The sequence below is a fragment of the Rhincodon typus genome, chromosome 15 (genome assembly GCF_021869965.1).
Source record: "Rhincodon typus isolate 14 chromosome 15, sRhiTyp1.1, whole genome shotgun sequence".
Lineage (NCBI taxonomy): Eukaryota > Metazoa > Chordata > Chondrichthyes > Orectolobiformes > Rhincodontidae > Rhincodon > Rhincodon typus.
The window spans coordinates 23,228,429-23,300,517 of NC_063346.1; positions in this window are offsets into that span (position 1 = coordinate 23,228,429).

The following is a 72,089-nucleotide window of genomic DNA, read 5'->3' on the forward strand; positions in this document are numbered from 1 at the left end:
CTGACATACAAAGTGATTTTCTCTTCAATTCTGTATTAACTATGGGTGCTGCTGAAGTCTCCCGTGTAGGGCTGGCCTGGAACCTGATGTTTGCAGTAGAATCTTAATAAGGCATTAGTCAGTTTTAACATATGAAAGACGTAAACATGAGATTTTAGCGTGTCAGGGACATCAAAACTGAACGCCATAAAATTGGCAGTAGGATCAATGTTTGCATTGATTGCATGTAGGCTGACACATTGCTAAATTTGTATGTCTTGCAGCCGTTATATGTTGAATCAAATTTGAGGCATTGTAAGATTACCCAATTTTTAAATTGTATCTTTGTGTATTTTAAACAGATTTTCTTGTCTGCAGATTTCCAATGTTAGAATTTAATGAATATTTGAGCACGGAGTTTCAAGAATATACATAGCTTTCACAGAGTCCTTTCCAGACCAGTGATGAGGGAACAGTATATTCCAAGCTGCTATTTTGTATTACTCTGAAAGAAGTAATGATATCAAGTCAGTACGGTACAACATTAGTAGTAAGAATATTCTGAATTCAAAGCACTAAGGTCTTCCAAGGTGTTACATATTGCATGCTCTGTTTTAAGCTGGTAAAACAAGGAAAAATTCTGTTAAAATTAAGTTCAGACTCCTTTAGTTTATCAGTACTTTTTTGGATTTCCATGGACTCTTCTCAAGCTAAGTGTACAAACCATAGTTATATGGATATTCCAAATACTTTTGGGAAACACAAGTGCTTTTCAATATGATATTCAACTGACAGGCGCAAGAGATTTAGTTTTATGGGGACAGCATTGCAATGTAAATTTTAAGTTCTAAAGGCCCTCTGTGTTTGGTGTGAAAATAAATTTATTAAACTAATAGTCCAGACATGCTCTTTTTTTTCATCTAAAAGCAAGGCTTATTTTGAAAATCTGTCACTCATGTTAAATGTACTCAACCTTAAAGATAAACGTGGGTAAAATAAACAGGTGAAACGCTGTGTGCAAGAAAACTTTCAAAACCATATTGTGAAAATGGGTGGTTTACATACCTGATTAGGTCAGATATTTACATAGAAACATTGAAAATATGAGCAGGAGGAGACCATTCGGCCCTTTCAGTATGCTCCGTCATTCAGTGTAATCATGACTGATTATTGAGCTCAATACCCTAATCCTTCCCTCCCTCTGTATTCCTTGATCCACTTAGCCAACAGATTATATCTACCTCCTTCTTGAAATACATAATTATCTGTTTCAGCCTCAACCACTTTCTCTGGTAGTGAATTCCACACGTTGCCACTTTCTGGGTGAAGAAATTTCTCCTCGTCTCCGACTTAAAAAGGTTTACCCCTTCTCCTTAAACTATGACACATGGTCCTGGACTCCTGCACCATTGGGAACATCCTTCCTGCATCTAACCTGTTCAGCCCTCTTAGAATTGTATATGTTCCTATGAGATCTTTCCTCATTCTCCGAAACTCCAGTGAATACAATCCTAACTGACTTGATCACTCCTCATATGTCAATCCTGCCATCCCAGGAATTAATTTGGTCAACCTTTGTTGCATTCCCTTTACGGCAAGAGCATCCTTCCACAGATAAGGAGACAAAGACAGCAATACAGTATTTTAGGTGTGGCCTCAGCAATGTATAATTGCAGTAAAAAGTCCTTGTTCATGTATTCAATTGCTCTCATCATGAAAGTCAACATATGGTTTGCCTTCTTTACTGCCTGCTGCACATGCACACCTACTTTCGGTGACTGATGCATAAGGGCACCCACGTCTCACTGAACATGACCCTCTCTCAATTTACAGCCATCAAATAATAATCTGCCTTCCTATTTTTGTTATCAAAGTAGATAACCTGACATTATTCTGCATTATACTGCATCTGCCATACATTTCCTCACTCACTCAACCTGTCCAAATTACACTGCAACGTTTCTGCATCCTCCTCACAGCTCACCCTTCCACCCAGCTTAGTGTCATCTGCAAATTTTGAGATATTGTATTTAGCTGCCTCACAAATCATTAACATATACTGTGAATAGCTAGGGTCCTAGTACCAATCCCTGAGGTACACCACTAGTCATTAATTCCTGCTCTTTGTTTCCTGTCTGCTAACCAATTTTCTCTTCATCTCAATACATTCCCATAAGCTTTAATTTTACACATTAATTTCTTTTGTGGGACTTTGTCAAAAGCCTTCTGGAAGACCAAATAAACTATATCCACCAGCTCCCCCAGTCAACTGTACTAGTCCCATCCATAAAGAATTCCTGTAGATTTGTCAAGCATGATTCCCCTTTTGTAAATCCATGCTGACGGTGTCTGATTCTAACACTGTTTTCAAAATGCTCTGTGATAAAATCCTTGATAATGGACTCGAACATCTCCCCACGACTGATGTCAGACTCGCTGGTCTATAATTCCCTCTCTCTCTAACTCCCTTTTTAATTAGTGCAGTTCCATTAGCTACCCTTCAATCTGTAAAAGCTGTTCCAGATTTTATAGCATTTTGGAAGATGACCACCAAGGCATCCACTATTTCCAGGGTTACTTCCTTTAGTACTCTAAATGTAGATTATCAGGCCCTGGGGATTTATTAGCATTCAATCCCATCAATTTCTCCAACACCATTTCTCTACTACTACAGATGTGCTTCACTTTCTTCCTCTCACTAAATCCTGAGTTTCCCATTATTTCTGGCATGTTATTTGTGTCCTCCTTTGTAAAGAAAGGAGCGAATATGAATTTAGTTTGTCATCTATTTCCTGGTTCCCCATATAACTTCCCCATTTCTGACTGTAAGGGGCCTATATTAGTTTTCACCAGTCTTTTTCTCTTTACCTACCTATAGAAACTTTTACAATCAGTTCTAATGTTTCCCACAACCTTACTCTTGTTCTGTATTTTCTCCTTAATCAATTCTTTTGTCCTGTTTTTCTAATTTCTAAACTGTTCCCAATCCTCAAGTCTATTGTTTTTTCTTGCCAATTTGTATGCCTCTTTATTGCATCCAATGCTATCTCTAACGTCACTCGTAAGTCCTGGTTTGGTCACTGTTCTCTATGCATTCTTGCACCAGACAAGAATAAACAATTCTTGTAGTTTACCCATTCATTCTTTGAATGTTTGTCTTTGCCTATCATTCCTTTCAGTAACATTTCCCAATCCATCATAGCCAACTCAAGCCTCGTACCATTGTAGTTTCCCTTATTAAAATTCAGGACGCCAGCCCCAGGATCCACTACCTCACTTTCTATCTTGAAGAAGAATTCTATCATATTATGGTTGTTCATCCCCAAGGGGTCTCTCACAACTACATTACCAATTATTCATTCATATTATTATGTTATATTATTATGCAGTACTAAGTTGAAGCTGGCCTTGTTCTCTAGTTGGTTCCTCAATGTTTGGCTCAGAAAATCATCCCATTTATACTGTAGGAATTTCTCCTCTACAATTTTGTGACTAATTTGATTTGCCCAATCTGTATGCAGATTAAAGTCACTCACAACCACACATGTTCCTTTACTGCACAGATCTCCGATTTCTTGTTTAATGCCATTCCCAACATCACCACTACAATCTATATATCACTCTCTTTTGAGGTCAGCTTGCTTCCTAACTCCTTATATTCTGCTTTTAGAATCCTGTCCGCGTTTTCACCTATGTCATTGTGGACGAATGTGTACCATGATCCCTGACTGTTCATCTTCCCCTCCAGGATGTCCTATAGCTGCTGTGAGCCATCCTTGACCCTAGCACCAGGGAAGCAACATGCCATCCTGGAGTCTCATTGGCAGTCACAGAAACACTATCTATTCCCGACCTTTTGCACCACCCCGCTGCTGCAGATCCGAATGCGGTGCCACGAATTTGGCTGTTGCTGTATTCCACTGAAAGGCCATTCACAGCATCAAACAGCATGGAAACATACCCTTCGGTCCAACTAGTCCACACCAACCATGTTCTTAAACCAAACTAGTCCCACCTGCCTATGTTTGGCCGATATCCCTCCAAACCTTTCTTATTCATGGACTTACCCAAATGACTTTTAAATGTTGTAACTGTACCTGCATCCACCACTTCCTCTGGCAGTTCATTTCACACACTAACTACTGTCTGTAAAAAAATTTGCCCATGTCCTTTTTTAAATCTTTCTCCTCTCGCCTTAAAAATATGTCCCCTAGTTTTGAACTCCCCCACCTTAGGGAAAAGACTTTTGCTATTCACCTTATCTACGCTCCTCCTAATTTTATAAAACCCTATAAGATCACCCCTCCATCTCCACACACGGGTGAAAAAGCGCCAGCCTATTTTTATAAGTCAAACCCTTGATTCCCGGCCACACCCTGGTAAATCTTTTCTAAACCCACTCCAGTTTAGTAGTATCCTTCCTATAACAGGGCGATCAGAACTGCACACAGTACTCACCAATGCCCCGTACAACCTTAACATGGCATCCCAACTCATATATTCAAAAGTCTGAGCAATGAAGTCAAGCATGCTAAATGCTTTCTTAACCACGTTGTCTACCTGTGATGCAAATTTCAAAGAATTATGAACCTCAACAAAAACAGCAGTTGCTGGAAAAACTCAGCAAGTCTGGCAGCATCTGTGAAGAAAATACCAGAGTTAACGTTTTGGCTCCGGTGACACTTCCTCAGAACTGATGGTAGCTGGGAAAATGTTGGTTTATATGCAGAAAATGGGGAGGGGGTTTGGGTAGGGAGTAAATGAGAGGATAGAGCCCGAAGAGAAGCGAGGGCAATTGGATAGACAAAGGAGTTGATAATGATCTGGCTGGGAGGGTGAACACTTGTTAATGGGGACTGTTAGTGACTAACAATAGGTAATGTGTAATAGCAGGCTATGTGATAACAAAACCTGGTGTGTGGGGCAGGGGGCTAGGACACGGGAGAGTTTAGGACCTAAAATTGAGTCGGGAGGGCTGCAGGGTCCCCAAGCGGAAAATAAAGTGTTGTTCTTCCAGCTTGCGCTGAGCTTCGTTTAAACCCTGCAGCAAGCCAGAAACAGAAATGTTGGCCAGGGAACAGGGTGGTGTGTTAAAGTGGCAATCAACAGGTAGCTCAGCGTCTTTTTTGCGAGCAGAACGTAGATGTTCTGCGAAGCGGTCACCCAGTCTATGCTTCGTTTCCCCAATGTAGAGGAGACCATATTGTGAGCAGCAAATGCAGTAGACTAGATTCTGGGAAGTGCAGGTGAAGTGTTGCTTCACCTGGAAGGTATGTTTGGGCCCTTGGATAGTGGAGAGGGAGGAGGTAAATGTGCAGGTGTTGCACCTTCGCCGGTTGCAGGGAAAGGTGCCATGGGGCTGTGGGCGGTATTGGGAGTGAAGGAAGTGTGGACCAGGGTGTCCCGGAGGGAACAGTCCCTGCGGAAGCCGGACCAGGGAGGGAAGGGGAATATGTGTCTGGTGGTGGCATCTCGCTGGAGGTAGTGGAAATGGCTTCTGATGATCTTCTGGATGTGGATGCTGGTGGGATGGCAAGTGAGGACAAGGGGAACCCTATCGCTGTTGCGGGAGGGAGGAGAGGGGGTGATGGCGGAAGTGCAAAGATGGGTTGGACCCGGTTGAGAGCCCTGTCGAGAACGGTGCTGAGGAATCCTCGGTTGAGGAAGAAAGTGGACATGTCGGAGGGTCCCTTGTCAAAGTTGGCCTCATCTGAACATATGCGACGGAGACGGAGGAACTGAGAGAATGGGATGGAGTCTTTACAGGAAGCAGGGTGTGAGGATGTATAGTCCAGGTAGCTGTGGGAGTCGATGGGTTTATAGTGGATATTAGTGGCCAGTCTATCCCCAGAAATGGAAACAAAGATGTCGAGGAAGGGAAGGGAGGAGTCAGAGATAGACCAAGTGAAAGTGAGGGCAGGGTGGAAATTGGAAGCAAAATCAATGAACTTTTCCAATTCCGGATGAGACAGCGAAGCAGCACCAATGATATCTTCGATATATTGGAGAAAAGAGCTGTGAGTGGGGGCTGGAATAGGACTGGAAGAAGGAATGTACCATGTACCCCACGCAGAGACAGGCATAACTGGGGCCCACGCAGGTACCCATGGCCACAGCACTGACCTGAGGAAAATAAGAGGAGTTAAAAGAGAAGTTATTGAGGGTGAGGACAAGCTGGCCAAATGGGGGAGTGTGGTGGTGGGTGGGGACAGTTTCAGGTCTTTGCTCCAGGAAGAAGCAGACAGCCCTAAGACCCTCCTGGTGGGAATGGACGTATAAAGGGATTGTACGTCCATGGTAAAGAGGAGGCGGCTGGAACCTGCAAACTGAAAGTTTTAAAACTGGCATAAAGCATCAGAGGAATCGGGGATGTAAGTGGGCAGGGATTGGACCAGGGGGGAGAAGACTGAGTCAAGGCAGGAAGAGATGAGTTCTGTGGGGCAGGAGCAGGCTGAAACAGTGGGTCTGCCTGGACAGTCCTGTTTGTGGATGTTTGAAAGAAGATAGAAGCGAGCTGTGCAGAGATGGGGTACTATCAGCTTGGAAGTAGTGGGGTGGGGGGGGTCACATAAATCCCTAGGTCTGTCAGTTCTACAACACTACCCAGGGCCCTACCATTAATTGTATAAGATCTGCCCTTGTCTGTTTTACCAATATGTAATACCTCACATTTATCCAAATTAAATTCCATCTGCCACTCCTAAGCACATTAACCCAATTGATCAGGATCTCTTTATAATCTTAGATAACCTTCTTGCTGTCCACTATACCACCAATTTTGGTGTCATCCGTAAACTTACTAATCAAGCCTCCTATATTCTCATCCAAATTGTTGATATAAATGACAAACAAATCCAAAATGGCATATCTTTTTGTCAGGGGAATAGTTACAGGGGCTTTTGCACTGCCTGCTGAGTGCTGTGACTCTGCCTGGCGGTCACCTATGCCCTTTCTGCCTGCAGAGTCTTAGCCTGCAATGTGACTACCTCTCTGTATGTGCTAACCATGTTTTTCTCTCAGCTTTGTGGATGCTCCACAGTGTGCCCAGCTGTCACCCCAGCCCCAAAACCCAGGCTTTCAGCAGCTCTAGCTGGAGACAGTACCTGCACAAATGCTGTTCCCAGGCACTGGAAATGTGCCCGGTTTCCCACTGAGACCGGGAGGAGGACACCAAGGCTTTGAGCCATCCTGCCATTATTTACCCATTTAGACGAAATCTTTTGGAAGATGCTTAATATCAAATAATATCAATTTCTTTCGGTGCCTTCTTTCCTGTTCCTGGTTACAACAGGATACAGTACTGAGAAACTATAAACCACAGATCTTACAAACTACAAGCAATTTAAAATTGTAAGTGTCTACCTGACCTTACTTACTACTTGCCAATCAGCTCTCTCACAGAGCCTCTACTCCTCCTGTATACTAAGACCAGTCCAGTTTTCCTGTGATGTCATACTTTATTTCTTCCCAACAGGCCAGACACCCTCCCCAAACTGCTTCACCATGACCCCGATTGCGAGGACACTTTCCCAGCCTTATAAGTTGAACTATTCCTAAATGACCCAATATAGAATACTATTAACTTTATCACTTTGCTAAAAAAGGCTTATATTTGAAACCATTCATTTACCTTCAGCTGTCTACTTATAATGTTCATTTTATAGATACACTACTGAATATTCCAAAAGATATACTAATGAGAGACTGGTGTTTCAAACGACTAACATTATGAATATAATCATATGACTTCATTATAATTCATTCAGTCACTACAAAGTAAATAAATTGCAGTTAATTATTAGAGTCTAGAATGAGCTTTGGATTGATTTATGAACTGAACAGAAATTCTGCAACACATTTTTCTTAATTTGTTTTTAATGAGTCTTTCAATTAATTTTCCTGGAAACATCTTAATGATGTTCACCGCGGGTGTTGATGAGAATCTGTCTACTTGTGACATTGTGCATATTTTAAAAGATGAAGATCATCTTTGGGGTTTCAGTGAACAAATCGCATTTTTAAAAAATCTAGTTAGAAACCTATTCCAAATGACGCTGTATTGTACATTCACATTGTTTAGAACAATTAGTATGCTGATAATGTAAAATGTTGCAATTCAAATTGTTGGAAGGGCTAGGAGAGTTCCTTTTTGTTCAAACCTCATCATAGCTAGATGTATTTTTTTAAAGCCTGTCATGTACAAAAACTATATCCTGTGAAAGTGCAAGAGAAGGAATATCCAAAAATAAACTAATTTAAAGTATCCAAGAAGATTTGTAGCTCGGGTTGTGGTTGAGGTTGTAGACCTGCTCGCCGAGCCGGTGGGTTTGGTTGTAAACGTTTCGTCACTCTGCTCGGTAACATCATCAGTGCGTCTCCAGTGAAACATCGGTGTTCTGTCCCACTTGCTATTTATATGCCTCGGTTTGCTGGGGTGGTTGGTATTGCTTCTGGTTTTGTTTCACAGTGATTTGTACAAGGACTGTGAAAAACACTACATAGGCCAAACCGAAAGAAAACTGACAATGTGGATACACGAACACCAACTAGCCACCAAGTGGCACGATCAATTCTCACTTGTCTCACTACACATGGACAAGGAGGGACACAAATTCGACTGGGACAACACATCGATAATCGCACAAGCCAAACAGAGACACGCCAGGGAGTTCCTGGAGGCCTGGTATTCCAACCGGAACTCCATCGACAAACACATTGAATTAGACCCTGTGTACAAATCAGCCGACGCTTCACCGGAGGCGCACTGATGATGTTACCTAGCAGGGTGATGAAACATTTGCAACCAAACCCACTGGCTCGGTGAGCATGTCTACAATCTCATAAAATAATTTAATTTAGGTTAGACAGGATGACTCTGTGTACATTAAGTAATGAGGACAGACTTCAGGAGGATACACGCAGCCTGGTGAAATAAACAAACACATGGTTTAGAATCTTAAAGGGGTTGAGCAGTGTAGGCTATAAAGAGATTTGTGGCAGAATCATATGAGATAATCGAGGCATATGTTGATATCAGGAGCACCTCATGCCATCTTGAATGATTTTTACAATGGGGCATGTTTAGTTTCTCACTAGGCAGCCGTGAGTTCCCAATTAAGGGGGATTATTGCTTGTTATATGCCTTGTTAATGGCCCAATTCACCTCATTAATATTCAGCTTCCTATTTATCAAATGTGCAAAAATCTCTATAACTTGTGGAAATTTGATATGGGAATCAGAATGGATACTTGGCAGTTGCAGATCACCATTTCCTCAACCAACCTGTGTGATGGATACCAGGTACAGATGTCCAAGGGCTTGCTTGGCCATTTCAGAGAGCATAAAAGAATCAACCACTTTGCTGTGCCCCTGGAATCATTGGGAAAAGATGTCAGATTTCCTTAAAGAAATTAGGAGATGGGTTTTTACAGCAATCAATATTTTCATGGTCACCATTATTGAAACCAGCTTTCAATTTCAGATTTATTAATCATATCTAAATTTCTAAGCTGCCTTAGTGGGATTTTACCATTTGTAACCAGAGCATCAGCTTGGGCTCTGGTTTACTAGTCCAGTTATAGTCCACCACTCTGCCACCATCTCCCTTAAAATTGGCACTAGATTTTCTAAGACGCTTTGGTGAAAGAATGGCTATTGACCTTGTTCAAGAAGTGGTGCTCAGTCATTTCTTCAAAATAATAAAGCGCAAGGTCATGAAAGCTTTGAAAGTCATTTAATCAAATCTATTAATCAATTTTGTAAACTATAATGATGTACACTTTTTCCAACATCACTTTGATACCACACATCTTGATTCACTTAAATTTCATGCGTGTAAACATATTTGGAGTTAAATTTGCTTAGTTACTAGTGCAAAACAGTTGATAAACAAATAAAAACTGATATTTTCCCAAATATAAAATGTATAAAATTTGAAGTACTCCAAAGAATGAATTTTATCCCCATTAATTCAAAGATCATCTTTCATATGGGAATACAATGTCCTAGGATGCTTTTAGGAACTAGGGTGAAAGAACAACAAGCCAAAGGTAAAGATATTTGGACGAGTGAGTTACGCCTTCGCCAGAAACAAGTTTCCGCAGGCCATGTAGGATGGAAGGGAGTAAAGAATCCAAGGAATTTTAGAAAATGGGGCCCATAGGCACCTAAAAAGACCAGCTGCCAATAGTCTAGTGAAGGATGGGAGATGCCATCAAGTTAAAGTCAGAAAAATGGAACATTTGGAAGTTGGAGAAATTACGAGAACAGATTACAAAAATTGGGGTATTGTGAAATTATGTAGAGATGAAAGTCAGGAGGAAGTATGTCAGATTTGAAGTGCTGAGAGAGCAAGATCTGTCAGGACAAGTCAGCAATTGGTGGTGTGATATGATTTGATACAGAATAGGATAACTTAGCAGGATAATGGACCCTTATGTTTTGGGGTCATCAAAATTGAATCTTGAGGGTCAAAGTAATACATGGGGTTTCATTAGTAATGGAGTAGGGCTAGAGGTGGATACTTTTATGTAGGTGGACATTTGGTCTTCTGCATCATCGTTATGATGGAGAATATATGGGACCAGAAACTGAGTTCCTTTTTTCTTGTAATCTGTTCATGGATATTGCTAGTGACATCCACAACCCATGAACAAATAGGAAAAAAAAAGAAAATCCAGTCAAGTGTGAATCAGGATTCCATAATTTTGAACAATCTGGTTCATCCTGACACAGTTAGTCAAGATGAAGATGCAGTCAAGAATGAAGTGGCAGAGTATGGGCTAGGTTCTGTAGGTTAGAACTTCTCAACCTTTATTTGCTGTGTACCTATATCCAGATCTACCAGCTGCCCATGTATATTTATCAGCATGTAGGACTAATACTTTGCCCCTTTACCATTTAAGCACAATGTACAACTTATAAAATATATATACACAATTTAAGCAATGGCGTAATAGTACTACTCACTGTATGACACATGTGGTTGTTTATTCCATTATAGACACACAATATTTGGATGTAAACGTCATTGAGTTGTTAGTTGTTTCCTACATAAAAGGTGCTTATAATACTTTGAATTCACTCACTGAAGTAGAATCTATCTTGAGTCTGCCATCAATTGAGATGACCAGGAGCTTTTTTATTTAATGCTTGATGAGACTTGTTGCATGGATAATGCAGAAAAAATTGTGAAAGGGTGATAGACCAAGCTGTTTGAGGGAAAGTAATCACATAATTGCCCTGAAGGTTCAAAGAGAAGTTAATTTGTATCACCATTAATACTGTCTTACAAGTGTAGTTCATTCATCATCTTGCATGTTTGGCAATATTCCAATGTTGCTTTTTCTCCATAGTGCATCATCCCAAAATTCCAGCTTTATTTTTTACCATCAATTCAGTTCTTTTCTGAACACTGAAGGTATTTACATTTAGTGCTAGAAACTCTAGATTTAGGCAATAGAACATATCTACAAGCAGCCTGGCCATGAGTCACGCTGAGATCTGTAACAGAGTGAGAAGATGGTCTGTAAAGCCAAACTCAACCTCCATGTGAAATCCAAAGGAATGTGTCAAAATCATATCACAAGACAGATGTTAAACCATTATGTAGAATAATAGATTGATCTGCTCATTTCCTTTTCATTACACAAGCAGAAAATGCTCTGGAATTCAAGGGGGCAATCTTTTATTAAGTTCATCATCTTCACTGCATTGACTGAAACCATTCAAGTCAATAGGCATGCTGTTTGTAGCGAGTACTTCTGTACGCATTATTGCAATGCATGCAAATTGAGAGTAACTGGTCTGATACGAGTTCATCCGCAGTGTCCTTAACTTTCCTCCTTTAGTGCCAATGCCATTACCTGTGCCCAGATGGTACCGTGTTGATTTTATGAAACTGTTAGGTTTCCAGAAATTTCCTCAGCTGTTCAAATGATAGGCAGCATCTGGTGAAACAAACTGTCCTACAAAAGTGTATTATGCCAACTTGTGGATTTTTCCAAGAGCAAAGTATAGCTGCTAATGACAATTGAGCTAGAGCATTATTAGATAAGTCATTAATTCAACAAAACCACCTGTTGTTTGATAACAAACTACATTAAGGGGATGCTGATTGATTGGGAATGTAGCCACACCAATGATGATCCAAACAGTTAGCACCTCTTCTCATGCTGCATAAAATGGTGTATTTCATTTTACCAAGTCTGTTTCTTGCATACTGGTTCTGATGATTGTCAGATGAAAAGCTTCAACTTCTCCTCTTCTTTTAGCAATGATTAAGTTCATTTCTAGTACTACCAAGCATTTATTTATAATACCGACTCCATGTCATGAGGACTGCTGGCAACTTATCCTTCCCAGTAGAAAATGCATACCCCTGCTTGTACCTTCAACTATCCCTTTCTAGGAAGCTGGTATCACTAAAGGCAGCAACATCAATTTTCAATAGTTCACATGATGCCATCACTGTTCTTCTTTCCAAGTAGCCCATCAGTGTTAAGACATTCCAAGTTGCAAAGTTTAAAGTTTTATTTAACAAAAGCAGAAATTGCTGGAAAAGTTCAGCAGGTCTGGCAGCATCTGTGGACAGAAATCAGAATTAACATGCACTGTCTTCCTTCACCTGTTCCGCTGTTGAGGAGTTTTTGGATCACACTTTGTCTTGCATTTTCTGTAACCTTGCCATCACTGGTAGCCTTACCGGGCGAAAAATGTCCCCAGTGGCATTGCTAAAGGGATTATTGAAGCACAGAAGCATCTCCACCATTGGTGGTGATTCATTGGATCCTGTCTCTCACCACAATTTGTTGTAATTAAAATACAAAATTCATCAGTAACCATAACGAATTAAAATTCTAGTTTGTTCTGCCTGTATCCTGTCTTCTTTTAAAATTTTCTTCAGTGCAGATGGGGCTTGAACCCAGGCCTCCTGGTCCAGAGATAGGGATCTACCCCGAGACATTCTTGTTTAATGATGTAGTCATACCTTTATGTCATTAGTAGTGGTGAAATAACACCAACTTACATCATGTTGTTCTGAGGTTCCCTACCTAACGCCGATCTCAGCCTCAATCCAACTTTGACTTCCAATCCAATAACCCGTCACATCCCTAAGTTATACTTGCTCCTCACAAGGTCAGATTTCGTAGCCAACAAACTGCAGCAAGTTACAAGTGAACAGCTGGGAGCAGCAAAATTAAATGGGATGAAGCAAAACTCTATTGCCTGCAGCTTAAAATTCTCAGCATGCTGTTTAAATTTTAACATTGCTTCATCACTCTACGCCTTCACAGCATAGGGGTTCCTCTCCACAATGGTGGCTCAGGCACTGAGGCTACTTTTTTAACCTGAAAGTTTTAAACGTTGGAGACAGAACATCTCCAGATGATGGCAGAAACATTTTCTCTTAACTAAAACAGCAATTGCAGCTTCTTTTGAGATGATGTATCTCCAAATGGCCATTTAGCTCCAAGACACACCTGTTGTCCTTAACTAGATAGCAAGCAAATCCTCTGGCCATTAATTGTCCAATTGACCTGACATCAGTGTTTCAACCCAAAGTCCCAAATGCTGTCATTGGTTGCTCACTGTCCTTTTTGAACCAACTCATTTGTACATGAAACATTTATGTAATTTCATTTTATAAGCTGTTAGTTAACGGGGCTAATATTAGTAAGTTGAATAGTAGGGAAGTCATAGAGTCATGCAGCATTGAAACAGGCCCTTTGGTCCAACCAGTCCATGCTTACCATAATCCCAAACTAAACTAGTCCCACCTGCCTGAACTTGGCCCACATCCCTCCAAACATTTCCCATTCATGTACTTATCTAAATGTCTTTTAAATGTTGTAACTGTAGCAACATCCACCACTTCCTCTGGAAATTCATTCCACACATGAATCCCTCACTGTGTAAAAAAATTGCCTGTCATGCCTTTTTTAAATCTTTCTTCTCTCACCTTAAAAAAATTTCCCCCTAGTCTTGAAATCTCCCACCCTAGGGAAAAGACACTTGCCATTCACCTTATCTGTACCCCTCATTATTTTATAAACCTCTGTCACCTCTTTATCTCCTACGTTCCAATGAAAAATGGCCCAGCTTATCCACCCTCTCCTTATAACTCAAACCCGCCATTCCTGGCAGCATCCTGGCAAATCTCTTCTGAATTCGCTTCAGGTTAATAATATCCTTCCTATAACAGGGCGACCAGAATTGGACACGGTACTTCAGACAAAAAATGATTAAGTGGCCATTTCTACCATTTCCTGATCTACTGATTCTACTGATTTTCAGACAATGTAATGGCAGGACATCAGGAAAACCTAAAAGGAAATTATGGTACAAATGTCTGTCAAGAAATTGATCCTTGTATTTACTGCAGTGAGAAGTTTAAAGTGCCAAATGTTTCATTTGAAAATGAATAGGGTCAGGCAAATGCTTTTAGACACCTGCTAAAGGAGGGATCAAAGTTCATTTTTCTGAACACCGCATAATAGATTCCACAGAGTTTATTCCTTTGCCGGTATGTATGTATGGTTCCAAAGTTAGATCTGACTGTTTGGATGTAGTTATATACAATGAAGGAATATCATTCTTGCAAATAATTAGACTGGATTGATCCGACAAAACGAACTTTGGGTTTATATTTGGGTTTACATTTTCAGATAATTCTTGGTCTCACTAAGTAGACTGCTGAATTATATGATTTATGCCAGCAGTTAACAAATTCATTAGTTTGGGAAAGGGAATTAACTAACAGATGGTGTTATGCTCCTTTGCATTTGTGTGCAGACAGTGCAGGTCAGGAGCTTTTGTATTAACATCAAATCAGTATACATTGAATTAGTAAAGTGCAGACAGCAATGCTTTTTGTTGGAAACACTGTTGAAACCTCTACAATTAGTGATGTCTGTAAGTCTTTAGATCTTATGTTTACTTTTTAACTTAGTGATATGGAATTCTAATTTCTTTGGGGCTTTTAGATATTCTCACTTCCTAGAAAAGATGTTTTAAATTATTTGACCCGCAATTAACCTAGTCTTGGCACTTTTCCAAAAAGAAATGTTTAACACATCAGGGGACGTGTTCGTGTTTGATAAAACTTTGTTGGTGGATGCTATGGTCTCAAAAATTCAGACTTCTTAAATGAATTAGATATGCTTAATGTCTCAATAGAGAAGAAGCATTTGAAGTTAAGTTTACATGGTAAAAAAAAATCATAAACACAAAGACCTAAAATTCCAGCAGTCTGATTCATTTCTAGTAAAACCTGAATCCATTGTTTGCTGTGCTATGAATAAATACGTAAGAGAATTGCATAAGCTCTAAAAATGGGTGTAAGGATTGCATTGTGTCATTAACTCATGCTTGTACTCTGCAACTCACACTAACTGATGCAGCTAGCAAATGTCCCTGCTGTTCATTGGCTGCAAACATCAGCAGTATATCCAAATATTACAAGCGAAACAAATTGCACTTTGTTTGGTGGAAGTGCGGTATAGCTGCATGAAGTGGTACTAATTATTTTAAAAATAATTCTGTGTTTTGATACAATGAGCAATGGCTCAAAACCAAGAAAGCATACACCAAGATTTCCAAATAGAACATTGGAAATTTCATGTTATGAAAAAGATGGAACATCAAAAAGATGAGTTGAATTCACAGAGGTCATCGTTCTCACCAAGCATTTTTTTTCCCAGCTTGTTTAACCAATTAGACAATTACTTAAAGAGTTATATCACTTTATCACTATCCTTTCTTCACAACTAGCTCCCCCTCAACCCAAATCTCTGACTTTATAAATGTAATCCATTAGGAAACTTCTTGATTCTTCCAGAGCATGTGTGTGTTGGAATTGACTGGCTTCAGGATGGTTGGTTTGAATTTTGATCATGTACCATAGTAGATTGGAAATGATTAGTCTGCAATATTCAAAGTCATGAATTAAACTGGACAGTCCACCTGGCATCAACTAAGGCACCAGAGACAACAGCAAACACAGCCCTGTCAATCTTGCAATGTCCTCCTTACTAACATTTGGGAGGTAGTGCCAAACTTGGGAGAGCTGTCTCACAGAATAGTGAAGCAGCAGCCTGACATAGACATGCTCATGGTATCATACTTTATACTCAATGTCCCAGACAACAATATCACCATCCCTGGATTTTGTGGCACAGTGGTATACAATCAAGAAGGAATCGCCGATAGGAACCCTTAACATTGACTCCAGACTCCATGAAGTCTCATGGAGTCAGGCCAATCATGCTGGTTACCCCATACCACCCCACACAATGGAGGAGATCAACACCAAGAGTGGCTTGGCAGCAACCCAACTGACTAATCTGATCAAGTCCTAAAGGTCATAGCTGCTCGATTTTGCCTGCGAAAGTTAGTGACGGAACCAACAGCAGGGAAAAGATACATGATCTCACCCTTATGCTAAATAGACAGACTTCAGACCGATCTAGCAGCTCCAGACTATGGATCCCTGTGCGCCATCAGCAGCACCTGAATTGTACTCAAACATAATACAGTATATTCTCCCATTCTACCATTACCATCAAGCCAAGGGATCAACCCTGGTTAAATGAATAATGCTGGATGGCATGCCAGGAGCAACACCAAGCATACCTAAAAAAGAGGTGTCAACCTGGTGAAGCTACAAGTGATAGAGCTAAGCAATAAGACAACCAACAGATCAGATATAAGCTCTGCAGTTCTTGCCACACTTAGTTGTGAATGGTAGTGAATAATTAAACAACCTACTGGAGGAGCTCACTTTGCTGATATCCCCATCCTTAATAAAGAGGGAGTCAGTAAAAAAGACAAGACTGAAGCATTTGCAACTATCTTCAGCTCGAAGTGCCAAGTGAATGATCCGTCTTGGCCTCCTCCAGAGGTCCCAACACTACTGGTGTCAGCCTTCAGCTAATTTGATGCACTACGTGTAAGAATGAAAAATGGCTGGAAGCATTGGACGCTGCAAAAGCTATGGGCAGTGACAACATTCCAGCAATAATCCTAAAGATTTGTGCTCCAGAACTTGACATGCCCCTGGCCAAGCTGATGCTGTGCAGCTACAACGCTGGCAATGTGAAAGATTACTCACTCATGTCCTGTAAACAAATAGCAGGACAAATGTGGCCTGCCAAATTAGCACCACATTAGTCTATTCTTGTCACTCAGTAGAGTGATGGAAGGTGTCAAGTAGCACTTAATTCATAACAACCTGCTCACTGCTGCAACATTTGGGTTCCACCAGGACCACTCAGCTCCTGACCTCATTATAGCCTTGCTCCAAGCATGGACAAAAGAGCTGAATTCTAGAGGTGAGGGGAGAGTCACTGCCCTTGATATCAAGCCACATTTAAGAGTATGGCATCAAGGAGCCCCAGCAAAACTGGGATCAAGGGGTAAACTCTTGCTGGTTGGAGGCATACCTGGCACAGAGGAATATTGTTGTGATTATTTGAGGTCAGTCAGCTCAGCACGAGGACATCTCTGCATAATTTAACCTGTTATTATTACACATCTCTGGAGCAGGTGGAACTTGAACTCCGGTTACCAGACTCAAAGGTAGGGATACTACCACTGCACCACAAGATTTCCCATTTCTTCAGGATAGTGTCCTAGGCCCAACCATCTGCACCTGCTTTATCATTGATCTTCCCTCCATCATAAGGTCATAAATATGGAGGTTCATTGATGATTGCACAACATTTAGCACAATTTGTGACTCCTCAGATACTGAAGCAGTCCATCTCCAAATGAAGCAAAACCTGGACACTATCCAGGCTTGGACTGACCAGTAACAACTAACATTCATGCCACAAAGTGCCAGGCAATGACCATCTTCAACAAGAGAGAATCAAACCATCACCCCTTGAAATTCAATAATATTACCATCACTGTATCTCTCACTGTCAACATCCTGGGGACTACCATTGATCAGAGACTGAAGTGGACAAGCCATATAAATACCATGGCTACAAGAGCAAGTCAAGTCTAAGAATCCTGCATTAAGTAGCTCACCTCCTGTCTTCCCAAAGCTTGTTCAATGTCGACAAGGCACAAGCCAAGAGTGTGATGGAATACTCCCCACTTGCTTTGGTGAATGCAGCTCCAACAATACTCTAGAAACTTGACACCATCCAGTTAAACCAATCCATCACCACATCCATAAATGTTCACTCCATCCACTGTCATTGCTCAGTAGCAAGTGTGTACCATCTACAAGATTCACTGCAGAAATTCACTGAGGCTACTTAGATAGCACCAATGACCACAACCAGCTGGAAGGAGAAGGCCATAGATGCATAGGAATAGAGTCACTTGCATGCTCCCCTCCAAACCACCCACTATCTTATGTTGGAAATATATTGTTGTTCCTTCAATGTCACTGGGTGAAAATTCTGGAACTCCCTTCTTAACAGCATTAATGATGAACCTACACCAAATTAACTGCAGTGATTTGAGAAGGCAGCTCATCACTGCCTTCTCAAGGGCAACTAGGGATGGGCAATACATGCTGCCTCAGGCAATGAAACCAGCATCCCATGAACGAATAAAAATAATTAATAAGGAGCTGGGCAGGGAAAAATGGATAAAATCTGTGTTTACTTTCTCTGTCTTTTTTTGGCAAAGGATGGCAAAAAAATTGTTCTGTAGGGAAAGAAGTATGCTGTTATCAAAGTCATGACGGTCATCTCTTTGCAAGATCCTCTCATTGGCTTTGAGATCTGCGCTTATGCTTTCATTTTCCCCTTTATCTTTGTTTATATGTGTGTTGTTTGAAGCAAAGTTCTATTCATTCAGAATTGGATTTCTGATGCAGCCTGAAAAATTGGTTTGCCCCTTCATAAAGTGTATAGAATAATGGTGAACTGAAATATGCCTTTGAGAATTTGGTATATATTTTTTTTACTGCCCCTAAAGGACAAAGTCGGTCCACATTTCAGCTGGTACAGGGAAACACAGAAAATATTAAGTAAAGGGCTTATTATGGAAGTTACGGGATGACATGAACATTATATATTACACTACAGTGTAACATTTGTGAAGAAACTACAGGTTTGTGTTTATTCTAGTCCTGAACTCCTGGAATAATTAGGGCTGGAAATGAGTGATTCATTGCAGCTTTTTTAAAATGAACATACAATGATTGTTGATTACGTGAGAAGTTCATTACATTTTAATTAAAAGTATAAACTAAAATGGTAATTAAACAATCTTAATTAATTTGAGTAATTTGGTTGAAATTTATCCCTAGTGCTTTTTGAATTTTGTAGAGTACTTAGAGTTGATTGATTTAACAAAGAGAAAATCATAATTGTTTTGGGAATTATGCAATTATGCTAGACTAACAATTGTATCTAATTGGTGTATGCCCAGTTTTAATTGGTGTGTATTGTTTCCTGTTGCCCTACTGTCACAATAAAAATTTAGCAATAAATTTATATGGCTAGCAAAATATAGTATAGTATATAAAATATAGTAGTGAACTATAGATTTAAGAATATAATGTCATAAAATGTGTGCTCTAAGTTCTCATTTTATAATTGGAAGTATATAGAATAGTTTAGAGGTAACTTTCATGTTGGGAAGCAGAGAAATTTGCTTGCTCATTTTACTTTATAAAGGTGAGTAACGGTGAAGTCTCCTTCACATGGGATGAGCCATGAAGCCACACAGACCAGTTCATTCTCAGCTTAATGGGCTACATTAGCTGATCTCAGTAGGAGTATTTGTAGATTACACTTAGCCTCAGCATCCCTGAAGAAATAAATCAACCAGGTGTCCTACACATTAGTTGTTTAACTTGGTTACTTATATATTTGTCTAGTGCCTCACAAGGCAAAAAGGAATCTCCAATATACTTGCCAAATTTTCGAAAACAGCTGGAAAAACGATGCGAAAAACATGTTTTCTGTTTCTTAGATCCCTGTGGTGTGGTAACAGGCCCTTTGGCCCAACAAGTCCACACCGACCCTCAGAGAATTCCACCCAGACCCATCCCCCTAATCTACACTTCCCTGAATACTATGGGCAATTTGGCATGAACAATCCACCTAGCCTGCACATCTTTGGACTGTGGGAGGAAACCCACGCGGACACAGGGAGAATGTGCAAACTCCACCCAGACAGTCGCCTGAGGGTGGGATTGAACCCAGGCCCCTGGTGCTGTGAGGCAGCAGTGCTAACCACTGAGCCACTGTGTTGCTTTCCAAGAAGCCATCAAGCCATGTCCAATCCCTACTATGGTGGAGAATGCATATGATTTGAAGGATAAAAAGGATTGTACAGTATGGATAATATATCACAATTTATTTCCCGAAATAGTCTTCTCTAAGAAAGATTGCTCAACCAGTGGTGAATTTGCAGGTGATTTCGGTTTTTGAGTTGCATCATTAGAAAGTTGAAGCGGAATTCCAAAATTTATTTCAATTGGTGTTCTATAAAGTTATGGCAAAAGAAACCTCCATCTATTTCAGCTGAACTGGGTTTGAATCCTGCCAACAGACATGAAAGAGTAGTTCTGCAAATATATGATGCTATCTCAAAAATCTTGCTTTTACCTGTTTTAATTCAATTTCCTTAAATGAAAATATGTAGCAGTTGAAGCTACCTCATTGCAGGCTTCAGAACTAAATTAATTAAAAATTGCAATTAAACTTAGTGAGTGAATTGACAGGTTGGATCGAGTTATAATCAGTTCCTCTTTGTGTCCATGTCAGTGATGTATCTGTTAGATATATTATCCATTATTTGGTATATGTCAGAAGAAGACAGTGCCAATTGTGCTTTCCTTGTTCTCATGTTCTGCAGTACTATCAATTACTTGTTCGCTTACAGTGTTGAACATTCACACTTTGAGGTGACATTGTTACTTTTGTGCCAATTGCTTGCACCACCTACATTTTCAAATCCTTATAATCCCAAACACGATGCAACATCTAATGGCTGATGTCTCAACTTCCACTGCAGACAAGCAGAAACTCCACCATCTGCATCTTTCAATGGAACCTCAGAAAAAGGATCAAATATGGGAATAAGTGGTAAATCAAACATGAGGGTCAAGTCCAAAGAGGAAAGTATTGATATAGGAAATGATAAACAGAACATGACAGGAAGGAATAGAGAGTACAGATCTTACAGTAAATCAATGGATACGATTAGAGGGTACTGGATATTTAGCAAGGACAGGAAGCTTGGAAAAAAATGGGGTAGTTCTATTAGTTAATGATAATATTAACACAATAGAGATAGATAACCTAAATTCAGGAAACCAAGGTGTGGAAATGGTTGAGGTAAAGATGAGAAATGATAAAGGCAAGAAGTTTCTTGTGGGGTTACTGTACAATCCCCATAGCAGTAAGCACACTGTACAGTGGAGCATAAACAAACAATGGAAGCTTGTCAAAAAGGCACGGCAGTAATCATTGGAGATATGAATCAACTTAATGACTGGAAAGAACAACTGGGAAAAAGTAACCAGGATGAGGAATTCATAAAAAGTTTTAAGGATTGTTTTCTTGCTAGAGCCCTGGAATCAACCAGAGAGCAAGTTAAATTAGGTCTGGTTTGATGTAATCATATAGGATTAGGAAGCAGCCATCGTTTGAGGAAGAGAATAATGGGTCCAGGATTTTTGTGAAAAATAAAATTCTTTATGGGAAATTATGAGGGCATGAGAGTAGAGCTGCATAGTGAATTGGCAAATTTAATTTTAAAATAAAGGTCAATAGTGATGTGATGATAGACTTTAAAACGGACATTTAAGAAAACATAGAACAGATATATTCTAACAAATAAGAAAAATTCCAAGGTATTGACCCACCATTGGTAGTTAAATAGAAAGTTAAACAAAGTGAAAAAGGGTATAATAGTGCAAAGACAGGTGTTAGGTCAGCAGATTGGACAGAAAATAAAAATAGCAAATGATAACCTGAAAAAAGGAGAGAAAATTAGAATTGCTGCTCTTGACTTTCTGTACAGGGACGTCTGACTGAAGGCTTTCTCCCTTGACTCCATTAAGGACTACACTGCTTAGACTTTTAGACATGGCCATTATGTTAAGGCATTAGCAGTGTATTTGTTGGGTATGCTATTGGACATGGTATTGGAAATTGATGTAGCGTGGCAATATATCCAGCTCCTTGACTGATCACTGCTGACAAACATGATAAGTTGCCTCTTTTGTGCCTGTGTTAAAAGCAAGGCAAAATATAAGTACTTTACAGAAGCCTTTAAGCTCTAGCTGAGAGGCAGGGATGCTGAATGAGCACAAAAAGAGCAAGCAAGAAACCCTGAGATGTATTATGATTGAATCATAAGTTGGGTGCCTATCCCTGTGCACAAATTGTGCTGGCAGCAGCATTATATTGAAACGTGCTGGTACACTCCAAAGTGCAGCATTAAAGTGCAGAACCATATTGGACATGCTTAGGAATATGTCATGTGGATGTGGGATACTCAGTGTCTGATTCTAACATCTGTGGACGGTGGTTGCAATAGCTGCTCCCATAGAGCATGCACTGAAACTCTGACGACTGCTATCCAAGACGGAGGCTGATCCAAGACAGAAACTGCAGATCAATGAGGTGAGTTTAGGTAGTAATACCATGTTAATGCATGCACATGAATGCAAATATGCCTCTTGACTCTAACTAACAACGTTCTCGGCATGCTGTTCAAAACTTGGTTGAAGGCTTGGACATTTTCCTCTCAAAGTCGAGAACCTTATTTCTGCTGAACTCGCCCTATATTCCCAACTGACTTGTCAATGCCCACATCATTCAGGAACTGGAAATACTCTATCCTGTTACTCTTAGATGATAGTAAATAGGTCTATGCTACATAGTGTGGAGTGGAGCAACAGTGATGGACTGACAATATAGTTCCATCTCAGAATAGTGTTTGGCTTGGAGGGGAATTTGCAAGTAGTGGTGTTCCCAAATATAAGCTGCCATACATATAGATGGTAGAGATTGCAGGTTTAGAGGGTCCTGATGAAAGAGTCTTACTGAGTTGTTGCAGTACTCTTCCTTGATGGTACACATTACTGCCACTGTGCTTCGTTGGTGGAGGGAGTGAATGTTAGAGCTATTAGCTGGGGCACCAGTCAAGCAGGCTGCTTTGTCCTGGATGCTATTGAGCTTAGAGTCATAGAGTAATACAGCATGGAAACAGGCCCTTCAGCCCAAACTGGTCTGTGCTGACCATGGTATGCACTCAGCTAGCTCCAATTGCCTGCATTTAGTCCACATCCCTCTAAACTCATCCCATCCATGTACCTATTCAAATGTTTTTTTAAAGGTTGCCATTGTACGTGCCTCAACCACTTTCTCTGGCAGCACCACTGTCTGAGTGAAGAAGTTGCCACTCAGGTCTTTCTTAAATCTTTCCCCTCTCACCTTAAACCTATACCCTCTAGTTTTCAATTCCCCATCCCTGGGAAAAAGATGATACGCATTCATCCTATCTATGCCCATCATGATTTTAAACCCCTCAATAAAGTCACCCCTCGTTCGCCTATGTTCCAAGGAATGAAGTCCTATCCTGGCCAACCTGTCCCGATAACTCAGGCCTACTAGCCCTGACAACATCCTCATGAATCTTCTTTGCACACTTTCCAGTTTAACTATGTCTTTCCTATACCAGTGTGACCCAAACTGTACACAATACTCCAAGTGCCACCTCACCAATGACTTATACAACTGTAACATAACATCCCAACTCCTGTACTCAATACCTCGACCGATGAAGGCCAACATGCTAAATACCTCCTTCACCACCCTATCCACCTGTGATGCCCTTTCAACAAACTATGTACTTGTACTCCTAGGTCCCTCTGTTCCACAACACTCCTCAGGACCTTACCATGTAGTGTATAAGTCCTACCTTGGTTTGACTTTCCAAAGTGCAACACTTTTTTGTATTGAATGGCATTTGGCAATTCTCAGCCCACTTCCCCATCTAATCAAGATCCTTCTCTAATTTTTAATAACTTTCCTTACTATCAATGATACCTCCTAATCTTGTATCATCCGCAAACATACCAATCGTGCCTTGAACATTCACATCCAGATCATTTAAAAGATTCTAAAAGATTCGTCAGACATGACTTCCTGCACACAAATCCATGCTGACTATCCCTAATCAGACCTTCACTATCCAAATGTTGGTTGATCCTGTCCCTCAGTATCCTCTCCAATCTCGTACCTACCACTGATGTCAGGCTCACTGGACTGTGGTTCCCTGGCTTGTCTTTGCTACCTTTCTTAAACAATGGAACAACATTAGCCACTCTCCAGTCTTCCAGAACTTCACCAGAGGCTAAAGATGCAGCAAAAATCTCTGCAAGGCCTCTGCAATTTCTTTCCTAGCTTCCCACAATGTCGGAGGATGGACTTGTTCAGGTCCAGGGGATTTATCCACCTTAATGCGCTTTAAGACTACAAACATCTCCTCTCTGGTAATATGTATGCGGTCCAAAAATCTCCACTTGTTTCCCTTATTTCCTTAGCATCAATGATTCCGTCCTTAGTAAACACTGAGGAGAAATATTCATTAAAAATCTCCCCCATCTCCTGTGGCTCCAGACATAGACGGCCATGCTGATCTTTAAGGGGACCTATTCTCTCTCTCGCCACCCTCTTACTTTTAATATAGCTGTAGAACCTCTTGGAATTATCTTTAACCTTAGCTGGTCAGACATGACTTCCTGAGCACAAATCCATGCTGACTATCCCTAATCAGACCTTCACTATCCAAATATTGGTTGATCCTGTCCCTCAGTATCCTCTCCAATATCGTACCATTTCATACCCTCTTTTTGCTGTTCTGATTTCCCTCTTAAGTATGCTCCTACACTTTTTATAGTCATCTAGAGATTCACTTGAGCCTAATAGCTTAAACCTAATGTATGCCTTCTTCTTTTTCCCGACCAGAGCCTCAGTATCCCTCGTCAGCTAGGGATCCATAAACCTGCCAGCTTTTCCTTTCACCCTAACAGGGATATACTGTCCCTGGACCCTTGATATCACACTTTTAAAGCCTCCCATTTACTGGTAGCTCCTTTTCCTTCAAACCAACTCACCCAGTCGACCTCTGCTAGATCCCGCCTAATGGCCCCAAAATTGGCCCTGCTCCAGTTCAGCACCTTAACCTGTGGACCTGTCCTATCTTTCTCCAAATCTATGTTAAAATTAAGAGACTTATGGTCACTAGACCCAAAGTGCTCTCCGACTTCAGTCACTTGCCTGACCTTGTTTCCTAAGAGACGGTCCAGTGTTGCACCCTCCTGAATAGGGCCCTCTACATGTTGATTTAGGAAACTTTCTTGGACACATTTGACAAATTCCACCCCATTCAGGCCTTGTACACTCTGGGTGGCACAGTCAATAGAGGGGAAATTAAAATCTCCAACCAATACTACTCTGTTGTTCCTACAGGTATTTGCAATCTCTCTACACATCTGCTCTTCTAGTACCTGCTGGCTATTTGGGGTCTATAACACAGTCCCAACAGAGTGACCATCCCCTTCTTGTTTCTAAGTTCGAATCATATAGCCTAATTTGCTGACCCTTACGAATATCCTCTCTAAGCACTGTTGTTATGTCTCCCTTATCAAAAAGGCAACTCTCCCTCCTCACTTACTTGTACCTCTGTCATGCCTGTAGCTTCTGCATCCTGGAACATTGAGCTGCCAATCCTGCCCTTTTCTCAGCCATGTTTCCAATAAATGTTTACCCTTTGCACATAAGACAATCCCTTCATAGCAGAGGTCATCCCACTGAACCTTCTCTGAACTGCTTCCAAAGAAATAGTATATATATTTTTTAAAAATAAGGAGACCAAAACTGCTCACAGTACATCAGATGTGGTCTCACAAGCGCCTTTTCATTTGCAGTAAGACTTCTCTTCTCTTATACTCCAAGCCCCTCGAAATAGGGCCAACATTCCATTAGCCTTCCACAGAAATGCCATTCAATGCCTTTTTTAAATAAGTATATTTGAACCTTTGACAGTCAATGACATTTAAACCATTGAATCTCCCATCATTAACATCCTGAGGGTTGCTAGTATCCAGAAACTGAATTGGATCAGCAATATAAATGAAATGAAAAAAACTGAAAATATGCAGCAAGTTAGGAGAGAAAATGGAGAGGAAAAACCACGTTACCATAAAGGTGGCCATTTTACCTGTTGTGGTTGTGCTGAGCCTCTGAAGGAGCTACTCACCAAGTGCCACTTACCAGCCATTTTTCTGTAATGCTGAAAACTTTTTCTTTTCAGATAATGATCCAGTTAGTTATTGAAAGCCTCACTTTAGCCTGTCTCCACCAAATTTACAGCAGTGTATTCCGGATCCTAACCACTTGCTACATTAAAAAGAATTTCTCATATGGCCAATTTTTCTCTTACTAATTACCCTAAATCTGTGCCATCTAGTTCTTGATCTTTCCACTAATGGCAATGATTTCTGCTTATCTATTCACAATATCCATGATTTTGAATCTTCTGTTAAATCTCCTCTCAACCTTCTCCACCACTACTTCAATTCTCCAGTCATCGCTAATTGAAATTCCTAATCACTACAGCCATTTCTGTGAAACTTTCTCACAGTCCCTAATGCCGTCAAATCCTTCCTAAATTGTGGTGCATGAAACTGAACAAAGTAGTTTAGTTGAGGTCAAACAAGTGTTTTACGCAGCTTTAACATAACTTCCTTACTTTTGTACTCCATGATCCTATCAAAAGCCAAAAGCAAGTTATTTAAACACAAATTTCCTTTAACAAATCCATACAAAAAGCAAGCATCCAAGCTCATCAGGTAATAGGGAAGGCAAATGGAATGTTGGCCTTTTATTTCAAAGTGAAGTATAGAAGTAGGGAGATTTTGTTAAAACTATACAAGGCACTTGTCAGACCACGGCTGGAATACTGTGAACAGTTTTGTCCTGTTATCTAAGAAAAGATATATTGGCATTGAAGACAGTGCAGAGAAGGATCACAAGGCTGATCCCAGGTAAGGAGGGACTGGTTTATGCGGAACAGTTGAGTAAATTAGGCCTGTGCCCATTGGACTAAGGAAGAATAAGAGGTGACCATATTTAAGTATTCAAGATTCTTAGAGGGCTTGACCGAGCAAATGTGGAAAGGTTGTTTCCGCCTGTGAGAGTGCAGGACCAGAAGACATAAACTCAGAATAAAAGTTTACATACTTAAGACAGAAATAAGAGTTCCTTCTCTTAGGATTGTGAATCTGTATAATTCTTTACCACAGTGACCTGTGGAGGGTTGGTGATTAAGTCTATTCTTGGCTGAGATAGACAGATTTTTAATGAGTAAGAAAAACAGGGTTATGAATCAAAGGCAGGAAAGTGAGTTGAGGATTATCAAACCAGCTATAATCTCTCAAAATGGCACAGCAGACTTGATGGGCTGAATAATCTTTTCTGCTCCTCTGTCTCATGGTCTTGATTAGGATTTTTTCTTCACCAAACTTTATTAATTCTAAAAGCTTCACCACTCCTGAGGTTAAACTGACTGATCTGTAGTTGGAAGGCTTGGCTTTACTCCTTCTCTAAACAAGGGCATAAGATTTGCAATACTTTGGTCCTCTGACACTAGCTATGAATCTAAATTGGAACTTTATGGTTAGTGCTTCTGCAATTTCTACTTCCACTCTATTTCAAGCACTTCCTGGTCCTGGTGCCTTCTCAACTTCAATACAGTCAGCCTATTGGGTTTGCGGTTTTAGAATGTGACCTTTCTTATCATGATTGCAAGACAAATAAAAAACATTATTTATGAACAGTACATCCATGTTTTCGTTGTTTCCATTAAAAAAAGTCCTAAGAGCACCAAGTACACAATGTATTATTGTTCCTTATAAAGAACATATAAATGTCAATTGTTTGATTTACCTAGTGTTTTATAAAACAAAATATATTTTGACCTGAGGTGTCAATTCAAAGATACTGTAGATATGTTTGTAATGGTCTTGAGAAACAAACATAAGTACCTTGACAGTCCTCAAAGCACAGACATTGGAAACATACTGGCAACTATGAGTCAAATTTGGCAAATAGCCAATTTCCCTGTGAGAGTGTATTTGTCAGTGCATTTTTTAGTTGATGGCAATGATTACTTTTTGGAAATTCTTTCATGAAATAATTTACAAAATATAGGCTAAAATTATGCTGGTGATGTTGACAAAGTTCTTTAGCCAAAATAATCAAGAAAGCTAATTGAATGTTGGCCTTTATATCTAGAGGACTGGAGTTCAAGAATGCAGAAGTAATGTTGTAGTTGTACAAAACCCTTGTTAGACCACACTTGGCGGACTATGGGCAGACCTGGGCACCACAATGTAGGAAGGGTATATTAGCTTTAGAAAAAGTACCATGTAGGTTCACAAGAATGATACCTGGACTTCAGGGGTTATGTTATGAGGAGAGATTATACAAATTAGGCCTGTTTTCTCTAGAATTTAGAAGATTAAGGGGCAATGTAATCAAAGTCTTCAAGATATTAACAGGAAAAGACAGGGTCAAAAAAGATGAGCTATTTCCTGTGGTTGGGGATTCTAGAACAAGGGGACATAGTTTAAGAATTAGAGTCAGGTCATTCAAAAGAGATGTTAGGAAGCATTTCTACAAAAAAAAAGTCAATGTTGGATCAGTTGTTAATTGTAAATTATGAGTGTTTTTTTTTGGTTTAGCAAAGGTACTAAGGAATATGGACCAAAGGCAGGTGAATGAAGTTAGGCCACAGATCAGTCATGATCTCATTGAATGGTGGAACAGGCTTGAGGGGCTGAATGACCTACTCCTGTTCCTACGTTCTTAAGTTCCTTTGTTCATCTTAAGTGGATTAAGGTTTTGGACAAATAGAAATAATGTGACATTAACATGTTAAACATTAATCTGTTAATAAATCTACCATATCCTGAAGTTTGTTGCACATCTTAAAGAAATACTGATGGTAGCTGGTGATGAGAGAAAATGGAAATGCATTGGAAGGTTAGGGTACATATGCTTTTCCACAGTTTTTTTTATCTTGTGCACCGTTAAAGTTATTGACAAGTACTTGAAATTAGGTCAAGGTAATGCTCTTTTTGAACTTGTGTCGGTTGTCCAAATTTGATTTTAAATATTACAACCTTGTGATATTTGTTTGAGTCAAAGACTTGAGATATAGTCTAGTCATGAAGATTTTGACCAATTAGTGGGCATTAGTAGAAATTCTGCCAAAAACATTGGATTGTGCCTGACTTAAGGTGTGATTTGGATGCAGATATCCTGCACATGTTTAATAAAATTAGTTCGCAAGATCGTGACAATTTGTGGTAAAGTACAGAGAAATTGAGGATGCCAGCCCCAGAGATGCCACATCAGATATTGATTTTGGGCATTAGTTGTGGAAAGCATGATAAACCTGGTGGGATTATGGCCCAAAATTTGAGGCGAGTCCAGGAGTTGGGAGTCAGTTTAAAGGAGGTACTGCTTCTTAGCACCAGAATCAATATGACGTTAGATATGTTTGGGTGGCATGATGGTATAGCGATTATCACTGCTGCCTCACAGTGCCAGGGACCCGAGTTTGATTCCAGCTTTTGGCAACTGTCTGCCATGGATTTTGTATGTTCTCCCCATGTCTGTGTGGGCTTCCTGCAGATGCTCCGGATTCCTCCCATAATCCAAAGATGTGCAGACTGGTGGATTGGTTGTGCTTAAAAAAAAAACCCTGTAGTGTCTGGGGATGTGTAGACTAGGTAGGTTAACTATGGTGAAAGCCCCATGCAGGGTTACGGGGACGGGGTTGGTGTGTGTGCCTGGGTGAGATACTCTTCGGAGGGTCAGTGCAATTAAGTGGGCTCTTTCTGCACTGTCGGGATTCTATGTTTTCACTGCTATTGAGGTGTGTTAAATTATCTCTGAAATTGGGCCTCTTTGTGCCTAATCGTGGCCTGTAATGTGTCGTGTCATGTCATGGAGGAAACTATGGCATTGCATTTCTCACTCTTCTTGATCAACTGGACAAGACATCATTCACGTCAAATCTCTGGTTTGTTCCCATAAAACTTCATATGAAGGAGACAGAATGGAGCAAAGGTTCAATACAATTAAATCAATAAATAATTTTGCTTGTTGTAGAGTAGAATTATGGATATCAGGTCTATGATTTTGGTGCAAAGACAAAGAAACCTGTTCAATTCATTGGAAGCATGGATAATTGGCATGTAGAAACTGTACTCAATAACATCAACTTCCATTTATACAGCACCTTTCATATAATAAAACACCTGAAGGAGCTTCACAAAATCAATACACATAAAATAGATTGAACAAAGCTGTTTTTGTTTTTCCACTGTTTAACTATTTCTGTCCTGCTATATATTTAATCCACATTCCACAGACCTACATCTATATCAATAGCATGATTACTGAAATATGGCAGAATATATTTCATTCTTATCATCAAGAGTCACTTTCGCATATCTGAAGCTATTGTTATAACCTAATGCTATTAATACTATGATAGAGTTTAATTCACAATCTTGGCAGGAGAGCCATTGTGATGATGATCTCTTAGCCGAAACTTTGAAATCTTGTTCACAACTCTTCTGCTGCTAAATATCATTTTTTTTGTCTATTTGCCAAAAAGGATAGTCTTAATAAAGTTGGTATGTAGGGCAGTACTAGACAATGAATATAACTGATTAATTAGGAACAGGATCAGTAGGCTGAATTTTACCAAAATGGACTAAGTGGCAATATTGGGGAATTTATTGGAGTGTTTCTCTCCATGAGCGCAAGTGAGGTTTGTCACACAATTTTAAGTTACTCACAGAATGTCTCACATCTCTATTCTGCCACACTTGCGCTCTCATGTGTTTACCACCGAGGGAAGGACTTGCCACTATCAGCACCCCCGGGATTCATGCCACCATACTTAAGGACCAACTATGCACCAGGTCAATCATTGCCAGCCACACAAAGCACTTCTAGTTCACTGAGTAGAAGGGAAAGTAAGAAGAAGAGCTTCTAAGAACACATTCATGGCATGGGTGATACTTCATTGCAAAAGCAGTAGATGCATGGAAACACCATCCCAACAATCTTCCCTCCAAGGCACAAACCCTTTCACTGTTTTTTGAGTCAATATTATGAAATCACTGCAGGTGTTCGTGGAATGCAGCCCTTCAAGAAGGCAGCTTACAACCACCTTCTCAAAGGTAATACATGCTGATTTAGCCAGCAACACCCACATCCCATGAATGAACTAAAATAAAATGAGCACTGAAGAAGAATTCCTGAAGTTGAGTTTGAGAAAGCTTGAGCAATTTGAAAGGTTAGTCTATGTGAACGTTACATTCAGGTACAGCATGGTGCACTATTGAAAACAATAGCACTGAAGATATTTTTGGGAACATTGGGGAATCCAACCCAAACAAAGAGGATTGGTATAATTACTAACGAAGTTCAACATTTGCTGAAAGTGAATAAAATTGAAGATGAGAATAAAGTATATATTTTCATTACCACAAAGAAGCCAGGTGATTTTGAGATAGTGTCTGACCAATGTTGTTCATGAGATCCCAAGTACTGTGGAATATTTTGGAATATTGCTTCGGGACTCATATTATGGCCCGCAAAGAATGAGATTGCAATCCATGAAAGGAAGCAGTTATCAATCAGACTGTTCATACTACATCCTTGGATTCAAGAAATTTCACAGCACTGTGGACAAGATTTAGAGAACAATGCTGGAGATAGATTTGTTGAAGGCCGAAAGAACAATAAAAGTCTGACCAATGTTTTGAGAAAAAGCATTAAGCTCACGTGAAAGCAGGCCTGTGATGAGGCCATGGTGATGCAAATGGCAGAAGGAGACTGTTGCATGTTGCAGTTGAATTGCCTTCCTTCACTAGCAGACGAGGTTTACTTAAATTCAAAGCGAACAGCAACCAACCTCACAGCTACAGAGTCCGAAATTTAGATGCTGTCTACGCTATGTTAGCTACCAACAGTTTAAATGCCCTACTTCTGTTGAAAGTCTCCAACTGTTGGGAAGTTAGTTACATCTGGGCAACACGCAGAAGCAAAGGAAACAGTCATGTTCCAGATTATGGTGAAGCTCCAGGTTGCAGTCATACATCTGGAGGATGGAAACCTTTAAAAATGCATTTGATAAAATGTGCAAGTAGAAGTTCATGTCATTGAATGAGAAGGTCAACAGCTGTATTCCATCACTTAATAAAAACAGCACTTGAAAGATGAAATTAATATGGCTGAAGATAAAATTCCAGTGCCCACCACATAAGTGTAAGTTGGAGATTCACAACTTATTTCCATCATTGATACAGCTGCAGCAGTATCTGTTATTTAGGAAGGAGAGTATAAGAATTTTCTAAATTATATTCCCTTACGCAAAACTGATATTAAAAAAAATCACTGTTTAAAGGATATGGTTATCACTGACAAGTCCAGCTTATATTGTCCATTGTTAATTCCCCACAAGAAGGCAGTCATGTGCTGCCTTCTTGAAATGCTTCTGTCCATATGGAGTAGGTACACCCAGTGTGCCATTAGGAAGGGATTTCCAGGATTTTGGCAGTTTTCCAGTGTGAATTCAAATTAGTATTAAGGTGAAAAATGATACATTCTACGACTTGCAATTGGTGTTCGTGGAATGGAACAAAGTCTCCATGTTGGGAAGGAATTGCCTGAAAGAAATATGGTTAAATTCGGCTGAGTTATTTAGAGTAGGAATCAGAAAGATTGCATCTGATACTGAGAAAATGCTAAGAGAACATAATGTGGTCTTTCAGCGAGGAGAACCAAATGATAAAATTAAACATCACAAGGCCAAAGGTCAAGATAAATGACAATATATAGGCAACATTTTGTAAGGTTAGGTCAGTGTATTACGTATAGATGGAAGACTAAGTAAAGAGCTGAATAGGTTATAAAGAACAACGTCAATTAAGAATATGGTAGTTCAAAAGCAGATTGGGAAGTTGGGATTTAAGAAGGTTATAAGCAAAAGTGAAAACAGTGACCAAGAATAATATTAGCTGACTGCCTACCGGTAAAGCTTGCTTTACCAATTTAGCCAATAGAAAGGTATTTAATAACATGGGCTTGTCAAATGCATATGCGTAATTAAGATTAACTGAATAACTGAACATGGAACTATTTACCATTCACCAGCTTCTGCAATTTTCCAGAATTCATGAATCAGATATTAAGTAGGATGATAAGACTATGTTGCTTTTTAGATGACATTTTGATCGACAGTGAGACTGAGATAAAGCATTTTGTAAGATAAAATGAAGTTCTAGGTAAATTCAAGAGTATAGCATCATAGCTAAAAAGCACAATTATTGCTTCACGGTGTCAAGTGTAACATAGCTGAGTCACCAAGACGACGATGCAGGTGAGTGAAGTTGGTGAGTCCAATATCGCGAGACACTTGAAGGGATTTGAAAACAAAGAGCCCAGACATTAAAGACTTTGAATAATGCAGAACAATCCCTATGAATGTTCTATTGATACATTTGCTCCACCATAACAATTGTTCAAAGATGAAGCAAATTTTATGCGGTCTGTGGACATTTTGTTATATTGGACTGTCTGTTGGGAAGGAGGTCAATAATGGCTATGTCACAACTGTGTAATTCTAATATGTATTTTATAAAGAAAGCTAATTTGACTTTTTTTAAATGAACACAACATCTTCCGAGATAGCTTTCAGAAGTCAGTTGATTAAACCTGTCAAATAACTTTCAGCTAAAAAGAGAAATTGGTATTTTACTTCAGCATCAATCACAAAGGGAGATAGTTAGAAACCGATTAACTTTGCACAACACAATGGGGACCTCCTAAATATGAGAATTCAAAGCTTCTGTGCAAACAGAAGACAGGAAATACCATCATAATTGAGTTTGCTTTGTGGTACGACAATTTATCAAAGTTAATGTTGCAGCCACTAAAGTTTTGTTTATAGACAGACATTGAACCACCATTTTAAGAGAGCTTCAAGAAGAACTCTGAGAGAGACAATCAGAGATGGACAGTTCTCAGTTAAAAAGAGCAGAAGAAGAAAGGCAACCCAGCTAAAGGACTAAATAAAAACCGAAGGAGCTGCGGATGCTGTAAATCAGGAACAAAAACAAAGTTGCTGGAAAAGCTCAGCAGGTCTGGCAGCATCTGTGAACAGGTTCTGAAGAAGGGTCTCGACCCGAAACGTCAGCTTTCCTGCCCCTCTGATGCTGCTTGGCCTGCTGTGTTCATCTAGCTCTACACCGTGTTATCTCATGAATAAAAAAATGTTCAGTTTACCCACTCATTAGATAAGTCGATCCTACCCTGCCAAAAGGAAACTTCTTTTGTAGTCAGATATGTTTGTGATGGGGACCAAATAGCATAGAAACTAACAATTATGGCACAGAGACAACAATTATTGGGGAATTAACAACCCAAAGTGGACCTAACCTGTCTATTCTGAGGACAGGTCTTATTTTGCCACTATTTCTTGGCACTGTCACTGCTCTTATTCAGCTAGTGTTCAAGGTTATGCATAAATTAGCTGCAGTAATGTGTTAAATTAACACGGAACAATTACAGAAATGATCTTTGCAAATTAACTTTGCTGAATAGTGCACTCATGTGCTCACTGATGAATTTAAACTGATTGAGATTTTTAACCAGTTTGTTTAGTCTTCATGAAGAAATTTTCTCCACACTGGAATCAAATAGGTATTTATAAAACACAGTGTATATGTATGTAAGATCTTTGGCCTATTTCAGATTAAAGGAAAATATCAAGAATATTCTAGTTAACAATTTCCAAAAGCTCTGCTGTTTGAAATGTTGCTTCTTAATCCATCCTTCCCACTGTTACTACTCCTGTGAAGTGACTTGGGATGTTTTCTTACATTAAGAGGTTTTGTATCATTGTGTGTTATTTTTGTTGTAAAGATGGACAAAGTGAAAATATGTCCAATTTTTCAAAAAAACTATCCAAAAATACACCCTTATACACTGTTTGCTCTGTATGAGACAGTTACCCACCAAGACCCATTTGAACATTACACATTATGGAGAAGGTAATTTTCATGTTTATTCACATTCCATTGTTTCCCTGCCGCTATGATCAATGATAAAAAGAAAGAAACACAGGCATGAGCAAAAGAGCTGAATTTCAGAGATGAGTTGAATCTGAAAGGCCGTGATGGAATCAAGGAGCACAGCAAGTTAATTGGAATCGGGGAACATGTTTGTACAGTTTTCAGTGCCATTTGCAACTCCTCAGATACTGAAGCAATCCACGTTCAAACACAGCAGAACCTAGACAATATCTAGGTTTCTGCTGACAAATTGCAAGTGACATTCGCACCACACACAAGTGTCGCATAATTATCATCTCCCACAAGAGAGAATGTAACCATCGATCCCTGTTATTTAATAGCATTATCATAGCTGAATCTCCCACTGTCAACATCCTGGGAGTTACCATTAACCAGAAACTGAATTGAATTGGCCATATAAGTGTGGTGGCTATAAAAGCAGGTCAGACTCCAGGAATCCTGCACTAAGTAACTCACTTCCTGAAGCCTCAAAAGTCTGTCCACTATCTCCAAGGTGCAAGTCAACAGTGTGATGGAATATTCCCCAGCTGCAGCAACACTGAAGAAGTTTGATACTATCCAGGAGGGAGCAGCCCACTTGATTGGCAACACATTCACAAACATTCACTTCCTCCATCACTGACACTCAGTCGCAACAATGTGTACCATCTACAAGATGCAATGCAGAAATTACCAAGGTTCCTTAGACAGCATCTTTCAAATCCACAAACACTACCATCAAAAAGAACAAAGCAGCTATATATGGGAACATATGCAAGTTCCTCTCCAATCAACTCACCATCCTGACTTGGAAATATATCAGTATTCATTCAGTGTCACTGGGTCAAATTCGCAGAATTCTCTCTCCAACAGCATTGTGGGTATACCTACAGTACTTGAACTGTAGTGGTTCAAGATAGCAGCTCACCACCCCTTTAGAATGGACAAGATGGGCCGAATGGCCCCCTTCTGTGCAATGTCATTTCTATGGTTCCCTAGTTCTCCATGGCAGCTAGGAATAGGGAATTAATATTAACCCAGCCAGCAATGCTTACACCCCATGAATGAATTTTAAAAAATTATAATTTGTCCCATCTATATATCTGTTCAAATGTAAGGATATTTAAATAACAATTTTATGCTGGTTCACAAGAGGGGCAGGACTATATTAAAGGCTGTATTTTTGAAAAACTGAGTTCAGTATTCAGCCAAATGGTACAATATAATTGTTAAGCGATATGAACGAAATGCAAAGCACGTATTATAGTGAAGTGCACATAACTAAGGAAAAAGATAAACTGTAAAACTGAAAAATCTGATCAATGAGATAAATACACAAATGCAGCTTGTTTTCTATTAGCTTTTGCAGATGTCGAATAAAGGTGATGATTTTAAGTGTTTGAAGGCTTTCCTGTATGTGATGGGCGTTGAACAATGATAAGATGTTGGACTGTGGTGGTCATTGAGGAAAAATTAGCAGTAATTAGAGAGGGATGTAAGATGGGATATAGCTTAGGACAGATAAACTGTGTGAATTTGTGTTTAAAATGTAATAAGTGTAGGAATATGCAGTTGTATATGCGAAGTGTTGGCCATACCACCTATGTGCCCTGAGACATGTTGGTTTCTGAATTCTGTTCTAGTATGTGCACTGCTACTAATAGTAGTAGCACAGCATGCTACAACTATACAGTAGGAGTGCATGAACGGCCTGTCTCCACCAAGACCAATTCTAGCATTGATATCTTATCTTCAGCAGGATTACCAGCTGATCTACCAATGGCTTTGGTTGAAGAACGGGCCACATTGTATTGACATTCTGCTCAGTCAGACGGTTATATAATGAAATCATCAGCCCTGGTCGCAGAGTGTAGCCTTTGTCTCCTGGTAACTATTCTTGCAAAGCATCTGGCCCCTCAAAAGCTGTTGTAAGATGGAGTTTTCAAGGATACATTCATCATGTAGATCCCAGAGTACCTGGCACAGACTTCTACGATATTGTACTGATGATCACAGATCACTTCTGCGGTGATCAAATGTAATGCTTTCCTTGTGATGAACTCAGCTGCATTATGATATGGGTCTCTCAACATGATGTGTGTACAGTCTATCATGCCCACACCTGGAAGCCAGCTATGTTGCCAAAGCCAACTGCCCAGACTGTGAGACTGGGGAAATGAGATGAAGTGGTGTGATCTGGCACAATTGGTAATAGCTTTGATACATTTCTGTTTCCAGAATTTACACCCCACACAGTTGTGCACTGCATGCATGACAATACGATTGCAAAGGACTTCAACTTGTTCTCCGCAAGTGCATAATTGCTGCTATTACCCCCTGAAAGGCCTTCCATCCATCAGAAAAGAGGCCCACGTGGGGACAGAAAACAAACACTGACTTTGCCTATTCTGTGTATGGTCGTAGCAGTTTTCTACTCTTAAATCACGTTTAGGAGTTGAGAGAACATGGAAGGTAATGCAGGTCGTTCCTGGGTCCATGAGTCACAAGCTCAGCTTGATAATCAAGGTGCCCCCCCCCACCAACCAAATCTCCATGTTCCTTTCTACCATGAGCTTTCCTGGACAGCCCATTGCTACTAATTCCCCACATGTTGCCAACTGCCAAATGGAATTAGGACTGCAACCTTCATCCTTACCAATTGAGTCCCACCTCTACAATTTCATCCTGCTATCATCATGATACAAGCTTCCCCCTGTTGAGGCAACAGTGGTGGTGACTGCCAATAGCACTCCTTCCTGTAGAAGTCTCTGTCCTCCCCAATACCATCACCCCCTCTTATATGTCAAAATTTGTCCCTTCACTGTCCTTGTCCCCTCTGAATACCAGGTTGTTGCATTCCATTCCTGCATTGAGTTATCCTATTTCTATACCACTGCAGTATCCCTTGCAAACACTCCTTGGGTTCTATTCCTGTGACTGACAGAATCCCCAGGCTGATGACGGCTCCCTTGACTTAACTGATGAATATTCCGCATTGACTTTGAGATATAATGATTTGGTGGAAGCACATGCAGTGTGTTTGTGTATAGGCTGCTGGTGCGTGCTGTAGCTATAGGATTCATACAGGACAGGACTAAACGGCAACATATCCAACCCCTTAACTGATGCCTGCTGATAACCACAACACATTGCATGGCTTTTTCTCTGTGCTAAATGGCAAGGCAACGCCGAGGTACTGTGAAGCTCTCAACTCTGCCTGAAGCAGCAAAGCACCAAAAGGAAAGGCAAGGCAGGGACTATGTGAGCATCAAAGTGAGCGCCATTCAAAGTGAATGAATACTCTGAAAGCGAGGAAGCAGCCCTGAGGTACACCCTAGTCCAAATCACGAGATGGGTTCCCGTCTCTGCATACAAAGTTGTCTTGCACATCATTCCAATGAAAGGTTCTGGTGTGCTCCAAAGAGCAGCGTGGAATTGCAAAAGCATAATGTGGTGAGGCTGGTACATGTCAGATGATAACATCTGTCAATGTGAGGTGTTTGTACTCATTGCACATGGAGTGTACCCTGAGGTGTTGGTGCCAGGTGTTTAACATTGAGGTCCAGAAGAACAAGCGATGATCTGGAGTCACCAGTTGACCACTCTGACTTTCATGTCAGGAATTTTCATTATGGAGTTTCTATTTGGCAGATGGAAATATGAGAAACTACATATTTGTGAGCTGAAATTAGGTAATAATGAGGTTGATAATGTGCAATAATCCATTTAAACAGGACTCTTGCTGCTCACCAGTGAGAATCGTATGTCACCACTGAATACTTGACTGGAAAATGGGATTTTTTAATCTCAATATTTTCCCCACCCGATTCCACCAAATTCACACCAAGGCTCACGTCATTCAGGTACTAGATGAGTTCTACCCCTAGTCCAATAATTTAAGACAAGATCATGAAACAAACTCTCACCTTAAATACCAGGCACAACTCAAGACTCCACAACCAGCTCACAATTTCAGTGAGTAAAACCAGTTAAATTTGTTTACAGAATGCAAGTAGTAAAGATTGTAAAATAATTTAAGAAATAATTTCAAATTGATACTGGCGTGTAAATCGCTGGAGAAAGCAGCAACAACATTAAAGAAAGTAAACATACTTGGGATGCACAGTTGGAGGTATAAAGTATAAATTTCAAGAACTGAAGTAATGGAGAGGTGATGGACTAGAAGTTCTATCACTAAACTATTAACCTACAGATCCCAGGTAATGTTCTGGGGACCTGGGTTTGAATCTGCCATGGTGGAATTTGAATTCAGTTTTTAAAAAAAACTGGAACCAAGGTCTAATGATGACCATGAAACCATTGTCAATTGTTTGAAAAACCCATGGGATCTCCTTTAGAGAAGGAAACGGTCATCCTTACCTACACTGGCCTACATGTGACTCTGTGCCCAAAGTGTCACACAATGCAGTTGTGTGAACTGCCCTCTGAACACTGAGGGATGGGAAATAAATGTTGGCCCAGTGACACCCATATCCCATAAATGAATGTTAAAAAAGGTTTGCACTGAGTCATGATCTGGTCCCATTGAAAGTATGTTCACTACAACACAACTCAGCATATTATCAGAAAGAAACTGTCACAGTGTAGAGATTGCCATGATGAGAGGTAAATTGATAGGTAGGTTAAGGTCCCAAAGTTAAGGAAAGTGATTGCATGAATGGTAAATGTTTTAACTGGAGAAGAGAATGTTTAGGGGTGATCTTATTGAAATATTCCAAAGCTTAAAGTGTATAGGCAAAATAAATATATAATTACACGTTCACCCCAGTGTTTCCCTTGGCAGCTCATTTTGTATCTAGTGCTACTAAGGATATGTGCTCAAGTTTCTGACAATAAATCATGAACTACGTGCTGAGACCATATAACCTGTTTTCTAGCATATGGCACTACACCGAATGATGTTGATGATAGATGAAAGATGAAGGTGTCATGACTACTGCCAGGAGCCTGGGTGTCAAAATGCATGATTCAATGTCTATCAACTTACTTTAGCTGCACACAGGGAATGAAATCCCTTCACACTTTTATGCGTTCGCTGAAGAGACTGCAGTCAATTATTCCTTGCACTTGGACAATAGGAGAGGAGGTGTAGCTATTTCCCCTGGCAAAGAGAGACTCAGTGAAACTCCTGATGCAGCAACTTTCTGCAAACAGAGTGATGATATTGATGCTGCCTGTGACAGCTGGGAACGACAGTGATGCATGGAAATTCAGGCCATAATGACCTTGTTAGTGTCAATGAAATGTAAGTATGAACATATACAAAAACCCATGGATTCTTTTTATGATTGCCTGATTGCTTCAAGTGTCAAATATCAATACTTCTGGAACATCTAACATATGCTAGTCAAAGCCAGAAATTCCGCTACAAAATACAGTTCCAAAAAATTCATATCCTCTTTCCCAAAAACTTAGGCTCTTCCCAGACCATATCAACAAGGCTCCAAGTCTAAACAGACAGGTACTGTATATGAGTACAATGGTTAAACTTCCAATAGAGTGGAAACACTTAGTATCTATGTATCTCAGGCAGATTTAGACACATTTTGTTTTTTTAAGTGTTCCAATTTGAAAATAGCCACAGCGAAACTTTAGCCTTAAGATAAAGCTTTGCTTATTTCATAACTACTGTTAAAAGTTACTAAATAAAAAGGGATACAATTATTAACTAAAATACAGATATGAAGATTAAAAGTATGTACAGATAAGATCAGTCTATCATCATCACAGGTTCATTATTTATTTTGAAGATTCTCTTTCTGAGGTGAAAATGTTGAAATCTTAAAATCAGAATTCCACATGGCTTCTGTGGTTGAAAGAATGGAGGTTTCTCCGACATGTGGATTGAACAGAACAAGTGCTGAAAAGGATTGAAGGTTCCTTTATTTTGTCTCTGTGGCACTGCAAGTAGTGGCCACTATAGATTGTTTCAGTACAGCAGTCCTTTAGCTGTGTTCCCTTTCTTCTTCTCCTTTTGACTGAGAACTGTCCATCTCTGATAAGTCTTTCTCAGAGTTCTTCTTGAAGTTCTCTTAAAATGGTGTTCACACGCTGCAATATTAACTTTGATAAGTTGTTGTTCCACAAAGAAAAATCAGTTACAATGGTATTTCCTGTGACGTCCTTCCTGTCTCCTGTTTGCACTGAATCTTTGAATTCTCTCATATTTAGGAGGTCCCCACTGTGTTGTGCAAAGGTTAATCGATTTCTAACTATCTCCCTTTGTGATTGAAGTAAAACACCAATTTCTCTTTTTGGTTGAAAGTTATTTGACAGGTATAATGAAGTGACTTCTGAAACTATATTGGAAGAAGTGCGCATTTTAAAAAGTAAGATTAATTTTAATATATATTTTATGAAGAAAGCCACACAGTGATGATACAACCATTATTGACCAGCTTTATTTACACCTCCGCCTCAACAGAGAAGCCAATATAACAAAATGCCCACAGACCGCACCAAATCTGTTCCATCTTTGAGCAATTGAAATGGTGGAGCAAATGTTTGAGTCAAGGATGAACTTAGAACATTCATAGGGATTGTTGTGTATCATTCAAAGTCTTTAACGTCTGATCTGTTCGCTTTCAAAACCCCTTCAACTGTCTCTTGGTTTGGGTTCTCTAACTTCACTCACCTTTATTTTTTTTCGGTGACTCAACTATGTTACACGTGACACTATGAACTAATTATTGGGCTTTTTGACCTGAGGCTGTACGCTTGAATTTAGTCTAGAATTTCATTTCATCTTACAAAATGCTTCTTCTCAGTCTCATTGTCAAAATGCGATGTTACAAGCAATATACTCCTAATAAAACAATCTTCACCAGTAGACAGTCACCAAGTATCATTCTCAATCACTTTATTTCACTTTTGCATATTATCTTCATAAATCCAAGCAGCCTAGTCTGTCTTTAAACTATCAGACTCTTAATCGTCCTGTTCTTTCTAAGTTATTCAGCTCATTACTTACTCTTTTAACTCTGCATAATACCTAACCTTACAAAATGTTGCCTCTGTGTTGTCATTTATCTAGACCTTGGGCTTGTGATGCTTAATTTTACCATTTGGTTCTTCTTGTCAAAAACCACGTTATGTTCTCATAGCACTTTGTAAGTGCAAGACATACTCTTACTCATTTCCACTCAAAATAAATCAGTTGAGTTTAACCATATCTCCTTACACAACCTCCTTCCCAGCATGAAGACCTTGTTCCAATCCAATTGACTACCAATTACAAGTAGTAGGATGTACCATTTTTCACCTTGACACTAACTTGACCTAGCATTGGAATACTGTCAAAATCTTGGAATCCCGTTCCTAATGGCACTCTGGATGTACCTACACCATACAGACAGCAGCACTTCAAGAAGACAGCCCATCAGTACCTTTTTGTGGGGAAATGCGAATGAGCAATTAATGGATTGAATTAGCTTTATTGTCACATGTACTCAAATGAGTACAGTGAAAAGTTTATAAGTCACCACTTCCAGCACCATCTTAGGTACAAATGTACCTAGGTACAATCTGTAGTTACAGAACAGAGAAATGTAGAAAAAAAAGTTACAGGTGGTTCTGCAAAAACGCATTTCGTTAATGCAAATTGGCTGTAATGCAACTGATGAGTAGTGGATGCTGTTTGGATAACGCAAACTTTCTGCTGTACAAGTATAGCGATTTTCTACAGTGATTTCCCTATAATGCAATTTTCTATAGCACGAGGTCACGCAAGTACACAACTATCACATTTTAGGAGAACGGCTTGTTTATTACAGCTGAACACACAATGACCATAGGTCATAAAAAACAAGCAGCAAAGTTAAAAAGACAAATATCACAGTCTCTCTCCAAAGGCTCTCCAGAGAAGACCAACGCAGGGGGCCTCCAAGTTCTCTGAGCATTGGTTGCTGCCATGCTCCACACTGAACCACTATCCTCACTCCCGCACCAGGCTGCTACCCTCCCCTCTGTACAGATCGTTGGTGTCTCCGCTCCAGCTGCTGGTGTCTCTGACGACAGCCAACCCCGCTTCGGAGGCCAGGAGACGGAGGCCAGGGCCGGGTGACCAAGGCTGAGAGAAGGGAGGAGAGATGCAGAAAAAAACAAAAAAGAGGAAAAAGAATGGGCAGAGAGGAAGAGCTCTGGCTGAAGCGTTCTAATCTGTCACCATCTTACCTGCAGACAGTTATGAAATGCTGGACTTGTCAGTGATAACCATATCCTTTAAACAAATGACTTTAATAAAAACAAACATGTTTCACGCCAGTTTTGGCTAAGGGAATATAATTTAGAAAATTCTTGTACAATAGAAATAACAGACACTGCTGAGGCATTATCATAGATGGAAGGAAGTTGTGAATCTCCAACATTCACTTATGCTGTGGGCACTGGAATTTTACCTTCAGCCGTAAGCGCTGCTTTTCTTGCTGTGTGACGGATTACAACTGATGATCTTCCCATTCAATGACATGAACTTATGCTTGTACATTTTATCAAATACTTTTTTAAGAATTTCCATTCTCCTGAAACAGCTTAATCTGGTGCGACCTGCAGCTTCACCATAATCTGGAACATGACTGTTTCCTTTGCTCCTGCGTGTTGCCCAGATGTAACTAACTTCCCAACAGTTGGAGACTTTCAACAGAAGTAGGGCATTTAAGCTGTTGGTGGCTACCATAGCATAGAGAGCATCTAAATTTCGGACTCTGTACCTGTGAGGTTGGTTGCTGTTCACTTTGAATTTAAGTGAACCTCGTCTGCTAGTGAAGGAAGGCAATTCAACTGCAACATGAAACCGTCTCCTTCTGCCATTTCCATCACCATGGCCTCATCACAGGCCTGCTTTGACGTTAGCTTAATGCTTTTTCTCAAAACATTGGTCAGGCTTTTATTGTTCGTTAGGCCTTCGACAAATGTATCTACCGTATTGTTTTCTAAATCTGTTTCTTGTCCATAGTGCTTAGAAATTTTCTTTATTGCAAGAATGAAATATGAACAGTCTCATTGATAACTGTTTCCTTTCGTGGAATGCAACTCTCAATGCAATCTCATTCTTTGTCGGGCCATAATATGAGTGCAGAAGCTCATTGCTTCAATATTCCACAGTACTTCGGATCTTGTGAACAACATTGGTTAGACATCATCTTAAAATCACCTGGCCTCTTTGTGGTAATGAAAACATTTACTTTATTCTTATCTTCAATTTTATTCACTTTCAGCAAATGTTAAACTTCATTAGTAATTATACCAATCCTTTTTGTTTGAGTTGTAGTCCTCCAATGTTCCCAAAAGTATCTTCAGTGTTATTATTTTCAATAGCGCACCATGCTGTACCTGAATGTTCACATAGACTAACCTTTCAAATTGCTCAAGCTTTCTCAAAATCAACTTCAGGAATTCTTTTTCAGTGCTCATTTTATTTTAGTTCATTCATGGGATGTGGGTGTTGCTGGCTAAATCAGCATGTATTACCTTTGAGAAGGTAGTGGTAAGCTGCCTTCTTGAAGGGCTTGTGTTAATGCTGTGGCTTTAAGGAGTTATTTTGTACTTTTTTTTTGAAGATAGGTTGTAAGGTAGAGGTGAAGAACAGTCTAGCAAAATCACCAGAATAAACTACTTATGAGGCCTTGATAGTTTTTTTAAGTTGGTACAAAGGAGACATGCCAAACAACCTAAGCAGCAAGGAATAAACAGATCTAAGTAACCCCAATTGTTCAAATCTGAACTGTGCTGCCCAGCCATTGCTGATTATCATTTATGAGGGGCAACTAAATATCTCATTGGAAGGGGAGGCTCACAAAAATCCCCATCTGCCATGATCAGGGAGCCTGACACAACAGTGAAAATGACAAGGCTAAGACCCTTCAAGTATCCTTACATAGAACTGCCAAGTGAACAATCCATCTTAGCCTCCTCATTGCTCTCAGCAATGCATATGCCAGCCTTCAATTAATTTGAATTACTCCAGGTACTGTCAAGAAATGGCCCAAGTCACTAGATTCTGCAAAACATTTGGACTGTGATAACATTCCAGCAATAGTACTGAAGACTTGTGCCCCAGAACTAGCCACACACCTAGCCAATCTGGTCCAGTATAGTTGCAATATTAGCATCTTCTTGGCAATGTGGAAATTTGCCCACTTATTTCCTGTCCATAAACAACGGGATTTATTTGACCTGCCCAATCACTGCTCCCCTCAATCTATTCTCTGTGATCAGCAAAATGATGAAAGATGTCATTGGCGTGCTATTATTTGGCACTTACTCAAAAATAACCTGCTCAGTGACACCCAAGTTGGGTTCCACCAGGCTCACTCAGCTCATGGCCTCATTACAGCCTTGGTCTATCATGGATAGAAAAGCTTAACTAAAAGTGAGTAGTGAGGACGACATATTTGACATCAGCCTTGACCAAGTGTAGAATCAAGGAGCCAGAACAAAATGATCAGTGAAAATTGGAAGAAAGCTCTCCATTGCTTGGAGTCATGCCTAGCACAAAAGATGATGGTTGTCATTGTTGTAGGTCAATCATCTCAACCATAGGACATCATTGCAGGAGTTCCTCAGCTCAGTGAGTTCCTTGCATCAGAGATGTCAGATGTAAATGTTCACTGATGATTGCATAATGTTTAGTGCCAATCACAAGTCCTTCTCCAAAGGCAGCATGATCTGACAGCATTTGGACTTAGGCTGAGAAGAGGTAAATAACACTTGCATCTCACGGTGTCATAATGTTCATCTCAAACAGGAGAGAATCCCTTATACTCAATAGAGTTTCAACAGCTGATTTTCAACAGCTTAGGGATTATTGGTAACCAGAAACTGAACTGGCCATCTAAATACTTTGGGTGCAAGAACCAGTCAGAGGCTGGGACGTCTGCAACATGCAAGTCATCTGCTGACTGCACTAAACCTGTCTATCGTCTATAAGGCACAAGTCTGGAATGTGATGGAATACTGTTCGCTTGCTTAGATAAATACACTCCCAACAACGTTCAATAAGCTAAGCTCCACCCAGGATAAAGCAGCAAGCTTGATTGGTACTCCATCCAAAATTTTAAATATTCACTGTCTCCAACACTGACCTACAATGGTGCGTGTTTACTACCAAGAGACACTGCACCAATTCAACAAGGTTCCACGGATAGCATCTTCTAGATCCCTCACTGCTAGCACCTAAAATGACAAAGGTAGCAGGTGCAAGGAAATGTTCCTCCAAACTACAAGCCTTCCTGTTTTGGAACTATATTGCCATTCCTTCACTGTTGCTGGGTCAAAATGCTGGAACACCCTCCCTAACAGCACTGTAGGTAAAGGATGGGCAATAAATGCTGGCCCATCCAGCAATGTCCCAATCCTATGAATGAAACAAAAGCTTTGCAGGGTTGTCAGGATTTGCCATTGTTGTTTCTGCTGTTGGTGGACAGTCAGTTTCATTCCCTTCTTAGACTGTGTAGCATTTTGTTACAACTGAGTGGCTTGCTAGGTTTGATGTTTGTCATGTGTTATCCAAACTGTTTGATAATAGAATCCAAATTTCAGTTCAGTATTCCCAATGTGTGCAAAATTTCAATCTAATGCAAATAAGATCAATGGAATATTCCAGACGAGTCCCTGCCTGCAGCAACTTGCTGTGCCAGCCATAGAAATACTGTAATGTGATGTTGTGATCTTGTACATGTTTATATTGTGTTCCAGCAGGCTGTGGGGTTAGCCACAAATAGAGCCTATTTTCAGAACTTCTAACTTCATTGAAAATTTAACATAATGATTCTGCTGGGTTAAGATGGATAATTTAAGATTCAAAAATTTTTTATTAATATTAGTGGCAACCATTATGTTCCAAGTATGTTTTGGAATGAGGCACCTTTTGCATAAATTTTTGATGTTATATAATAATATCCAATGCTGCCCTTTGCAAAGATGGACAAACGAATGTAGCTTGGAATTTCTTTATGTTGTACAAGTGGCAGTTTTTAGCAAGCAACTCATGTCTGATTTCCTCTGCTACTCTGATGAAAATCTACTGCACTCAAATTGCATGCCTGTTTTTGACCATTTCTACCAAATACAAAACAAAAATGTATATTGCTAATTTCGAAAGCTCTACTTCCCTCCAACATTGCAACTGAGAATACCCTCTGTGATGTTGATGTATGGTTGATGACACAATTTCATCAATAATGATGTCCAATGTTCCTTCTCCACAAATATGCCAAATCATAGGACCTCCAGGCATCCAAATACCAGCAGCCTCATTGCAGTACTTTCAAACTCCAAGACTCCCTCTCCACCCGCTGCCAGATCACTAAAACTTTTCTCTTGTCTTCCCAAATCCACTTGTCCTGATTTCAACTAAACTACAGAACTGCCTCCAATGTAAAGCCAATTCCTGCTCCACAGTACCTCTATATATCAGCTACCAACTTCCAATTGATGTTCCTTGCATTCAAGACGTTAAAGATGATTAGAGATGTCAAAAAATAAGCAAATTAATAGTCTTAAATACAGACCATCAGTCTGTATTTATTAACTGTAAATACAGTTATCGCAAAATAATGGACTCAATTGTGATGTTCAGTCCCCAAAGTATCAGTAAAAATTTCAGAATGTTATTTAATTAAAAAATGATTTTGACATATTCAGTCATACTAATCCAGTGATCCTGGATTGTTCCTAGATTTCACAAACATATCTGTTGTTATAAACTTACCTGTGGAATATTCCAACAGCTTAACTGATAAAATACTGAAATTAAAAATTTCTTTGGGATGTAACAGTTAATCAACTTCATCACCACATATCCTACCCCAGTCCCTATTTTCAGACACCCTTAAGATTAGTTTAAATAGAATAAAGTAAAATGGTCACAAGTCATATCTGTAATGCAGGCTTCCCATTAATTACAGAATGCAATTCTGTCTTCAAGTCTTCAGTGTAAATCTTTAATCTCTCTCAGCCTCATTGCTCCTTCTGCTCACTGGAACAAATTTCAACGTGAAAGCTATTCTTGTCACTTATAATTCATCATAAATTTATGTTTCCAAATTAATTTCAAATTAAAATCAATGTATACATCGTGAAAATCCATTTCTTCATGGTTGTTGCTCTCCACAATGGTTGCCTCCTGCATTATATACAAAAACTGCATAAATCATTTTGAATCTCATGACCTTTTCTACTGGTGCTGATTGGCCCTCCAATATTTGTGACTTTTTAAAAGTATCTGGATAAATAACTTGGACCCAGTCTGCTTCCGAAAAGGATGTTATCTATTAAGAAATATCATCTTTAAAAAAGAGAAATTTGAGCATCCAGTTGTTGGCTGAAAGGATAACATGACAATATTTCACGCTTAAAAATGTTTACAATAATAAAGTCCAAATGCACTAAAACAAAACCACAGCATGTGCTGAAGATCTGAAACAAAAACAGAAAGTGCTGGAGCAACTCATCATGTCTGGCAACATTGGTGAAGAGAGAAGCAGATTTAATGTTTCAAGTCTAACATCACAATTCACCAGAACCCCAATAAACTAAGAACACGATTGCCTAAACATTTTTTTTTGTAGGCAACATATTATTTAAAGTGCAAACAAAATTTTTAACCCAACAAAAGAAAAACCCACTATCAGGTACGCATTTCATTGTGCTTTAAGTAAACATTCAATTCTTCCATTAATAGTCCAAAGTTATTCTTAACTTCCAAGGGTATACATGCAAACATTTTCTTCCCCAGCACGGAAACTTTTAACTCCAGCACTGGCTTTCATGGTGCATGTTTTCCTGGAGCTTGCCTCCAGCTAAATCTAGGCAAATTTTTCACGCTTGTTTTAGCTCCTCACAAATTTGTTTATTCCTAATTGACCGTAAGCTTCCACCTACATAGCTTTGCAGGGAACCATAGAGACTTTCAGACTGGAGCTGCTCTCCTTTGCCAGACCCTGGCAGACTAATTGTATTCATGAATTTTCAAGGGTATCTTACAAACTCATCTTACAAATTCTATGGCAACATGAATCATATGCACCTTCTGTATAGGTAGATATCTTTGAATGCAGAACTCTTTTATCTTGATATTAAATTGACAGCTTAAAGCACAACTATTTACAACCGGACATTCTTGACACTTCCAAAGACTCTGTAGGCTCAGACTATCCATTTTAGCATTGAGGTTGCTGCAATTATCTCTAAGCATAAAAACCTTACACAACCGATCTGCTTTGTAGTTCTCTATATGTTAATCCATGTAACATATACATGAAGACTGGGTTTTGTTGAGTCAAATATCTTGAAGTTCACTAACAGCAGTAAATATTTAATCAACTGCAATACACAGACAGGCACAAATTGTCTGAGTTCTGTGCTAACTGATGATACTGCACATTACCTGCATAAAGCTGACTGACTGAAGACACTACACTGACTCTATGATACAGAAAGAATGATTAAAGGTGAAGTGGGTACCTCTACGTCAGACCATCACATGTTGTGATGTCAAAAAGTACTTGCCTGTTTTGTCTGCCATATTACAACACCTTCTTCCCAGTACAACATTGCGTGCTTCCTTTAATCTCTAAAAATCAAATCACCCAGGCTTCCAATCAAGCAGACTTCGGAAATGTTCAAATGACGCCCTTTATTTTACTCTAAATTAAAGACACAGTCTCAAAGCATTGTACATTATAGACCTCATATTTGTAATGAACAAATAATGCACTACTTCTGAAATAAATAAATTAACTGCTTTATTGTTTTAATACATAAAATTAATATCAAGATGTACCAAATTCTGCACAACTTTAATTTGCTGACATAATCCTGTTTTTTTTTCCATTTTTATGGTCAGGAATCCAGTCCAGCAACAACTTTGAGTCTCATGGGTACAGTTATCATAAGTAAGCCACAGGTGTCCAAAACCTCTCTCCCTCTAGAAACAGCAGTTCTGACGGTATCACTTTGCAGAATTCCTTTTCAACTGACCACTCAATAACACTCCAATAATAACTCCAGCTACAGCCCCTTCTGTGAAAAAACACAGCTCTTTAGCATCTTCAAGCTTTCTAGGTTTTGTAGACCTTTATAACCAGCTTGTGTAAACCTTTCATCGGCATACATTTTGTATCATAGTATCTCTACAGTGCAGAAAGAGACCATATAGCCCATCAAGTCTGCACCAACCCTCTGAAGAGCATCCCATCCAATGCCAGTAACTGCATTTACCATGGCTAATCCACTTTGCCTGCACATCCCTGGACAATACAGGGCACTTTAGCATAGCCAATTCACCTAACCTGCACATCTCTCAACTGTGAAAGGAAACTGGAGCACCCAGCAGAAACCCATGCAGACAGAGGGAGAACGTGCAAATGCCACAGAAACAGTCACCCCAGGCTGCAATCGAACTGAAATCCCTGACAGTGAGATGCAGCAGTGCTAACCACTGTGCTATCCGTTAAGCTCCGATATTTTCTGTTGCTGAATAAATGTGACGTTATTCATGTTATATGTCGACTCATAGAGTTTTACAGCAAAAGGAGGCCATTCAGTCCATCATGTTGGCACCAGTCAACAATTATCTAACTACATTAATCCCATGTTCCAGCTCTTGGCCCATTGCCTAGCAACACAGGTGAAAATCTAAATACTGGATTAATATTTTAATAATTTCTGATGCAATGACCATTTCACTCCATTGTGTGCAATCTTTCTTCATAGCTCTGACTCTCCAGCCAGGCAATATCCTAGTCAACCTCCTCTGCATCCTGTCAAGTTCAATCACATCCTTCCTATAATGTGGTGGTCAGAACTGAACGCAGTACTTCAGTTTTGGCCTAACCAGCATCTCAGACAGTTCCAGCATAATCACTTTGTATGCTATGCCTTGGCTAATAGAGGCAAGTAGCCCATAAAACCACAAGACCATAAGAAATGTTTTAGGCCATTCAGTCCATCTAGACTGCTGCGCCATTCAATCATGGCTGACATGTTTCTCAACCCCATTCCCCTGCCTTCTCCCATAAGCCTTGATCCTCTTACCAATCAAGAACCTATCAATCTCTGTCTTGAATACCCTCGATGACTTGGCCTCCACAGTCTTCTGTGACAATGAGTTCCACAGAGTCACCACGTCTGGCTGAAGAAATTCCACCTCATCTCAGTTCTAAAGGGTCACCCCTGCACCCTGAGGCTGTGCCCGAGGCCCTAGTCTCTCCTACTAATGGAAACATCTTCTCCACATCAACTCTGTCCAGGCTCCTATGTGACTTTAAATCAGAACGTCCTCTCATGCTTCTAAACCCTCAAGTATAGACCCATAGTTCTGAACCACTCCTCATATGATAAGCCCTTCACCCCAACGATCACTCTTGTAAACCTCCTCTGGAACACTCCCTCCCAACACACACACACCCACGCACACACCCACACACTTGTTTTTAGATATGAGCCGTAAACCGCTCACAATATTCCAAATGCAATTTGACCAAAGCCTTATACAGCCTCAGCAGTCCTGTTTTCTAGTCCTCTTGAAATGAATGCCAACATTGCATTTACCTTTCTAACTGCCAAATGAACCTGAATGTTAACCTTAAGAAAGTCCTGAACTAGGACTTTCAAGTTACTTTGAACTTCTGATTTCCGAAGCCTTTCCCCATTTAAAAAATAGTCAATGCCTCTATTCTTCCTACTAAAATGTATAACCTCACACTTTGCCACACTATATTCCATCTGCAATTTCTTTGCCCATTCACCTTGCCTGTCCAAGTCAAGCAGCTTTTCTGCTTCCTCAACACTACCTGTACCTCCACCTATCTTTTTGTCACCTGCAAACTTAGCAACAATGCCCTCAGTTCTTTCTTCCAGATCATTAATGTAAGACCTCCATCCTTTGTGCTTGAACTATTTTTTAAACTCATCAGGTGCCCAGACAACCACTGCCAATCCAGAGCTGCCATGCATGGTTCCTGACATTTGCCCAGACATGGCAGACAAGGGAAGTTGGTGCCTGCTTTACAGGCAAGGATCTGGAAGTCCCAGTGGATGGGATGGTGTAGACATGAGTCTTCCTTTTCCCACAGGACCAGCAGTGGAGGCCACAACACTAGATCATGCCATTCTGGTCTATGGTTACCACCTGGATTAGTAGAGACGCTGTCATCTGAAAGAATGCCCAGTATTGCAGACCAAAGGTCACCGTCTTTCTCCACTCTGCCAGTTTAAGCGTGACCATCTTCTCTCCCAAACCTCACACACTATCTGTGCCATTTTAGTTCCCTTTCACCAATACTCATGCTCCACCACTCTCACTATTACTGACAACATTTTCCCTCACTAGCTACCACTCTCACTATTACCGACAACTTTTTCCCTTATTAGCTCCCACCCACTCCAACCCCAACAGCATTAACTTGTATGCCCCTTCTGCTGCCTACTTACTCAGTCAGGACACCTCTCCACCTGCACCAAAAGTAACAAACCATCCTTTATAGCTGCTTCTCACTATTCCAAGGGGGAAACAGTCCACAATGGGGCAGAAAGATTCAAGGCAGTTCGTGGGCTGCCCAACATCCAGCTCCTCACTCCTTAGGTGGAGAGCATCCCAGCTCTGACAATGTTCAGTCCCTGGACTGGTTTTGGAGGTTGCCCTTGAAATACTGTACCAGGATCTCCTGATCAAAGGCTGTCCTCCTCTACTTGACTGAAGGCTGCTGACCCGAATAACAAGTTTCCTGGCTTTGTCTCTGCGCTAGAAGCAAGGCATGACAAATAATATGAGTCTTGTACCTCTGGCTGAGGGGGCAAAATGCATAAAGGCAAGACAATGCAAGACAGGGATACTGTGAATATCCAGGTAGGCTCAGTGTGAGTGAGTACTATAAGAGCAAGCAAAAGGCCCAGAGATGCAGCTTGGTCCAGTCCATGAGCTGAGTGCGTGTCCCTGAGTGCACAGTGTTCTTGCTGTAGGATTACAATGATAGTTACCATTACACCCTTAGGTGCAGCATTGAAATGCATCCTATAAGTGGATTGGAAATGTGCCATTAGTGTTCTTAGAGGCTAGTACATGTCAGATGCTAATGTCCATGGGTAGGCAGTGTGTGTAGCCAGTGTCCCTGAAGTGTTCCCTGAGATGTTGATGTCTAATGCCCAACAGGGAGTCTGCTCACAGCCAGTGGTGAGCTGCAGTTGATAGGTAATTTCTCTGGCTTTTTTGTCAAGAATTCTCAACATCACATTTGTTTGGCATGTGTTTTATAAAATGGGGAGTGGAATATTAAGGGGTACATTAATAAAGTATTTAATAAGCTATAACCCCATTAGCTAGCAACTCACTGCTGCCTGGCCAAAAAAACTTGCCACACTGTTCATCAAAAACATAAAAGATGCAGCCAGTTGCTTGTGACATCAAGGTGGGTGTTGCCGGACTTCTCATTCTGTTCTATCACAAATCCCACCATAGCCCATTTCGCTAAGGCTCCTATAAGATTGGTTTCTATACCTAGAATTTCAAAGGTAGAGGGCTGAATCAGCCAAGCCTTTTAAAATAATACATGGATTAACTGGGATAGATTTAGAGAAGCTAATTCCTCTGGTGTGGGGGGGGGGTGGAATTCAAACATGATATAATATTAAAACTAAAGTTGGGCAATTCAGGAGTGAGATCAACAAAAACTTACTCACAATACGATGCTGAAAATGATCCTGGGATTCTATTCCCTAAAAACATGTAAATGCTGGGTTAGTTAAAATTTTCAAAGCTGGCAGTGATTTGATACCTATTAGTCAAGAGTACCAATTGAATAGTATTATTTAAGTGTTTATAATGTACTATTTCTTTTGGATGACCATGAACAAGTCATGTGAATATCTGCTGTGGGCAAATCATTACATCTTCAAATCCCAACAATGAACATGGTAATGTCATTTGTTCTTTGCAATGTAGCACTATCAAATTATGACACCAGCAACCTCCACATGAAAGAAACTGATTTCCACAGTTATGAAAAATACTTTGAGGTGGAAATTTCCTTGATGGTATACATTGAAAATGATCACAGGTTCCTGTAAACAAATATTAAAACATAATCTCATCCTTCAGATGATGACATAATTTGAGCTTTGATTAGATTATTGTCTTTTTCCATCTTCCCCTAAGTATTCAGTTTAATGAAATAACTGTCAAGCAATATGTTTCAGTGCTTAAATTCCAAGAGATATTTCAGCAGCCTTGCACTGTTTATTTGACTGGTTATGCCAATTTCCCATGGAACCTGTGGAGAAACTATGCAGGGATTTCAAGTGTGAAGAATTATATAAATGTTGGTCAATCAAAAGCTTTTAATTTTGGATGATAACTTTAAATGTTTGCAACACTTGCTTACTTCCTTGGTAATCTGTGATTAACAGTTAACATAACCACTGAAATAGAACTGAGAGGTAATTGAAACACAAGATAATTGTCCCAAACTTACATTTTTAAACCCCAACTTTAGCATTGTGTTTAAAACTTAGTATCAGTGTGTTGAAATGAAATGCAAACAAAGAAATAACATTTAGTAGCTATAATTGCAGACACAATGCTTAATGCTGCATAGGTCTACAACAATAAACTACATAACCTAAATTTTATCCATTTCATCATTATTACTGCAATGCAGTATTCTAAGAACTGTATTTTCAAAATATACTACTAAACATTTTATTTATTTTAGTACATTTCTGTATCCCGTCCTAAATTACAACCAGGACTGTTCATTTTCAAAACAGCAACCCACCTGCACAAAATAAATGCATGAATTAGTTTTTTGTTAGTTGTATTTATAGACAGCACTTACATATTCATTGCAAGGCAATCATAGCAATAGAGCCAAACCGGAGAGTGCTGAATAAACACAGCAGGTCTGGCAGCATCTGTTGAGAGAAAAACAGAGTTAAATTCTCTATTTTTGTTTCAAATTTCTGGCATCCACTTTTCTTAGTGTTTATTATTAAGTGACAGAGCTCTTGGTTTGCAATCAAGTAGTTTGTATGGAACAGACAAAGATATTTTCATCTTGCCCTCATCTGTGCAAATTGCAAGGAATAATTAATATAGAAAATAAATGAAATAAGTTGAAATAATCAAAACTATTCAGTATGAAAAGTGTCATTTTCATTTCACATTGGTATTTCTTGCAAACTGTCATGATTGTGAGGTGAACAGCTTATACAAATTGTGTCTTTCCCAACAAGACAAAACTGGATAATATTCCAATATTCAGGCATTAGCACTTCAGTTGTGCTCATTAAACCATAATGCAAAAACACAAGAAATGTGGCTTATGAACAAAATAGTTAATAAATCAAAATGTGTCTCATTACCAAAATATGAACAGATATCAATTCTTTCTGATGCACAATTGCAAATTTTGAAATCACTTGCACAAGAACATAATTAGCTGTAAATTATTAGTATTAACTGGTGAATCTGCTATGATGTATCCAAGGTAATTAGTATCGTGCAGTGCATTATAGTAGGGACTTGCTAAGTCTTGACAGCAATTATCTGTCTTGGATTACACTCAGAACCTGTGATGTGTCTGTGCTGCAACAAGAGCCTCCATACTTACCTTCATTTAACAGGAATGTGTTTGTCCAGTCCCTTTAAATAGAAATCTCTCTTCAACAAATTCACTTATTCCTATTGCTCTTTTCTTTTACCTTTATTTTTCATTCATAAATGTCCCTGTCTGCATCTTTGTTTGTTTCATTCCTTATTTCTTTTTACTTGCCCTTTTCTCTTTCTTACTTGTGCCCCATTGGCTTTCAGTAGAGAGGGAAGCAACTGTGAGTGAGGACAGTGATCAGAGCGAGGGAGGTGTTGAGGGGGTTGGGGGCACAAGATGATTAGTCCTGTTTGCTCCATATTAGCCAAGTATTTTTAACAATCCCATTTTGGTGGCAGCTTCATGTAGACCAAGTTCTGAAGAAGTCATATTGAACACAAAACTGTCTCTGCTTCTGTCTCCACAGATGATGCCAGACTGGCTAGATTCTTCAGCATTTTCTGTTTTTATTTTAGATCTCCAGCATCCACAATACTTTGCTTTTATTATTCATGTCGATCACGTTTTCTGAATATAGTTGACACATCATCTCTGCTGCTTTTGTCAAATTTGCAGAAGGTGTTAGATTACGTATTTGCAAGTATTATTAGTAAGTGTATATCCTAAAGCTTGGTGCAGGTATGTGATCTGGACACTGTTTTTCTGCCTTGACCAATATGACCGATCTGGGTATAGAATATGCTTTGGTGCCCATTTTATATCTGTAAAACTGACACGTTATCAACCTCTGTCTTTGCCATGAACTGTCATTTAAAGATATAAGCATAAGCTTTAAAAGTGTACAAATAAAATGGCAAATTCCATCTGCATAAGAATGTTTTCTAAGTGACCTAACCTGAATATTACACCAAAATTGCAATTGAGACACAATGATGTCTTGCAGCTATTTAGGCTAACTGGGAGCATTCTGTGGATTTTAATAGTACTTTATGTTTGCAGGACATGTGACTGTTTGCAGTCAGCTTCTCCTTTGCATCACCATAGCAACAGCCATTTCTTTGAACTATGTTTTATTCCAGACTGCTTCAATAATTGGGCATAAAATTCTTTGAAAAGAGCATGTGAATTGCATACAGACCAGCTTTGAGAATTTGAAGGCATTCTGTTATAAATGGAATCAAAATCTGTGCTTTTTTTGGTATATGATTTTTAAACTTATACTGTGCCCACGTGAAAACAAAACATTTTAACCCTTAATAATCTAGGTTCAGAAAAATACAAATTTATACCGAACTGGAGGATAGGAACAGGAGTAGGGCATTCAATCATTCAGTCCTGTCCTACCATTGGAGATCGTGGCTAATTATCTCCACTTACCCACACAATCTCCTACCCCTTAATGTCAACACTCTCTAGAAATCTACCGGTTTCCATCTTGAACCTGCTCAATGATTGAGTTTTCACAGTCATCCAGAAAAGAGAATTGTAAAGATTTACCACAATTTGATTGAAGAAATTCCTCCTCATTTGGTGTCATTAACAAATTTGGAAATATTACAATTGAGCCCCACATCCAAATCATTTATATAGATTCTGAACAGTTATGGACCTAGCACCGACACTTGCAATACCGTGCTAACAACAGCTTGCCATCCTGGGAATGCTTTGTTTATTCCTACTCTCTGCTTTCTATTTATTAACCAAATCTCAATCTGTACTAGTCTATTCCACCTCATTTGTGCTGCTCCCCTCCTAAATACCATCTTCTAACTTTATTTACTAATCTATTGTGTGGAGCCTAACCAAAGCCTTCTGAATATCCAAATACAACATGTCCACTGGTTCTCCTTTGTCTATGCTACAAGTAAGGTTCTCAAAAAAACTCCAAAGTGTTTAGCAAACATAATTTCCCTTTCATAGGTTCAAGGTGACGCTGCAGTTTTGCCATTCTTTTCTAAATGTTCCATTATCACTTCGTTTCTAATGGCTTCTCACATTTTCCCTACTGTTGACTACAAATTAACAGGTATATAGTTCTCCACCTACTATCTTGTCACTTCTTATTAGAAATGGTGTCATACTTCCTTTTCTATTTGTTTATCCATCCTAAATGTAGAATATCCTTGGATATTCATTTCCCAACCTTGGTTACCCTGTAATCACATCTCTATAATGATAGTTAATTCAGATCCATTTACCTCAATTTGTGCATTCACATCACCAATCTTTTTCTTCCAAAAGCTGAACCTATTCAGTTAGACTGCCTTTAATTCAGCCTTCTTAACATTATTCTCCATTTTGTTGTTAATGTATACGATTGCTTTGTGTGTCTTCGATGTTTGTTTCCTGCTCTTCTAAATCAAATGCTTGAGTTTGACACCCAGAGCTCCACAAATTAACATAAAATTGATTGATATATTCAAATTCTAAACTGTCTGTAATCGGTATTCTGTGTATCATGTTTACTAAAATAGAAGGGCATTGAAGAAATATTATTCCTGATATTAAATGGATTTTGTGGAGAAAGCTAGTTGGGCTGCCAAGTTCCATGCTGAAGGAACATAGGAGCAGGACTGGCCCATACAAAACAACCTGTGCTCATAATTTAACCATAATGCTGGTCAACCTACAGTGTACACCTTACAAAGTCACTATATCGTGAGCAGTGGTACTTAAAATGGAGTCTGATCAAGGCACTGTATAAGCACATTCTCACTTTTGTTCTGTCATCCCCTAAGATGGAGATCAGCATTACATTAGCATTTTTTGATTGGTTTTTCTACCAATGGCCCCCCAAAATTCAACCACAAAATAATGAACATCATCCAATAAGGTGTGGGTCAGCAAGTCAGCTTTCCATTCAGCAAAGCTGTTATTCATGCCTACAGGCATGTTTTCACTGATTTTTTTTTTTCTGATTTTGACAAATATACTCCTGTCAAATGCCTGGTACCACATCATCCAAACACGTGCGCATATCCGCAACAAGTGAATACAACAGAAATGTATTAGTTATTGCACTTTGTTGACACCAAGTAAGCTGCTATTAGCTTGAACTCAACATTAAAATGAATGGAAACAGACTGAATCTGATACATACTTTCAACTAAGCAACAAATGGGTTCACTGCATTCCAAGCTTCTGCGTTTAATGACATTGCATCTTTATCCAGAGCTTTTCTTCAGTTTGACCTATGCATTGGACAACACACAACATGACAAATTGCATAAATATTCTACACCTCTTGAGCTACTTTGAAGTGACATTCACTTCACTTATCCTTTTTGGGAAGTATGTTAAATAAGTAGGCAAAAAAAAACTTCATGCTTAATTCACAGCCCAAATCAACTGAATTAAATAGGGGGCACAGTTGGCATCACCGGATCTGGTTTAGCAAATGTGATATTGGCCACATTCGATTTTCCCACTTATTATTCACTTCTCCCAATTGGAAATGCTCAGTACGTGAATGTGAGTCGTAGATATCATATCAGAATCTAAAATATTAAATTGTTGAACTAGCCTGTGCCCATTAACATTGGAAGATGTTACTGAACACAGTAACATTGATATCTGGCCCCCCACCAAGAATCTGTTATGCGTGCTGCTCCTTGACAATGATTGTTTGATAGTTACCATTGTTATGATTCTGAGGTTTGTAAGATTATTAGAATTTAGAATTGTGTATTTTGGTTTGTTAGATATATTTTGGAACAAATGGAAAGAGTCATGGAAGGCAATAGCCTGGTTGTATTATCGCTGAACAGTTAAACCAGAAACCCAGATAGTGTTCTGGGGACAACAAGGTGTAGAGCTGGATGAACACAGCAGGCCAAGCAGCATCAGAGGAGCAGGAAAGCTGACATTTCGGGTCTAGACCCAGTTTGCAATTTTACCATGATGGCTGATGGTGGAATTTGAATTCCATACAAATCTGGAATGAAGATTCTAATGATAACTTGGCAGCCCAACGAGCTTTCTCCACAAAGTCCATTTAATATCAGGAATAAAGTTTTAGCAAAGATTTGTAGTTCAGGTTGTGGGTGAGGTTGTTGACTTGCTCACTGAGCTGGCTTGTTTTTGTTCAGACGTTTCATCACCATGCTAGGTGACATCATCAATGGATCCTCCAATGAAGCGGTGTTGTTCTACTCCGCTTGGAATTTATACTGTCTGGCCTGTTATGGTGAGTAGTGTCACTTCTGATTTTGAACTGTATGGGTTTGTATGTGGGGTCCAATTCTATATGTTTGTTGATTGCATTAAGGGTGGAGAACATGCCTCTAGGAATTCCTGTGCATGTCTATGTTTGACTAGGGCTACTATGGTTACCTTGTCCCAGTTAAACTGATGGCCTTCATTGACCGAGTGTACTGGTATTAAGTTCCAGACCTTAGTATACAGAAAAGCAACCCATACTGATCAAATCCTCAACTTCCACAGCAACCACCTTAACGTCCACAAACAAAGCTGCATTAGGGCACTATTTAAACAGGCCACGACTCACTGCAGCACTTCCAGAATTACGCAGGAAACAGGCAGAGCACCTATACAAAATCTTCGCTGTGAATGGATATCCCAGCAACTTTATTCGCAGATGCCTACTAAACAGACAACAACAGGAGGACGCAGTACGCCCTAACACTCTGGCCACACTGCTTTACATCAGGAACATATCAAAACTGACAACAAGACTGCTAAGACCACTAGGAATCATGGTAGGACACAAGCCCACAGCCACTCTATGACAAACACTCACAAGGATTAAAGACCCCATTCCCACAACATGCAGAACCAACGTGGTTTACAAAATACCATGCAATGACTGCCACAAACATTACTTCAGACAGACAGGAAGGAAACTAGCCATCAGAATACACGAACATCAGCTAGCAGCAAAACGACATGATGAACTTTCCTTAATATCAGTACATTCGGACAATGAAGGCCATCAGTTTAACTGGGACAACATAACTATAATAACCCAAGGCAAACATAGACACGCATGTGAATTTCTAGAGGCACGGTTCTCAATCCATAATGCAATCAACAAACATATAGAATTGGATCCCATACAGAACAGAACCGGAAATGACACTACTCACCATAACGGACCAGACAGTATAAATTCCAAGTGGAATAGAACAACATCGCTTCATTGGAGGACTCACTGATGATGTTACGTAGCATGGTGACGAAACATCTGAATGAAAACATGCCAGCTCGGCGAGCAAGTCAACAACCTCAATATCAAGATTAGTATTTCTGCAATGCCCTTCAATTTTAGTAAACATAATAACCATCAATCCATTGCTATTTGTCGGGAAAAACCCATCTAATTCACTAATGTCCTTTTGGAAAGAAAACTGCCATCCTTACCTGGTGCTACCTACATGTGACTCCAGGTCCACAGCAATGTGGTTGATTCCTAACTGCCCTCTGGCTATTAGGGACAGGCAACAAATACTGGCCTAGCCAGTGACATCCTCACCCTGTGAATGAATTAAAAAAATGTGACCTGTGCTGGAGTCTGACAGAAAACCAAGGTGGTTTAGTTTTCAGAGATCAGACAAAGACTCTGATTGTCTTATCAGGAGGTAGACGTAAGGTATTTACAGTTGGAAACAATGAGCACAGTCCTTGAGCATACCATGAATAGACCCTGCATCTTATCAAATTCCAGAGGATATCAAGGTATAAACAGCAGTGCTGTCCTGATCCATTTACTTATAAGAGGAAAGGGAGGTTTTTTTTTAATTCAGTCATGGGTTGTGGGCATCACTGACCAGGGCAGCAGTTATTGCTGTTCGTAATTGCACTGAAGAAGGTGGTGGTGAGCTGCCTACTTGAACTCCTGCAGTCTTTGAAGAGAAGAACCACCAACAGTGCTCTTAGAAAGTGGATTGAAGATAAATAATTATCATTTCTACATAGATACAAAACTGATGAGCTTCCCATTGCTGTAGGGAAGAGAATAGAGGAAGGCATTCTGATAGCAGATTACAGGCTTATATATAAGCCCAGGAATATTCTGAATCGGTGGAACTTGCAGTTATCTTCTTTAGTCTGCAGTCATCTGAAAGGCTGAAAAACTCTACAGCAATGCTGTGAACCTGAATTTTTGAACTCCAACAACCACAACTCTTTTTCTTTATGCTAGGTGAGAGTCCAGCCCCTGGAGAATTTTCCAGCTCCTTCCTGTTGACTGTTATTATCTAGTGGGACCTGGCAGAGATGCCTAAGGCCAAATGGAATTGGGAGCAGGCGATGGTTTTATGTTAATTGAAAGTAATTGTGTGAGAACATGATTGGATAGGGAACAAGTAATCATTGGGGTTGGAATTGGTAGTATGAGAGTTGAAATCACACTCAGAAAGGAAAAGCGCATGCCTGAACTCTGTCTAAACAATGACTGAACCTCAGGCATGAGCAGTGCCAGCAGACAATGGTTAGCTGTTTATAAATCATAGTTTGAAAACTGAACATTATTCAAAGCAAAGAGTAATTTAGAAAAAATACTTCTGAATCAAAATCTAAAGTATTGGGATATGACGAGGCACCCCTGTTTTCTGGACAGGAACCTAATGATCGTAAGCAGAATGACATAATCATGTGGACCTGCATTACTTCTTATTGAAAAGGAAACAAAGTATTGCCGAGGCACTTATGCTACCATAAGGATCTCATATTCCGCTTGGGAACCCTGCAGCCCAACGGTATCAATGTGGACTTCACAAGCTTCAAAATCTCCCCTCCTACGACCGCATCCCAAAACCAGCCCAGCTTGTACCCGCCTCCCTAACCTGTCCTTCCTCCCACGTATCCCCTCCTCCCACCTCAAGCCCCACCCCCATCTCCGACCTACTAGCCTCATCCCGCCCCCTTGACCTGTCCGTCCTCCCTGGACTGACCTATCCCCTCCCCACCTATACTCGCCTTCTCTGGCTCCAACCCTGCCTCCTTGACCTGTCTGTCTCCTCTCCACCTATCTTCTCCTTTATCCATCTTCTATCCGCCTCCCCCTCTCTCCCTATTTATTTCAGAACCCCCTTCCCCTCCCCCATTTCTGAAGGAGGGTCTAGACCCGAAACGTCAGCTTTCCTGCTCCTCTGATGCTGCTTGGCCTGCTGTGTTCATCCAGCTGTACACCTTGCTTATGAGACATGGTCAGATTTTCACAAATTCAGAAAGAGTGAAGATCGTTCCATGAAAGACAATATAATGGAATTCAGTAGATCATATGTGAAATTATAGAAATTCCATCAGGAAATTCCCCAATCTGGGCTAGCTTTTAAGTTAATAAACTGATCAGTGTATTGCGTTTAGCCAGACTGCTAGTTTTATTGTGAGTTATGTTTATAACTATGCACACATTGCTAGAACAAATATTGGAAACACTAAAATAAATTCCTTGGAAGCAATTGTTTGGGGCAATCCACCACACAACAGAAAATGGAGGTCACAATGTTAACAAAGCAGTAAGACCTTCAAATTATGTGGAAATATGTTGTAGTAATACAGAGACCTGGCTCAAGAAAGGGCAAGAGTGGATTTTGAGTATTTCTGAGTGCAAGATGTTCAGAAAAGATAAAAAAGAAGGGAGATGAGATGATTAAGGAGAGCATTGCAGTGATGGATGAAGAGGATGTCCCAGGGGATACAAAGACAGGATCAAGTTGGCCAGAGCTAAGGAATAAAAAAGGATGCAATTACAGTGCTTGGTGTAGTGTATAGACTACCAATTAGTGGGAAACATGTAGAGGAACAAATCTGGAGAGAAATTATAAACAGAAGCCAGCATTATAGAATAGTTATAATGCTGGACATTAATTACACAAATGTAGACTGGGATACTGGTTCTGTAATTACAGGATCAAAAATGAAATCAACCGTCCTGAAGCTAGCAACACACCACTCCTCTGAGGCCAGTTTGATCTGGAAAAATCATCAAGCCTCCAGATCAATTAGCTTTGGTGAGAGAAAATACAGCGGTAAAGTTGACATATTTATTTAAACAATTGTATACTGGATTAAACAAGGATGAAAAATGCTTGGAAGGAAATGTTGTATAAGACAGTTGGCCCGAACAGGTTAACTTGGAACCTTTGGAATGTGTAAAAAAACTGTGTCTCAGAGGAGCTAGAAGTTCAAAGCAGTTGTCCTAAGTTGTAGTTCTATGTTGATTAGTTCTACAGACTACAAACAAGCAGCATAGACTTGATTACTATTCCTTAGGATATAATAATATCTTTTACCTAATGTCAATGCAGTTAACCAGTGTTAAACTAATATAATCTATTACTTAACTTGTATGTAATAAACTCTATTTCTTATTCAAGAACTAGCCTCTTTGCCAAAGAGATATTAGAAGTTAATCTTTCACCAATTAACACTAGCAAGCCTCCAAAGATTAATATTAAAAGAAGTACTGGTAGCAGCAAACTTACCCAAGGAACATACTATCACAACCAAGTGCTAGCTATGGACATGTCTTACAATAAGCACCTTCAAATCCATTACCACGTAGAAGGACCAGGGTAGCAGATACACGGGAACATAATTTCTCTTCCAAGTCACGTATCATCCTGACTTGGAACTATATCACTATATTTTCACTGTTTTTGTGCCAAAATCCTGGACTTCCAACTCTAACAGCACAGAAGGGCCCCTATACCCCAAGGACTATAGAAATTCAAGTAGGCATCTCACTACCAACTTATCAAGGGCAATTAGGGATGTGCAATAAGTCCTGGCCTAGTCACCATCACTACATCCTTTGAATGGAAAAACAAATTATAGATTGGATTCAAAATTAGAAATTGCTGGAAAAGCTCAGCAGGTCTAGCAGCATCTGTGGAGAGAAATCAGAGTTAACATTTCAGGTCGAGTGACTCTCCCTCAGAGTTCTGAGGAAGGGTCACTTGGCCTGAAATGTTAAGTCTGATTTCTATCCACAGATACTGCCAGACCTGCTGAGCTTTTCCAGCAATTTCTAATTTTGTCTCTGAATTACAGCATCTTTTGGTTTATGTTCTAGATTGGATTGATGCCTAGTATGTGTGAATATGTAAATCACCTGGGAAACTTTCTGGAGGGTGACCACTGCATTTGCAACAATATCTCAGTAAGAGACAATGCCTAAAAAAGACAGGGAAGGTAAAAAGGTAAATTTGAAAGTTGGGGAGAAAAAGTGCAGGTTAGTTGGAAATAATCAGATACCTCTAACAGTCTATTTTATGTCATGTTCAGAAGGATTAAAATAAATGTTATGTCTGCTTAACTCAATTTCAATGATTTTCACAAAAGAATTTGGTTGAATTTAGTTGTGTATAATCAACACAGCCATATCATGCTTTCCAAATATTATTGTAGATTTGAATATCAATTTCAAACAATTTAAAATTTGCAGCCTATTACTGAATTGTTAATATGTTCTCATAGCTTTTGTGAATATAATTCCAAACCATTACATAGTAGAAATTAACTACAATATACTGTTAAATAGAATGATTTACATGTTTGCTGATAATTCAAATTTATTTCAGAACAACAGTGAATGCATTAAAAATTCAAAACAGCATATTTAAATTGCATAACATTTTAATAATTTCTACTAAGAAAATAACATGTCTATGCTAAGTAAAAGGGCAATCATGAAAATTTTAAAATAATGGATATGCTATAATCAGAGTACTTGTTCTTTCGCCTACGTTTTGCATGTCCTTTAATAAAGCTTTGTTCTCATTATTAAGTCAATTTCTAGAAATGTCAGGTTCTATTTTACTACATTTCCATCACCAGTGTTTATTTGTGTGTGTGTATATTCATTGATTGGAAATAACCACAAGTGAAAGGCATGGAACAAATTAATTAAAATTTAAATTAACTTGTTTGAGTCACTAAAGTGAAACTGAAAATTTTGAAGCAACATTATATTTAAAGAAAAGAAACAAAGAAAAAAAATACATGCTTTGTGATTATAAACGTCAAACCTCCATGATGCGCAGCTATTGTAATTGATTGTCACTTCCTTGATAGTATTGTGTTTGTATTTCGAGTAATCATTTTTCATAAAATGGCTATTTCAATTACAGAATGTCCTTACAGAACACCCACTCCCTGATTTATTAATGAGATTCTCATTCTACTATTCCAGAAAGGACACTAGTCAGCATACCTACTTGCACCTTCAATCACCAAAATAGTTATCATTGTTGCAGACCAGGACTCAATTGAAACGGGTGGTTTTGAAATTTATGTAAACCACAGTTTAATTTATGATAAATCTAATGTAAAAATAACCTCTAAAATGTAAGATACAAATGAAGGGTGGGAATTCCCATCAGGCTTGTTAAGACAACAGTGCAATTACACACTATCTGCCCGACATCCAATCTACTGGATATGACAAAATAATGAAGCCCCAGTTAATGCCAATCACTATACAATTAACAGCTAGGTATCATTTTGTTTCTAAACTTATGCACTTCTCTAAGCTATGATATTCTTCATAGGGTTTAGCTGTAGGCAATCACTGTAAATTTAGAGCATAAAAATTATAGCTTGATGGGGACTTTATAGGGGAAGCCCATCACATTGAGGGCAACTTTTAATATGCAAATAAGATTCCTATGAAGTAAATAGGGCCCTGATTGCAATTTTGACATATAACTATGACTACTGAAGGCTGCCCCAAACAAATTTCCTAAGACCATTTCCATCTTTTATTTTTGTAAGGCTGAATGTATTCCTAGCAAGATTCTCTCTTTTCCCTCTTGGCCCATATAGGAGGAGACCTAATTTGGATTTGATCAGTTAATGAAATTACACTTTTAAGTCAATTTGAGTAGCTGTTGTCGCACTCTTGGGCCTGAAAACATTGGGGGCTGTGGAAAACTGGAGACCATCCTGAAACTTACTGGCTCCAGTACAAACATGGAGGTGGTTTTAGGAAAGACAATGTTCCATATTCAAAACATAGAAGTTGGATTCTCTGATTTCAACTTGAATCAATCACCCTGTATTTTCTTCTGGATTTCGTATCTCCAAGGTCTCAAAGTTGTGCAATGGAAGTAATGCACATCCATGTGATGTTATTTGAAGTTCACCCTTTTAAAGGGCCAATACAGAAATAGAATGTGGAGGACTCACAGAGAAAAAGATCAGGTCATGATTCAGTGATTATTACCTTGAGTTATTGCTGATTGTACTCAGAGTCAAGAGGGACATATTTTTCACTAATAATAGGTTGAGGAAACCTGCTGCTGTCACCAAAAAGGTGCAGCTGAAGAGGTGTGCAGCAGGAGAATTGTTCCGCACAGTTATTGCAGTGCAGCAATTGTTTTGATGATAAATGGAAATGACAGAGTGATAATGTCACTGAACTAGTAATCCAGAGGGCTAAGCTAATATCCTAAGGCTGTGGATTTGAATCCCACCATGTCGTCTTGTTGAATCTGAATTAAATTAATAGAATTATGAAATGAAAGCTAGTCTCTGTAATTGTGCTATAAGTTTATCATGAATTTCATTTACCAATCCAATCTGATTCACCAACATCCTTTTGGAGATGAAGTCCATAATTCTTAGATGTGACTCCTGACCCACAGTAATTTGGCTATCTATTGACCTTGGAATGGCCAAGGCTATTTCACTCATTTGCAGATTCACCTATGCCAGTAGTGTAAATTCCTTGTCTTCCAAAACCTTCACATGTAAACCTAGAGTCACTGGAGATGCATGAGGTCAGTTCCTCAGTGGGCCTCATTCATCAGACGGAAAACTGTCACAAAACCTGTACACACACCCCTTGAAAATACTTAAATTTCAGTCCACTTACAAATTCAGATGTGTTTTCACCTGTTGATACATACTTTACAAATAAGCACAAGCAGATACTGGTGGCTAGGTTTGTTTCAGAGACAGCATTTCAGAGGGTGCAATTCTTAATTGGATTTAACTGCTGAATCCCATTAACTGTAGTTGAGAAGGAAAACAATATTGGCACTTTGTGTAGTTTGAGAGTTACTGCCAGAAATTGCACGTAAACATTTGGTAATAGCAGCGATGCTGAAGGAGTCAAATTCGGTCTTCTTCTGGTTCAGACATTGATCAAGTTAAGTCAGATTATGTGTGTCAGGGATATTTTTAATTCGGTCTCCTGCTCTGTACTTTCCACTGAGAGGAATGCAGATGTGCCACTGACAGCCAGCTCATTCTCCTCCGGTAGCCTTGTCATTTGTGGTGGCCCACCTCCAGAATTTTCATTCTTCCATGTGTTTTACACTCACTTTGCTTATCAAAAACAAGCAAGGATTGAATTCAGTAGTGGATGGGGAGATGATAAAAAGAAAAATGCTGGAAGCTGAATGGATGTGAGGTGTATGGTGCTGGAAAACACCTAACAATCCAATGTGAGAGAGGAAGGGGTAGGCTTAAAATGCAAAATGTAGTTAAATTCACAAATTTACTCACTTTGCCTGACCTAGATAGGCCATAAGACTATTTCATGCATCCATGATGTGGGCATAATGAACCTGATACTCACCTCTGACCGTATTACCTTGGTGGGATCAGCAGATTTTTTTGGCCACAGTTATTGTGGAATAAGTTTGTCTCTCCTGCTCTTCCTGACTGTTACCCAGCAGTAATTTCAATAGCTGTCATTAACTTTGGTGCTACTCCTGCTCTATGACCCCCATTTACCCTGAGTACCTCCAACTTCAGTTTATGGGTCATATCTTTGAAAACAATGTAGATTGCATTTGGTGAATATGCATCATGCCTGCAGCACAACTTAGTTAAGAAGCCCATGCAGCAAAACTAATTGATATAATTGAATTGAGAATGCAGAATCCAATGTACTCATTTGACTTCTGCTTTTCCCAATGTAATTTCACTAATGTTGCACCTACCCCACTGCTAGGTAGGGTTAAAATTGCCTCTAATGTGTTTTTACTTACAGTGCAAAGACTTCAAGTACAGTAGTTGACGGTCAATCTTTTTGGCCTAAGGCCACTGATTTGTTCATATCTGCTACAATATATTTAGCATTTAGGGAGTATTTCGCTATTGATCTAATGCTAAAAGTCTACTTCTCTGTCTAAACTCTTATCGATTACCTCCTTGGAGAAGTGTATAAAGGATTGAGTGAATTGAAATTTCATTTCCGACATGTTGTTCCTGTTATTTTTACCCTTTTAGATAAAAAACTATAAATGTGTGGCTGAACTCAATTTGGTCAATAGCTCTGCTGAGAAATTTAACATGATTTTTCAAACTTTAACACAGAGAATTAATGGTATTTTGTTGTGCTTTGACGTTAATAGATTGTAAGCTAACTGCATGAAAGGTGTATGAGGGGCTTCTTTTAGAGTTTTTTTTAAATGTATGATCAATGTGGAACTTGGATAAACATGTCTCAAAGCTATGTGATTTAAAAATATATGGCAGACAATCAAATATTAAATGTTGTAATTAACTTTTTGTTTGCAAAAGGGCATATTGATGTGTTAGAAACAAAACTAGAAAAGAATTTATCTATCAAGAGGGAAACTAGTTATCTTTTCCATTAAGAATTCATACATGAAGAAACTATGTTAACTGATCCCCGAACATTTTAGGGCATATTTTACTCTACCACAGGGCTGGAAGTGCAGGCACTTAAGGTGATGGGAACATGAGCAGTGTTTAGCCACCAAATTCCACTACCCATCATTTTCATCTTCTTATCTTCAGGCCACCTGCTCCGAAGGAATGTGTGATTAAGTGAAAAATCTGTGTTGCCCCATTTACATCAGGACACACACGTCATTTTATAACCAGAGGCCTAACCATGGTCTGTCAGCAAAAGCCTGCATCAGCAAGGATCCAAGCCTTATTGAGATATTAACTAGGCCAGGAGATGCCAGATTCTCCTACTGATCCCACAAAGAAACCTCAGCGCTTCCTTAACCCAGGAGCTCCCCTCCCCCTAGTCTTGGATTGCCATGCAAGCCCTCTTTTCCCACACACCCCCGTTCTAACTTTCTTTGGTGGACACTGCTTTGTGGGGTCCTGGCCACATCAATGTTGGCCTGATCTCATATTGAACATCTGCCGTCTCCATTTCTGGACTGCCCCCTTTACGAATCTAACAGGGACTCAAGATAGCTTTGGTCAGCTGCTGCTCACAACAATAAGAGATAATCTGTTCTTTCGGATTTTATTGTCCACTGCATATAGTGTTCAAATTGCATTAGTACAAATTGCATTAATACAATGGGGACTGCAAATCATCCTGCATCTGTCCTAATGGAAGGAAGTTAAGCTCTGATTTTAACTTGAGGTAAGTGGCAAACGGACAGCTACAGCAAGGGCAACAGAATTACCCCACATCACCAACATGATATTTAGATCATTTTTGTTCCTATACCTTTAATACAGAGCAGAATCTCCTTTCTGAATTTTATATGAATGACTTGGTGGACAGGAATGGGAAAGCTGTGCAGGAGGAAACCACTGGGAATTCACAGTTTGGTCAGTGGTGTACTGCATACAGTAGGAAATTACAGTGGCTGAAGGTAAACTGCTGGCTAGGGTGAGCTTTAATTTGAGGAGCCCAAAGGAATGTCCCTAGCCTATGGGGAAACATTTGAAAAATAAAATTCACTAACCTTTTCAGCCATGGCCCATTATTCCCCGAAAAGCCAGCACCAAATGCTAACTACCCTCACCTGCCAGGGGCACAGATCTTGTATACTTCCTGAAATGTACCCGAAAGATTGTAGCAGGGCATATGTGTACCCTGGAATTGTGCATGAATAATTTTCTTACGTTTACCCACTGTACACCTGTTGTGTTCTGAAATGATATTAGAGACGTAGGCAGTTACTAATCCAAACAAGTTTATTATAGGTATATATGCAGAGGCCACAGGACTCTAGAGTGTCTGATTCCTTGATTGTAGTTTAGGTATTCCAATTATCACAGGATTACAGACAATACAAAATTATTACAGTATTTCACAACTCCTTGCAAGACAAATGAGTCTCCGTTGACACTGACAGAGATCATGTCCTTTGTAAGGTTAATCAATTCTTCCCCTTTACACATTCCATATCACTTTTTTTGCTTTGTCTAACGAATCAAGTACCCAACAGTGCCTATTCCACAGCATTGGTATCTTTTGTGTTTAAAATCAGATCTTAGCCTTATCTGTCTTAACACTTATTTCATCCCCAGGAGTTAATTCTGGCTTGCCAACATCAACGTGATTTCCACCTTTTGTGATATGGAAACATTTTCCCTCAAATTATCTACTGCCATCAGCCCTTAACAAAATTAAATATCATTCCTTGAATTTACTTACATTACGGAGATTATAGCCCCTTTGAGTGATAAAATTATTTCCGTTACATCATCAGTTCACAGGTCCCAATTCCAGGTTAAATATGTCTCAGTGCCTGTGGCATGTATCGCCTTAGTATCTGTACCACCTGGTAACTTCTGCACTTTTCTTTTCAAATCCAATTTTGGACCTTGGCCATGACCAAGGAAGCCAACACCATAAGTGATTCTCACTCCTCACCCTGCATTCCTGTGACCAATCTGTAGATTTGATTTGCAAGTTCCAATTTTTTTCCCTTTCACCTTTGCAAATATCTTTCTCCGTGGCAATCCTTACCCATCTGCTCCCAACCCTTTGGATGCTCTTAATCGGCACCTATGGCAGTAGGAGTTCCAAACTAAATTACAAGACTGACCAGTCTATCAGCTGCACTACACCAGTGTGTATTACATAACAGCAATCCAGGGGTATACTTCCATTTTGATGTCCCAGTCCCAGACCCTCTGTCACCAAGGTTCTTCTCTGCTGACTTGATCTGCATGTCATGTTCCAGCTGCTGCAGCTGTTGATGTAGCTGGCAAAACCGTCTTTATTTCTGTACTGCAAAATCCTATTACTCTCAAATGTGGTGTGACACAATGTGTCATGGCAGGATGAGTCCCTGCGAGTCCCTTGGGTCGCCACTCCTGTAACATTTTATCTGTTATCTTTTTAACCACAGCAAGCTGGGATAGTAAGACTGTCTAGACTAGGTCTCTGATCAGCTTGTGTTTTTGAGGGTCGCCGCTGGAAGTTATATGCCTCCTCCTACTCCAACACCGCCTATTCTCATCTGGGAGTTAAAATAGAGGTTTTCTTAAGCAGTGGTCTCTGCAGTGGTAAATAAAGATATGTCTTCAGATATCCTGGCCCCTGGTGAATTAATCTGCCAACCATGTCAACTCTATCTTGACAAAAGAGACAAAAAGGCAGTTGTTGATTTGGTCAAGACAATAGTTTATTACAAGTGAATCAGAGATAGTAGGAACTGCAGATACTGGAGAATCCGAGACAACAAGGTGCAGGGCTGGATGA